At 33.1% G+C, this 72,089-nt stretch overlaps 3 protein-coding genes and 1 long non-coding RNA gene across 5 annotated transcripts in view; 3 read left to right on the top strand and 1 right to left on the bottom strand.

The window, feature by feature from the left end:
• Window positions 1-3,040, top strand: part of LOC101258916 (L-ascorbate oxidase) — a 6,694-nt gene extending 3,654 nt beyond the window's left edge. The window contains exons 4-5 of the mRNA XM_004250839.4: window positions 678-872; window positions 1,806-3,040. Coding sequence (XP_004250887.1) covers window positions 678-872; window positions 1,806-2,765 — 1,155 coding nt within the window. The 3' untranslated portion in view covers window positions 2,766-3,040. The remainder of the gene's footprint in view (window positions 1-677; window positions 873-1,805) is intronic.
• Window positions 3,041-36,301: 33,261 nt separating this feature from the next.
• Window positions 36,302-43,721, top strand: LOC101258618 (COP9 signalosome complex subunit 2). 2 transcript variants are annotated; one of them, XM_004250838.5, is made up of 12 exons: window positions 36,302-36,497; window positions 36,591-36,683; window positions 38,820-38,898; window positions 39,799-40,039; window positions 40,140-40,214; window positions 40,298-40,432; window positions 41,138-41,325; window positions 42,164-42,232; window positions 42,379-42,469; window positions 42,562-42,696; window positions 43,193-43,305; window positions 43,394-43,721. In XM_004250838.5, exons 1-12 carry the CDS (start codon window positions 36,488-36,490, stop codon window positions 43,482-43,484), a joined length of 1,320 nt encoding a protein of 439 aa, XP_004250886.2. In that variant the 5' UTR covers window positions 36,302-36,487; the 3' UTR covers window positions 43,485-43,721. The 2 variants fall into 2 exon arrangements, with proteins under 2 accessions (XP_004250886.2, XP_010313229.2); XM_010314927.4 differs by having other exon boundaries at window positions 36,338-36,497; window positions 36,597-36,683.
• Window positions 43,722-45,850: 2,129 nt separating this feature from the next.
• Window positions 45,851-47,175, top strand: LOC138339615 (uncharacterized). The gene has a single exon (XM_069291451.1). It carries the CDS (start codon window positions 45,961-45,963, stop codon window positions 46,591-46,593), a length of 633 nt encoding a protein of 210 aa, XP_069147552.1. The 5' UTR covers window positions 45,851-45,960; the 3' UTR covers window positions 46,594-47,175.
• Window positions 47,176-53,271: 6,096 nt separating this feature from the next.
• Window positions 53,272-53,715, bottom strand: LOC104644742 (uncharacterized). Its single transcript, XR_738596.4, has 2 exons — window positions 53,606-53,715; window positions 53,272-53,483 (listed from the first exon to the last, which is right to left on the bottom strand). It is a non-coding gene; the product is annotated as an uncharacterized lncRNA (long non-coding RNA).
• Window positions 53,716-72,089: the final 18,374 nt, after the last annotated feature.

The following is a 72,089-nucleotide window of genomic DNA, read 5'->3' as shown; positions in this document are numbered from 1 at the left end:
TGAAAAATTTAAAGAAGTTTTATCGATGATTGTAGCTTATGCAAAATATGTTTTTCCATAAAAATTAACAAACTTTATTTTCCATCTTTCAATTAAATTATAATCAAATAATTTTGTTTGTGTAGTAGCAAGGTACAAATATTTAGCTATTCATCACTTTTCTTATTGATATATAGAATAATAGAATTAAGAAAACTTTTATATACTACTCGCTAAATAATAACTAATTTATTGTTGACAAAGGAATAAAAATCATTTCTATTCCATAGTGCAATACTTGTGAAGCCATATATTATGTTAGCAAGTTGTCACTATCACTTATTCATAAGCATTAATACTTTAATTTATCACTTAATCATTAATAAACTAGCACTAAAATTGATTAGTTATCTTGTTTTTGTTCTTTTTTGGTTGTATTAATACCATATTATTTTCATATTTTTAAAATGTTAACTTCGGGAGAATGATAATAACCTAAGTTGCTTAGACTCTTCAGAAAAAATGTGATCATATATGTGTCAGATTCTTCAAAAATACACTACTTTTAAAAAATATTACATGTCTATATACTCTTGATGATATTTTTAAGAGTCGGAGTAACATAAGTGATAAAATTTTTATTGTTATTATTATTAATTTCTACATTTCTTATGGCATTGAAATTGAAAAAAAATCAGACATTGTTGATAAATGGGAGAGGTCAATACAATTGTTCCATGGCGGCGCAGTTTAGCAACCCACGGCTTCCACAGTGCAAGTTAAGAGGGGGTGAGCAATACGCACCTCAGATTCTCCGCGTGCGCCCCAACAAGACATACAGGCTTAGGTTAGCCAGTACCACTGCATTGGCTTCACTCAACTTGGCAATTGGGGTAAAGTTATACACAAAATCTATCTCTTTTGCACATTATATTCTATAAATTCACATTTTCCAAAAAGATAAAAAGTACTAGTATTATACTTGTGCTATTGGATGGTAGTGTAATGAGTTGTACTTGTATATTCTCTATCTTTTCCCTACTTTGGAGGTTTCTTGGAGGTAGGGTGTAGGGTGTCCTAGGTTGTTGACAACTTTTAATTTAAATTCTTCGATTAATGTGGTTCCTTGGTACGTAGGTAGGGTTTACATTAACATAGTACCGTGTGGTTATGCAGGTGAAGTGAATTTTCTATTTATTCGTTCAACTAAATCATAAATATAATAATTAGTTGTATTGTCTAGACTATAATAAAAATAATTTTTAGCGACATTAAATATTGACATTAATATAGAGTACTAACGTCTTTACGGACATTTTGTTAAGTTCAATTAGAACAAAGAGGGACAATTGCCGCTAAAAATATATATTTAGCGGCAATTAAAAAATAATTGCCGTTAATAATCATTTTTGGTGTAGTACTAGTGTAATTTCACATATAATGTCTTAAAAAACTTTACTCTGAATCTCAAAGCGATTTATTTTTGAGATGGAAGTGAATTATAATAAATAAATAAATAACAAATAGAAGATGATATAGAAAAATAGAAACTCTTGAGAAATTATTTCAATTTTGATACTAAATAGCCTCTTCATATTTGTGGAATGCAATACTACTATATAGGCATCATAGTGGAAAGCACTAGGTATATAGGTAAATATTGATACGAGAAGAATTACAATTCATAACAATTTTGAATATTGAAATATTATGTTGATTTAATCGAAATATTATTTCAGATTAAAATTAGTTAAATTTATTTTTGATAAGTGAAACATGTTAAATCAATGCTCACATGTATTCATCATGTCTATGTTTTTATATAGGGTCACAAGATGGTGGTTGTAGAGGCAGATGGAAACTATGTTCAACCATTTTCAGTACAAGACATAGATATTTATTCAGGTGAAAGCTATTCAATTCTTTTCACCACAAATCAAGACCCTTCCAAAAACTATTGGATTTCAACAAGTGTAAGAGGAAGAGAACCAAACACACCACAAGCCCTCACTCTATTGAATTACCTCCCAAATTCACCATCCAAATTCCCAACATTACCACCACCTATTGCACCCCTTTGGAATGATTATAACCATAGCAAGTCATTTTCTAACAAAATTCTTGCCCTAATGGGATCACCTAAGCCACCAATTAAAAACAATCGTCGTATTGTTTTACTCAATACTCAGAATAAAATCGATGGTTACACAAAATGGGCTATTAATAACGTGTCATTAGTCTTACCAACGACTCCCTACTTAGGGTCCATTCGATATGGTATAAATAATGCTTTCGATACTAGACCTCCCCCGGATAATTTCCCTAGAGACTATGATGTTATGAAACAAGCACCAAATTCTAATGCTACATATGGAAATGGTGTGTATATGCTAAAGATGAATAATACAATTGACATTATACTACAAAATGCCAATGCACTAGGTAAAGGTGCAAGTGAAATACATCCATGGCATTTACATGGACATGATTTTTGGGTTTTGGGATATGGTGAAGGGAAGTTTAGTGACAAAGATGTTAAGAAGTTCAATTTAAAGAATCCACCATTGAGAAATACTGTTGTGATTTATCCCTATGGATGGACAGCACTAAGATTTGTGACTGATAATCCAGGAGTTTGGGCTTTTCATTGTCACATTGAGCCTCATTTGCATATGGGAATGGGAGTAATATTGGCTGAGGGTGTTCATCTTGTTAAGAATATACCTAGAGAAGCTTTGGCTTGTGGTTTGACAGGAAAAATGCTTATGACTAACAAGCATAATTAAATATTTTTTGAATTGGAATCTGGTGGATAAGAGGGGTTTTTCTTGCTTGTCTTTTGATTTTTGTAATTTATTTTGAGTGTGACTTGGAGGTGAGGTAATATTAGAATGTGTGTTATTAAGAGGTCAAGGGCCTAAATGTTGTTGGGAATGTATTGCCTTGTGTATGATTGATTATTGTTCTAAGTTCCCTTTTTATATATATTAAGGTTATGTATTTGTAGTATATTTTATATAATTTGTCCAAATATTAATAAGACATATTTTATTCACAAGAATTAGTTTGATTTATATGTAGTAGATACATTATTTTTCTTGTTAAACCTTAAGAAATTTGACCTCTCTAAATTAAGCAAAGAAAAAGTGTAAGTGATAATATAATAGTTATTAAAAATTAAAATGAAGAAAAATCAAGTATTTTTAGGTTGAGCTGTGAATATCTCATTTTCTTTCAAGTTCATTGCAATAGAATTTTCACCGATTCAATAGTTATTTTTCACTTACCTCCTTCAAACACTACTAAAGTTGCTAAAAATTGACGAAAAAAATCATTCTATAAAATACTAACTTCAAAATAAGATGTCAATAAAGATTTGATCGGTCAAAAAACTATCTTTAAATGTCATTTTTTTTAAAAAAAAAAAAGACTTTCCTTGGGAGGTTGATTTTCAAAACTACACAATTACAAAATAAATCATTTGAATACATTTCTACCATTAGACAATTGATTCCCGTTGATATAAAACTATGTTTTATTTTGGAAAAAAGATTTGAGATAGATCTGAATTTTAATTGAAGTTGTTGTTATGATACCAATCCGTGGAAAAAATCTTTTAGCCCACTCACCATTTAAAGGTATATATGTGTCCACGTGGACATATAGAATATTTCATAATTATAAATAGTAATGTTTCCATGTGGGCACATAAAATACATTATTAAATAGTTCAAGGGGAGGGGGGTAAAAGGTTCTCCGTAAAGTCTGATATCGTAACAACAATTTCGGCTAAAGTTAAAATATTTCTCAAGACTTTTTTTCCTTTTATTTTTATATTCTTCAAATTTGTTGTATGGGACAAAGTGTTAGACAGTCAAGACTCTAAGTGGTGAAGTACTGACGAGTCAAAGTCTTGATTTAGTAAATATGAAAATTCTAATTCTCACATTAAATTGAATTTACTGCAGCGTATTGCTCTGTTGTGTATACATTTTTTTAAATCAACATTATTAAGGAGAAGATAGTAGAATTGATAACCTGTAATTTCCCTACATATGATAGATGTCTAGTAGATGTAGCTATACTAATCACATTGTTTGAACAATGAAAAATATTAGAGTATGCACAACAAAAGCATAATTCAAGATTACGATTGCATAATAGTTAAACAAAACAATCTAATCGAATTGAGAAGATAACTAACTCGCTAAAGTTTTCACAAAACTCGTTAAGGAATAAGGAATTCTAGATTGTAGTCTTGTACCATTTTCTAACTAATTTTCTCAATCAAGTCTTATGTGAGAAAAGTGTTTTTTAGAAAAGGTTATTGAAAATCACCACCTCTATTTATACTTTTCACCCAAAGAAGAGTTTGAAAGAAAAATGTTTTCAACCATTAAACCCCAATCAATTGTTGGGTAAACGCGGACAAGCACAAAATATATGGTAAAAGTAATGGAAATAAAATGAGAAAATAACGACACCAAGAATTTTACGTGGAAACCCTTCTAAATAAGGGAAAAAGCCACGGGCTAAGAGGAGCAATTGATATTACTATAGTAATGAATTTTACAATGTGTAGTCACGAATACAATACTCAAAGTGATTACTACACACTCAAAAGGAACAACACTCTTTTGGTTTCCGTCTTACTAAAATATCGCTCACACTCTATTTTTCTTCACAAACTATTTTTTTGTATAATCTATGGAATACATCACTTTGCTCTCAAAATGGTTTTTCTCTCTAACTTGATGTGTTCTACAAATGAGCAAGAATGCTCTATTTATAGAAGGATAAGATCATGACTATGTCACTAATTACATATGTAAATATAGCAAAGTCAAGAATGGTTGCAAATCTTACCAATTTGCCAACTACCAAATCTTTTATTTTCAACTCCAATTACTATTCTTTTTTAACAATTGCTTGTACCAATTGAATAGCTAAAGTTGACTAAAAAATGGGATGGATTCAACAAATCTCTCCCTCCAGTCCCATTTACTGAAAGAAGGTATCTTCAACTTCTTTAGAGAGAGCTCATACCCACAAGTTCTCTGCATAACTCGAACTTGTCTTTCGGTATCATCTTGGTCAGCATATCTGCAGGATTTTCACTTGTGTGAATCTTTTTGACGTGAAATGATTCATTCTCCACTTTCTCAGGAATCCAATGATATCTGACGTCAATGTGTTTTGTTCTTGCATAGTACATGGAGTTCTTGCTCAAGTCTATTGCACTCTGGCTGTCACAATAGACAATATACTCCATCTGATTCAAACCAAGCTCTTGAAGAAATCGCTTTAGCCATATCATCTCCTTGCCGGCTTCAGTAGCCGCATTATACTCAGCCTCAGTTGTAGATAGTGCAACACACTTCTGCAACTTTGACTACCATGATATAGCTCCCCTGAAAAAGTAAATAAATATCCAGTAGTGGATTTTTTGTTATCAAGGTCACCTGCCATATCAGAATCTGTATAGCCTTTCAAGATTAGATTTGATGCTCCAAAACACAAGCATTCATCTAAGCTTCCTCTAAGATACCTGAGTATCCACTTCACAGCTTCCCAATGCTCTTTTCCCAGATTTTCGAGAAATCTACTAACAACACCAACTGCGTGAGCAATATCAGGTTTAGTGCACACCATTGCATACATTATACTTCCGACGATGGAGGAATATGGAACTTTGGCCATGTTATCTTTTTCCACTCTAGATGTAGGACACATCTTCTTGCTCAACTTCATATGACCAGCAAGAGGTATACTAACAGGCTTAGCATTCTTCATATTGAAGCGCTCCAGTACGCGTTCAATGTACTTCTTCTAGGACAAATAAAACTTCCTTTTATCTCTAAGACGAGCAATTCTCATGCCCAAAATTTGCTTGGCATGACCCAAGTCTTTTATAGAAAAAGACTTACACAATTTTTTCTTCAGCTCGTCAATCTTGGAAGTATTCTTGCCCACAATCAACATATCATCCACATACAACAAAAGGATGATAAAATCATTGTCAGATAATTTTTGTACAAATACGCAATGATATGAAGAAGTGTTCTTATAGCCTTGCTCCCCCATAACATATTCAAACTTTTTGTACCACTGTCTGGGAGCTTGTTTGAGGCCATAGAGACTCTTTTTGAGTTTGCATACAAAATTTTCTTTACCATCTACTTTGAAGCTCTCAGGTTGTTCCATATAAATCTCTTCTTTTAGGTCACCGTGAAGGAAAGCCGTCTTTACATACATCTGCTCAATCTCTAAATTAAGGCTAGCAGCCAAACCTAGAACTGTGCGAATCGAGGACATTTTCACAACAGGAGAAAATATTTCGTCAAAGTCAATACCTTTCCTTTGACCAAATCCCTTAACAACCAATCTAGCTTTGTACCTGGGCGTCGAGTTGTGTTCTTCAACTTTAACTTTTAACACCCACTTGTTCTTCAAAGATCTCATGCCCTTGGGCAATTTTACCAACTCATAAGTGTGGTTCTCATGCAAAGACTTCATCTCTGTTGACACCCAATTTTGACCCACGTCGGTAAATTAATTATCGAGCTTCCTAAATTTTCAAAATAATTTAAATTAATTAGTTTTATAATTTTGCGAAAATATAACGATTTAATGTTTACATAGTGTGTATATAGCCGGTATATCTTGTGTATATTCGAAACCAACCCAACTTAAAATTAATCCCACGCCCAATCTTTGTTCCCAGCCCCACTTTAACTCCAACCCAATTTCCCTCAGCAGCCCAAACCATTCCTAGGCCCAAACACTTTAAGTTTTACCCGACCCAGCCCACATTCTCCTGACCCGACCCGACCTCCACCCTCTTCCTCCCAAAATCCCCACACCACAAAATAGAAACCCACAAAAATCCAGCAAAAACAGAGATACCCAGAAAGAAAAGAAAAACGGAAAGCCATCCCACGATAATTCCCAGAAACGCCAGCATCCCCACGCGTTCTCGTCTCCCCCACGCGTTCTCGTCTCCCCACGCTCTCTCCCTCCTCCTCTTTCCCTTGTCAGTACAGTCCCAGAAGAAACAAGATGCAGCAGCAGCTCCCCACGCGCTAGGTCTTCTTCTTAGCGCGCAAGTATTTGGCAACGCGTGTCGTACACGAACCTTTCGCTCGCGTCCTCATGTCCTTTCCTCTTGATGGTACTATACCAGCCGGATTCGACAGAAGGAGTTGTCAGGACAGCGACGCAGTAACGCAGCAGACGCCTTCGTCCTTGTAGCGTGGGATTACGCCACGTAGCTCGCAAGGACGCCGATTTGATCTCGTCCATCCATCTCGACTCCTATCCGTTGGAAATTTGGCATCAAAATCGAATATGCTCCAGCTTTGGATAGGACTTGGAATTTGAATTCGAAATGGCAAAATTCGACGTTCCCGCCCTCCCAATCTAAAAACCCTAAATTTCTCCCTCTATATAAACCCCCTTCCTTCTCCAAAAAGGGGGTTGGATTTTTGGAAATAGAAGTTCAACACGAAGAGGGGGGAGAATTTTTGAGTATCGGAATTTTAGAAGTTGGAAAACATTTAGCGATTTTTAGGTTGAGAAAAATCTTGAAAAAAAATATTCGTTTGGTTCACTTCTGTTTTGCTGTAGAAGAATAGTTCAAGCCCTTAGCTGTTCTCGCGTATTTCGGAAGAACAAACTGGTTCATCGACTTCTGACGTCATTCGGGTGTTCATGTTTCTGTTTACAGTGGAGGTCGTCACTTGTTGCTGCTTGTCCGTCCCAGTGTCGCTGCTCTTCAAAAGGTAACGTCCGGTTTATTTTAACGCAACTCACCATTAATATTCCTTCATCTACTCTTTTCTTATGTAAGCGAGCTTATATGTGGATGTTCGAAGCATTTTATGCGCTGTTGACCGCTGTAGCATTAAGGATTCTGTTTATTGGAAGTTTTCGTTAGTTAGGGCTATCCTGATGTTAGCGATTATTTTGTGTTGGTTTGTTTTCTGCTGAAGTTTGTTTGTTTCGTGCCTTCTTGTGTTCTTTTCCAAGTTTGTCGTCGCGTAGTAGCCGTCGTTGTTGATCGGCTGATTTTACAGGATGTGTTCGACTATCACCATAATCGTTTGGAATCAGTATTTTTGCTTTCAAGATGACTTTTTCCATCTCTTAGCTTGCTTTTCATGGCTATGGGTTCTTATAAGCTGTTTTGGTTAGTTATCTTTTCCAACGAGATTGGAATGAAAGCTTGCGTCTGTTTTCTCGTTCTTAAAGATGATTATTTGGTTTCGTGATGTATAACATGTTGTCTTATATCTAACAATTGGTAGAGGTGGTTAGTTGTTAAGATTATCGTGTTAAATTCTTGATATACCTTGTTTGAGTTGAGGTTTGCATTACGGGAAGTTACAGAAAGTATTGTCATTGCATTAACACCATTTAATCATTAAATTATTAGCATTTAGTTGTTAATTAATTTTACTAGTTTTTCTTAGTTTACAGCTTACTTGTCAAGTTGTTTTTTTATTTCTATTCTTTTTCTTTTCAATTTGATGTCCAGTTAAATTGTTTGCTTTTAGTGTTTATTGTTGTCACATATTGTATATTTTATTTCATTATTATTGTCATCAGTAGGTTTATTAATTTTGCGATAGTTGCTGGTTTTAACAAAGTTTGAATACGAGTTGTTATTTTGAAGTAAAAAAAATAGAATAAGAGTTTTTTTGTTGGGTTTTGCTTTCTTTTGAATATTTGATTGGTACTACGTTAAGATAGTCCTTGTTTGCACTGTTGAATTTCATTCATCCTAGTTTTTGGTTTAAGATGTCAATTCTCATTTCATTTGTTTTTTGTGATATGTGAAAACTCCCCGCGATTCCATTACGGGGACTCCATTCTCTTCCTCGCATTTCGGGAGAGTCATGAAGACTCGGAACTATTTATCGAGTCAATCCGTCAAAACGAGCAGATGTAGAAAGACAAGGGTCATGGAGATTAAAGACGATGGACTAGAAGATTCTTCTTCCATTTTTATTTTTACTTTGTATATTTTTGTAATGGGCCTAAGCCCACTTGTCGCCTTTTCGTTTTCTATATTTTATTTTGTATGTTTAGATTAGGACATGTACAAAAATGGGTTTAAAAAAAACCCCAAAAAGCAGGTGGGTCCAAGTTTCGGTCAAGGCGAACAGAACCCGAAAACTTGGACCCAAATCTCTCTCTCTCCCTCTCTCTCTCTATCTCTCTTTGTTATTTGTTTATGTCTTGTTTTAAATGCCGTTAGCTTAGGATTAGAAGAATCCAAACCCCATCGAATGCCCTTTTATTTTATCAAACTTAAAAAAAATTGAATCTAAATCTAAAAACGATGAATATTTCAAACTTGTAAGTTTATCTAGATAAAGACTTTAAGTTCAAAATTCGAAACAGATTCGCAAGAATTGCAAAATAAACAATGAATGTTTTGAAACTTGTAAATTCGCCTAAGGTAATTTTCTAATAAGTTCAATAACAAAAAATTCGCAAACGTTAAAACAAAATAGTCAAATAAGTTAATCGCCGGAAAATCGTAAGTTAGCAAAGTGTCTTAGGTGCCTTACACCTTCCTAAGACACTAATAGGAATCCCGAACCCTTTGATGTTTTTCTAAACGATTTTTCTGTTTTAAGTTGTTTAGAAATAAGTTTTCGTAGTTTTCTCAAAATTAAGTGGCGACTCCAAAAAAGTCGAAAATATCATTTAAAATAAAACAAACTCTTTTTGAAATCATTTTTCGATAAAACAGAAATGGCAACTCCGCTGGAGACGGAGGATTCTAACCCTAAGACTAACTATTTGACTAACTTGTAATTTGTTGTTTAAATTGTTTAAATTGCTTAGTTTTCAAAAAATGCATTTCTCTCATGGCATAACTTCCGCCAAACGGCAAATAGTCTGCATTAGGAAATGGAAGTTATGCAACTTACTGCGACTTCTCTCAGATATACCCCAAGAGATCATTTGGGAGTATCGAACAAATAGTAGGAATGCGGTCATCCGGCGTTGCTCGATAGCTCCACCCTGATGTTTGTCTGACTCGGGTAACCGTCAATTTGAAAACAATTCTAGTAAACCTAGGATAGAGCTAAACCAAATCCCGAAAATAGTGCATATGCCTACGATGACCCAACACCCATGGCGTGTTGGGCCCATTAGATGACCACCTTGAGCCCAAAACGGCCCACGGCCTAAATGGACGTTCATGCTTATATGTTTAAATTTGAAGGATGTATACGGTGTTCGAGAAATATTTCAAAATGACGTATACATCCCTCAAATAGCTAGGCCCACCCTTGGCAGAAAAGGGTCACGTATCTGTTTAGAACGCGTAATATTTGTTTATAAACTGCTTATGTGAATATGTTGTTTTATCTGGAGATATTCTAGCTCACTCTTCTTCAAATATTTTTAGAACCCATAAGCATAAATATCAAGCCACTATAAAAAATGCGTCCAAATACTCTTCGAGTCTTTAGTTTCTCGAAAAAAAAATCAATCATCATTTTTATTTAGTACTACTCTAGTATCTGAAAAGATTCGTCATTCCAAATCAAAAGAATTTTGAGAAATTTTAGCTCTTACAAGGAAATTAGAGCCACATCTCAATCAAAAATCCAAGTACGGTAATGAAAGACACTGTCGACTTTGTTTCAACTCAAGTCGACATCTTTATTCGCTAATACCAAAGTCAAGTAGACAAATTCCTGTCTATTTAACCATTTCTTTGTATTGATTTCCCTATATTTGCGAGCTAGTTTATCTCCGAATAAAGCAACTCTTATGTGTTTACGCTATATGTGATATCTCGTATTATTTACCACCTCCAGGCACTAACATACTGGTCTTTTGAGTTTTTTTTCATTTGTCAGGTATTTAAAACTGATTTGTGTTGGTTGATCATCAGTATTTCACAAGGTCTACGGGCCATAAAGATCCCTTACCCGGTCAAGTTTGCAAAAAAAGAAAAAGACAACGATGGGGATAACAATGATGAGGTTGACATAAATGATGTTGTCGTGGCTCAACCCGCTGCTGCTGATAAAAATGAATCGATTATGCAGTTGATGCAACAGATTGCTGAAATGAGTGTCGAAATGCAAAGAATGCAAGATGTGTCTAATCCAGTTTCATCCTTCAATCCTCCAAGAGATGGAAGACCTCCACTCCACTTTCCTCCCTCAAGCACGGAACAAGTTCAGAACCTTCCCTCTAACCCTACTCAAAATCCTCCAACCATTGACTTAACTACCCCCAATACTTGTCACGCCACATCGTGTCAAGCACCACAACATCCTCAAAATACTAACCTTCAAATCCCCCAGCTCCCTCAAAACCAAAATACGAACAATGCTCAAACCTTCCCCCATCTTCAAAACCAAATTACCGATCCTCAAAATTTCCCCCAAAATTATCAAGCCACCCAAAATACCCAGAATCCCTCCATTGTTCCACCCATACCTCAGAAGACTACTTTCCAAATCCCAATTCCAAATGAACCCTATGCCAACTGTTCCGAGCTTGATCACTATAAGGAACAGGAGAGAGAGTGGAGGTCAAAAGAAGAGGTAGTCAAGGTAAATATGAAAGAAGAGATCAAGAAAGCCATAAATGAGTTGCATTATATTTCCAAATTCGATGGATTGAGATATAAGGATTTATGCATCCATCCGAATATCGACCTCCCAGAAGGGTTCAAAGTGCCAAAGTTTGTCACTTTTAACGGAACAGGAAATCCTCTAACACATCTGAAAGTTTATTGCGATCAACTCGTGGGAGTTGGCAAAGATGAAGCATTATTGATGCGTCTCTTCAGTTGAAGTCTAAGTGGAGAAGCTCTGGCGTGGCTTACATCACAGGAGCTGAAACAATGGAAAAGTTGGAATGCACTCGCAAAGGATTTCACGGAAAGATTTGGACATAACGTAGAAGATGCTCCAGATCGCTACTACTTGGAGAAGATCAAACAGGAGTCTACAGAAAATTATCGAGAGTACGCTTTTCGTTGGAGAAAAGAGGCCGCGAGAGTTCAACCTCCCATGTCCGAACGTGAGATCACTGAAATGTTCATTCGTACTCAAGAGCCTGAGTACTATGAAAGAATGTTGTGTATGATGGGACAAAAGTTTGTCGAAATTGTCAAAGTGGGAGAAGCTTTGGAAGATGGCTTCAAGACTGGAAAGCTCACCAAATTTACCGCATTGCGATCTAATGGAAAATCTACTAGAATTAGTGATGTAGATAAATCAAAAGGAAAAATGGAGGAGGTAAGTATGATCACGGCTACTCATATGAGGTCAGCTTCTCAAAGGAAATACCAAAACCATAATGCCAATCAGGAAAAATTTCCTCGCCCAAAATTCAAGAAGGCTCCTAAGGTATTTACACCATTAAGGGAATCTCAAACTCAACTTTATGAAAGGTTGAAAGCAATGGGTATGCTCTATCCTATAGAAGGAAGACTAGCCAATCCTTTGGGGAAATTTTTACAGAGCTGACCACAGATGTGCTTATCATTCAGGAGCCGTTGGACATGACACAGAGAATTGTTCAACTCTGAAGCACAAGATACAAAACATGATCAACAACAACTTGATCAATATTGAGGAAACTATCTGAAGGGATGACATATTGGATGCTCAAAAGTGAGTACAAGACATTTCTGAACTGAGTCATTTGAAGATATTCATTCGAGAAGAAGAATGCCCAACATTGCCAAATTTTGCATATGAAGTTTCGTTACCTTTCTTTTGAAAATGTATCGCACATTTCGTTGGTACTACGTTCGACCTGAATTCTCAAGAATAAGATACGTAGGCGGCCTATGTCGGCCTCGGTCGTTTCTTTATCAAAACTTCCTATTTGGTTAATCTTTGAGGGGGGAACTACGTTTGACCTGATTCCTGCTCCAACGGGATACGTAGGCGCCACAACGGCTTGATCATATACCTAGTAAGATTTCCATTTCTCTTCATAATGGAAACTGGGACAGAATTTTTGAGAGGATCTCAAAAATTCATTTGAAGTTGGACTTCTTTAACAAGTCAAAACAGAAGACCAAAATTCGACGGAGATAGCCTCGGATGGATCTCGAAAATTACGACAATCTACTTTGCAACTGGGACAGAATTTTTGAGATGATCTCAAAAATTCCACAAATGTCATTTGTTACTTATTGAGGTAAATTGGGACAAATTTTGAGGAGGGACCTCAAAATTCCAAAATGAGCAATCTCAGAGTTAACAGAGCAAGTTATGAGAGTTCTTCTATATTGTAGACCGGGACAAATTTTCGAGGAGGGTTCTCAAAATTCCATCAAATATGTCATATAAAGGACGGGCGAGCGTGTAAGCCAACTGCAGGAAGGAGCATGGAGACAAGACCAACACAGATCAGTCCTTCAAACTAAGAATTTTTCTTTGGATGCAGGAACATTGAAGTCACAAAATGGCTATACAAAGCTGTCATGAATGACAAAGGGCGTCACTTGCACCCATCGTGGACTCATTAGCAAAATCTAGAAAATCTTCAATCTCCTTTTATCTCTATTGCTTTATATTGCCTCAAGTAATAAACAAGTTTCTTTTTATCTTGCAGGAATATTGAGGCCGAACACTGATAGATTCTTCCAAAGTTGCAAGAAACAAGATGCAGGAGGATTGCTAGTTATGAGTCATGATCAAAGTTACTGTTGGACTCATCATGGCCTAATCTGGATAAGCCAAATGACTCAATCTAGTTCCTCAATTTTACTTTTATTCTATACTTCATCATCGATACTAATGTTTGGTGTCGAGCTTTGTAGGTGATAGTATTGATAAAGTCAAAGTCATATTTTTAAAGCGACATCAACTTTGAAGATGTTCAAAGTGACACTAACTTAGAAGTATTGCCAGAGAATTTTTCGAGTCCATCACATCAGAAAGATGATGATGACCAATATCTCCTTGACAGTCCAAATTATTGAATTGTTACAAGTTTTCGATAAATGATTAAAATGACTGCAACAAACTCAGATTCTGCTGAGTTTGTCAAGGAAGACGAGAGTGTCTTTATTTTTCGTGTGAATGAATTAAGTCATTCACCTCGATAATTCTTTCTTTTAAAGAACGGAATCATAGTCGCGACGTGCATAAACGTCAATTTAGTATGTCTGTCGCGTAGCAATTTCGGCGTACTTTGTTTCTTGAATATGTCAGAGTCATAATTCTTATTTGTTGGGTATCCACCCCATAAGTGTATTATGTATTTTGATTGGCCAATCAAAGACTTTAGCATATAGTTTGTTGGGCGACCCAACCCATAAGTGGTTCGTATATATGCTTTTCCATTTCAGGTTTCTATTTTTTGAATCAGATGGAACATTATCGAGCCATCCACCTCGTTACAGTTGGAACATTATCGAGCATCCACCTCGTTACAGTTGGAATATTATCGAGCATCCACCTCGTTACAGTTGGAATATTATCAAGCCATCCACCTCGTTACAGTTGGAATATTATCGAGCCTCCACCTCGTTACAGTTGGAATATTATCGAGCATCCACCTCGTTACAGTTGGAATATTATCAAGCATCCACCTCGTTACAGTTGGAATATTATCGAGCATCCACCTCATTACAGTTAGAATATTATCGAGCATCCACCTCGTTACAGTTGGAATATTATCAAGCCATCCACCTCGTTACAGTTGGAATATTATCGAGCATCCACCTCGTTACAGTTGGATTATTATCGAGCCATCCACCTCGTTATAGTTGGAATATTATCGAGCCATCCACCTCGTTACAGTTGGAATATTATCGAGCATCCACCTCGTTACAGTTGGAATATTATCGAGCATCCATCTCGTTACAGTTGGATTATTATCGATTCGTCCACCTCGTTACAGTTGGAATATTATCGAGCATCCACCTCGTTACAGTTGGAACATTATCGAGCCATCCACCTCGTTACAGTTGGATAATTATTGAGCTAGCTAGCTCGTTACAGAGAACTCCAAAGAGGAGAAACTGTCCCAAAATCAAGGGTTCTCCTAGAAGAAAGAGGCGTTTATATCACTTATGTCAAAGACTTGGGAATGTGATTTGTTTATTTCAAGCAATTCCCAACAATATGAAATTTACAAAAGTTTCTAGCCAGATTCAAAGGCGAATCAAACAGGAATCTCAACGAAGATTTCACGATTTCCGTAAAGGACGCTATTTGCATTACATTATCAAAGCAAGATAATTATTGTCAATCAGGACAATGCATTACCCCAGAAGAGATAGTTATTTCATTGTTATCGATCAACTCGATAAATTATCTGGAGGTCGTCTTGCCGTTATCATCAACACAGACGATATAAATATTCATGCATCGCGGAGAATCATGCATAGCGAGAAATCATGCATTGCGGAAATCATGCATAGCGAGAAATCATGCATTGCGGAAAGTCATGCATAGCGAAAAATCACGCATTGCGAGTTTAGAATTTATGCACGACGAGAAGACTTCATGCCTCGTTAAATTTATATATCGCGAGGAGACTTTATACCTCGTTTGAATTTATGCACGACGAGAAGATTTCATGCCACATCAAATTTATATATCGCGAGAAGGCTTTACACCTAGCTGGAATTTGTGCGACGAGAAGATTTCATGCCTCGTCAAAATTTATACATCGCGAGAAGATTTTATACCTCGCTGAAATTTAGACATCGCGAGAAGAGTTCATACCTCGCCGAAATTCATGCATCACGAGAAGAATCCATGCCGCATTGAAGTTTTCACATCGTGAGAAGATTTCATGCCTCGCTGAAAGTTATGCATTGCGAGAGGATTTGATACCTCGCAGGAAATTACGTATCGCGGGAAGATATTCATGCCCCGCAAGAGGACATACATGGATAAAGAAAGGGAATTGTGTATCCCAAGAGCAATATTTATCCATCAGCCTCAACTGCATCCTTTATTTTTGAAAAAAGAAAAAAAAAAGAAAAGAAAAATAAACATCAAGAAGAGCATCGAAGATGACGACAAAAGAGACATCAATATCGCATCAACATTTACTTATTTATTTTGACATCAAGTATAGACTACATTGAAGATTATATTGCAAAACACAAGGCATAAGCTTTATTTGCTGGACGCCAGACCGATCGAGTCGACGTCGATTTGAGGAGAAAAATGAAGTGTCGGCACGGTAAAAAAAACACTGTCTCCCATCCTAATTGCGTTTTTAAGCTGACGAGTTTTATCTCAGTCTTTGTCGAGAGCATCCAAAAGGATGAATTCTCAAAAAACCACAGGTGTGGACAACATAAAAAAGGATGCAGCACAACGTGAAACTTTTTCTTAGCAGCAAACTAGGACACAGTCCAAAGAGGAATGTCAAACTCTTAGGACGTGAGCAGAGGAGCGACTTCCACCACAATCGGACCCCCCCTCGAAGCATACGGTTTTTTCTTTAGTTCTGTCAGTTTCAGTCTTGCATCCGAGGATTTCGATTTATCGGAAGCAAGTTTCCAATCTGAGTGACAATGCGCCAAGAGCTTTGGAAATTATGTCCATGTAAGTTCTTAATTATGGGTGTGAAGCTTGCCACATTCATGGCTAAGAGGTTACAAGCCTCTTTTTCATACTCGTTTAACTTGTCGCTCGTCCAAAACCGAAGGTTATCTAGCATAATAGATTTCCTTTCCCCACCGATCGAGTCGAACTACACACAGCCTGATTCCTGAAAGGTTTAAGGATATGTAGGCGGATTCAATGTTGAAAACTCGGTTATATTCCAACATTTGCTCTCGAATTCCATTCTCGAGCATTTCGATACCTTCATAATTCGGTATTGAGGTGGCTTTTGAATCCTTTCAAAATAGTGCGTTAAATCAACCTTATCGAACTACAAGTGGCCTGAATTCTCATATAGCCTGAGATATGTAGGAAACCCGTTTTCAAGGGTTCGGCCATAATCCCTAAACCCTTTGTCGAATCCTCCCTTGTAAAGCGAGTGGGGTTGGTCAAAATTGGTTTGGTCAATTTCATTTTCCTCGAGTTGCTTGCATCAACCCAAATAAAATGAGGGACAGTTGTTGACACCCAATTTTGACCCACGTCGGTAAATTAATTATCGAGCTTTCTAAATTTTCAAAATAATTTAAATTAATTAGTTTTATACTTTGCGAAAATATAACGATTTAATGTTTACATAGTGTGTATATAGCCGGTATATCTTGTGTATATTCGAAACCAACCCAACTTAAAATTAATCCCAGGCCTAATCTTTGTTCCCAGCCCCACTTTAACTCCAACCCAATTTCCCTCAGCAGCCCAAACCATTCCTAGGCCCAAACACTTTAAGTTTTACCCGACCCAACCCACATTCTCCTGACCCGACCCGACCTCAACCCTCTTCCTCCCAAAATCCCCACACCACAAACAAGAAACCCAACAAAATCCAGCAAAAACAGAGATACCCAGAAAGAAAAGAAAAACGGAAAGCCATCCCACGATAATTCCCAGAAACGCCAGCACCCCCACGCGTTCTCGTCTCCCTACGCTCTCTCCCTCCTCCTCTCTCCCTCGTCAGTACGGTCCCAGCAGAAACAAGAAGCAGCAGCAGCTCCCCACGCGCTGGGTCTTCTTCCTAGCGCGCAAGTATTTGGCAACGCGTGTCGTACGCGAACCTTTCAGTCGCGTCCTCATCTCCTTTCCTCTTGATGGTACTGTACCAGCCGGATTCGACAGAAGGAGCTGTCAGGACAGCGACTCAGTAACGCAGCAGACGCCTTCGTCCTTGTAGCGTGGGATTACACCACGTAGCTCGCAAGGACGCCGATTTGATCTCGTCCATCCATCTCGACTCCCATCCGTTGGAAATTTGGCATCAAAATCGAATATGCTCCAGCTTTGGATAGGACTTGGAATTTGAATTCGAAATGGCAAAATTCGACGTTCCCGCCCTCCCAATCTAAAAACCCTAAATTTCTCCCTCTATATAAACCCCCTTCCTTCTCCAAAAAGGGGGTTGAATTTTCGGAAATAGAAGTTCAACACGAAGAGGGGGGAGAATTTTTGAGTATCGGAATTTTAGAAGTTGGAAAACATTTAGCGATTTTTAGGTTGAGAAAAATCTTGAAAAAAAATATTCGTTTGGTTCACTTCTGTTTTGCTGTAGAAGAATAGTTCAAGCCCTTAGCTGTTCTCGCGTATTTCAGAAGAACTAACCGGTTCATCGGCTTCCGACGTCATTCGGGTGTTCGTGTTTCCGTTTACGGTGGAGGTCGTCACTTGTTGCTGCTTGTCCGTCCCAGTGTCGCTGCTCTTCAAAAGGTAACGTCCGGTTTATTTTAACGCAACTCACCATTAATATTCCTTCATCTACTCTTTTCTTATGTAAGCGAGCTTATATGTGGATGTTCGAAGCATTTTATGCGCTGTTGACCGCTGTAGCATTAAGGATTCTGTTTATTGGAAGTTTTCGTTAGTTAGGGTTATCCTGATGTTAGCGAGTATTTTGTGTTGGTCTATTTTCTGCTGAAGTTCGTTTGTTTCGTGCCTTCTTGTGTTCTTTTCCGAGTTTGTCGTCGCGTAGTAGCCGTCGTTGTTGATTGGCTGATTTTACAGGATGTGTTCGACTATCACCGTAATCGTTTCGAATCAGTATTTTTGCTTTCAAGAGGACTTTTTCCATCTCTTAGCTTGCTTTTCATGGCTATGGGTTCTTATAAGCTGTTTTGGTTAGTTATCTTTTCCAATGAGATTGGAATGAAAGTTTGCGTCTGTTTTATCGTTCTTAAAGATGTTTATTTGGTTTCGTGATGTATAACATGTTGTCTTATATCGAACAATTGGTAGAGGTGGTTAGTTGTTAAGATTATCGTGTTAAATTCTTGATATACCTTGTTTGAGTTGAGGTTTGCATTACAGGAAGTTAAAGAAAGTATTGTCATTGCATTAACACCATTTAATCATTAAGTTATTAGCATTTAGTTGTTAATTAATTTTACTAGTTTTTCTTAGTTTACAGCTTACTTGTCAAGTTGTTTATTTATTTCTATTCTTTTTCTTTTCAATTTGATGTCCAGTTAAATTGTTTGCTTTTAGTGTTTATTGTTGTCACGTATTGTACATTTTATTTCATTATTATTGTCATCAGTAGGTTTATTCATTTTGCGATAGTTGCTGGTTTAAACAAAGTTTGAATACGAGTTGTTATTTTGAAGTAAAAAAAATAGAATAAGAGTTTTTTTGTTGGGTTTTGCTTTCTTATGAATATTTGATTGGTACTACGTTAAGATAGTCCTTGTTTGTACTGTTGAATTTCATTCATCCTAGTTTCTGGTTTAAGATGTCAATTCTCATTTCATTTGTTTTTTGTGATATGTGAAAACTCCCCGCGAGTCCATTACGGGGACTCCATTCGCTTCCTCGCATTTTGGGAGAGTCATGAAGACTCAGAAATTTTTATCGAGTCAATCTGTCAAAATGAGCAGATGTAGAAAGACAAGGGTCATGGAGATTAAAGACGATGGACTAGAAGATTCTTCTTCCATTTTTATTTTTACTTTGTATATTTTTGTAATGGGCCTAAGCCCTCTTGTCGCCTTTTCGTTTTCTATATTTTATTTTGTATGTTTAGATTAGGACATGTACAAAAATGGGTTTAAAAAAAACCCAAAAAGCAGGTGGGTCCAAGTTTCGGTCAAGGCGAACAGAACCCGAAAACTTGGACCCAAATCTCTCTCTCCCTCTCTCTCTCTATCTCTCTTTGTTATTTGTTTATGTCTTGTTTTAAATGTCGTTAGCTTAGGATTAGAAGAATCCAAACCCCATCGAATGCCCTTTTATTTTATCAAACTTAAAAAAAAAGAATTTAAATCTAAAAACGATGAATATTTCAAACTTGTAAGTTCATCTAGATAAAGACTTTAAGTTCAAAATTCGAAACAGATTCGCAAGAATTGCAAAATAAACAATGAATGTTTCGAAACTTGTAAATTCGCCTAAGGTAATTTTCTAATAAGTTAAATAACAAAAAATTCGCAAACGTTAAAATAAAATAGTCAAATAAGTTAATCGCCGGAAAACCGTAAGTTAGCGGAGTGTCTTAGGTACCTTAGACCTTCCTAAGACACTAATAGGAATCCCGAACCCTTTGATGTTTTTCTAAATGATTTTCCTGTTTTAAGTTGTTTAGAAATAAGTTTTCTTAATTTTCTCAAAATTAAGTGGCGACTCCAAAAAAGTCGAAAATATCCTTTAAAATAAAACAAACTCTTTTTGAAATCATTTTTCGATAAAACAATCTCGTCTTGCATGGATTCAATCCATTGTTCTTGTGCTCATCTTCCATGGCCTCCTCATAACATTCAGGTTCTCCCTCATCAGTGAGTAACACATACTCATTGGGTGAATAACGGGAGGAAGGAAACCATTGTCTTGTGGACCTCCGAAGCATAATATTTGATTTATCCACAACTTCATGAGCAACATGATCATCAATAACAATATCATTGTTATTATCAACATCAACATGTTGATTCGATACATGATTCTGGGCGTCACCATGATTATCCAACCCAACAACATCATGCACACTTGTGTGAGGAACTTCATCATGATGAACTATACCATCAAAACTTGAAAATTCTACCTTCTCCGCTTTGTCAATATCTTCAATTGTTTGGATCTCCATGAAAATAATATCACGGCTTCTCACAAGTTTCTTTTCAATTGTATCATATAGCCTATAACCAAATTCATCTAGGCCATATCCAATGAAGATGCATTGCCTTGTCTTGGCATCTAACTTTGACCTCTCATCTTTCGGCACATGTACAAAAGCTTTGCAACCAAATACTCTCAAATGGTCATAGGAAACATCCTTTCCATACCAAACACTATTTGGTACGTCACTTTGCAAAGCAACAACATGAGACGGTCAATAAAGCCTCACCCCAAAATGAGTTTGGCAACTTTGCTTCAGAAAGCAAACATCTAACTCTTTGCATCAAGGTCATGTTCATCCTCTCACACCAAACCATTAAGCTGAGGAGTCTTGAGAGGAGTCTTCTAGTTTCTAATACCTTGATGCTTGCAGTATTCGTCAAATGGTCCACAATATTCACCACCATTATCAGTACAAATTTCACTTTCTTTCTAGTTTCTCTTTCAACTGAAGCCTGAAACTGCTTAAAGACACCTAACACTTGGTCTTTAGTCTTCAAGAAATAGATCCAAAGTTTTCTCGAGAAATCATCAATGAAAGTGACAAAGTAAAGTGCACCACCCAATGTCTTTGTCTTCTTGGACCACATAAATCAGAGTGCACTAACTCAAGCAACTCTGTCTTTCTCGAAGGAGGGTAGGACTTAAGGGAAGCTCTATTTTGTTTACCAGCCAAGCAGTGCTCACATTTTTCTAATTTAGCACTTTGGAAATTTGACAATAATTTATTCTTGGCTAGAACATTAAGTCCTTTCTTGCTAATGTGGCTAAGCCTCTTGTGCCATAATGTTGAAGAGTTATTGCTCTCAACCGCATTCACCATATCAACACAAGTAGAGGCCGTAGTCCAGTATAGACCACGACGTTTGTTACCACGAGCCACAACCAAGGAACCCTTAATGAGCTTCCATTTTCCATCACCGTTGGTACTAACATATCCTTCATGATCTAAAACACCAACAGAAATTAGATGTAGACGAACATCAGGAGCATGTTTCACATTGTTCAAAACTAGTTTAGTTCCAACACTAGTTTCCAAACAAATTGTATCAATACCAACCACCCTAGAAACAGTCTCATTACCCATACTCAAGGTTCCAAAATCACTAGGAGTGTAGGAAGAGAAAAAATCCTTCCTTGATGTCACATTAGATGCGTCACCGGTGTCCACAACCCAGTTTGACTCATCACAAGCAATATTTATCATGTTTGAATCAAGAATGGTAACAAAATTTTTGGTGGTGATGGTGGCTAGGCAATTTTCATTGCCATCTTCTTTAGTTTCCTCTTTGTTTTTGTTCTCCCTCTTCAACTTCCTACAGAACTTCTTTGTGTGCCCTTTCATGCCACAATGATAGCACTCAACATACTTAAGTCTGCCTTTGGATTTACTCCTATTTTGTTCTCTATGCTGAGAACCACGCGTTTTATTTCTCCCCCTGGGGCTAATTATCAGGACATCCGACGAGAGGAACCTTGAGATTTTCTTCTCATCTCTTCGCTCAAGATGCTACTCTTGACGGAATCCATAGAGATCACACCATCCGGAGCAGAATTTGACAATGACGTTTTAAATGTTTCCCAAGAATCTGGTAAGGAACCAAGTAGAAGCAACCTTGAATTTCTTCATCAAATTTGATGCCCATAGCAGATAATTGGTTCATAATCTCCTGAAAATTATTCAGATGGTCTGTCTTCGGGGAACCATCATGATATTTCAAACTCAACATCTGCTTTATTAAGAACATTTTGTTGTTGCCAGTCTTTCGAGCATACAAACTTTCAAGATGCTCCCATAGGGTTCGACATGTGTTTCCCCAGAAATATGGTTCAACACATTATCGTCGACCCATTGCCTAATGAATCCACAAACCTGTCTATGCAACAGATTCCACTCTTCATCTGTTTTATTATCAGGCTTTACAGTGGTAAATACTAGTTTGTAAAAATTCTTAACATAAAGCAGATCTTCCATTTTCCCCTTCTAAATGGCATAATTAACACCATTCAAACTAACCATTCTACTTGTGTTGGCTTCCATTGTTTTTCCAAAAAATATAGTTATTCGCAAATCAAAGTAAATCTTTTCTCATGTGGAAGCTCAGACTGTGCTGCAACCACAGAGCATACTCAGATAAAATCTTGGCTCTGATACCAGTTTGTTGGGAAAACGCGGACAAGCACAAAAATATATATGATAAAAGTAATGGAAATAAATGTAAAAATAATGACACCAAGAATTTTACGTGAAAACCCTTCTGAATAAGGGAAAAAACCAGGGGCTAAGAGGAGCAATTGATATTACTATAGTAAGGAATTTTACACTGTGTAGTCACGAATACAATATTCAAAGTGACTACCACACTCAAAAGGAACAACACTCTTTTGATTTCCGTCTTACTAAAATATCGCTCACACTCTATTTTTCTTCACAAACTATTTTCTTGTATAGTTTATGAAATACCTCACTTTGCTCTCAAAATGGTTTTTCTCTCTAACTTGGTATGTTCTACAAATGAGCAAGAATGCTCTATTTATTGAAGAATAAATCATGCCTATGTCACTAATGACATATGTAAATATAGCAAAGTCAAGAATGGTTGCAAATCTTACCAATTTGCCAACTACCAAATCTTTTATTTTCAACTCCAATTACTATTCTTTTTAACAATTGTTTGTACCAATTGAATAGCTAAAGTTGACTATAAAATGGGATGGATTCAACAGCAATAACAATTAACAACTATTATGAGAAATTAACAGTCATTACACACAATTAATAGCTATCAACAACAATGTATTTTCTTCTTTTTAAGAAAAAAATACCTCTTTTAAACTAATAAACAATCTAAAGCCAAAACAATTTATTCCTATAGAAGAAGAAGACTAGTAAAGAAAATACTTCTTTTAAAATAGTCCTTTTTCTTTTTTGAACTTGATCAACTAATAAGGCATAATCGGGATCACAAATATATTAATAGAAGCTTCCACCTATAATATTAATTCGTACAAATATAATTTAATCATATCAAAATAAATTATAGATTGTACCACTAAAAATCTATAATTACACTCCTTGATGTAATTTCAAAATTTACCATTACTACTTATTTAACTACCCATGTCAGAATTACTAACACCAATCTAATTTCAAAACCCTGAGACTTGTCATTGAATCTCTACCTAAGAGGCTCAAAGGTTCTTGAAACAAAGGCATGGAGCTTGAGAATGTGCTAAAGTTTGAAGTACAACGATCAGGTTGAAGATTACTCAAATTAAGAGATTTTACATTAAAAAAAAATAGTCGGTTGTACATCCATAGGCTCTTTCTCCCTACTTTGAGTAGTCTTTCACATGGATCCTTGTACTTTCACTTTAACATATTCTCAAGCTTCATGCCTTTGTTCCAAGAATATCCAAAGCCTCCAACGTTAATGACAAGTCTACAAAATCTTTAGCTCGACTTCATCGATTGCGTTTTGATGAAACTCGACTTGCATAATCTTATATGATATTGTTGCTTCGAGATCACTTTGATGTTATTTTTATTTCTTAGCTAGCACTTTATAATATTTATTGATTGAGAGAACCTTGATGATAACTTATTGCTTTGACAACGTATTTGGTGATATTATTGCTTTAAGAGCATGTTTTATCCAAGTGGGGGACTTAAACCGACTATTTTTCATATTTTACTTGAGATTCCCAAGTTAAGGGCTTGAGATGATTCTTACAACTTTTCAAAATGAGTTTAACTTCTTTCGAATGATACATACGTTTTTCAAGTGATAAATACTTCTTCCAATATAATAATTACGTAATCACCCGGTTGGTCATTTTTAGAAATTTTCATAAAATTAGTATTAACCCCAATCAATTTCGTGCTTCTGTGAATCTTGAAATTAGTTTCAAGTTTTGTGTTAAAAGTTGTAAATTATGAGAATCTTGGAATTTGAAAGGCTAAAGTTGTTCAAAAGTGATTTTTGGTGTCTTTTGGAGTTTCGAGTGTCTGAATGGAACTACGTCAATTCTACTAGTTTTTAAATGTGGAAATCGGTCTAAGAGAGTTGTAGGTTTAAGATTCGGCATCTTTTTAAGGATTTGAAGTCCTAAGTTGGAAAATTGTGGAATTTCAAACTTAGGGTTGACATAAACATTTGGCGTTTGGATGTTTGGATTAGATTTTGGAGAGTTCCATTGCATTCGATGGATGATTTTAGGTGTATATGAGGTCTTGATTGAATTTTTAGAGGCTGCACGATCTTGGTTTGACCTTTTTAGGCATTATGATTAGTTTCTTGTGACTTGTCAGTCAAGGAGACCTCATATTCATATTCATATTTCGATGATTTTATTGGGTTTGAACATTGAGTATAGTTAATTTATATATATGGTTTGTGTTTATGGGGATTCAAACAAATCCAGAAGGTCCTTTTGATGATTTTTGAGTTACCTGATTTTTTTTCCTGTGATATAAAGACAATCCTCCGCGATTGCAGAACTCATTTCTAAGTTGTCTATCTACCTACATTCGCAGATAAGGGTCCGTGTTCCCATAGGACCCGTAGACAAAATTTCTTCCAAAAATTAAGGTCTCAACCCTATTTAACCATTTTTTAGTTTTTGGGTGCTTTAATGTGACGATTTGAAAAGATTCTTGAGAGGAAATATCTAGATAATGATTCCTAATTTTAAATCGTCATTTACCCATTATTATTTGTGAATTGAAGTGTTGAAATTAAGGTTTGAATTGATAAATTGGATTTCTCTTCAAGAACCCAATAACTTAGTAAAATGGTGATTTAGGATCTAATTTAAATCCTTTATTAAAAAGATTTTCACCAATGAGTTACAAATGTCTTGGATAATATTTTGAAGTAAAGATTTTTAGATTTAGACCTCATTTTTGAAATTGGGTTCTTGAGTTGATTTGACCTATTTCGCAAATATATGAATTGAGTGTTGTTATTTTGGAAATCTTTTTGTGATTATTTAATTGAATTAAATAGTGTGAATTTGGATATTTTTGGGAAAGGAAAGACTCAAGTCTTGAATTGACTTTTTGATTGATTTTGAGACAAGTGAACTCCTAAACCATGTAAAATTAGTAAAAAAAAGTGTATTTTCCTTTATTTGTATGTGTCAGGGAACAATAGGAACGAGGTGATAGGTTCAATTATTCTACTTAAATGATATTAATGAAATAGAAACATGTTGATCATCATAGTTTGTGAAGTTGCCTTGTTTTGAACCCTAGATGATTGATGAAATTCTTTGATGACATTATTATGGACTTGATTTGGTGTGGTGTGAAATTACTTTCTTGCATTGATTTCTAAGAACTGTGATGTTACATGTGATGATTATTGATGCCGAGGTCTTTTGTGAGAAGTGTTATTGATGCCAAAGTCATTTCTGGCAAGTGTTATTGATGTCAATGTCAATTCTGATAAGTGATATTAATGCCGAGGTCATTACCGATGAGTGATATTAATGCCAAGTTCATTATCGACGAATGATATTGATGTTGAGGTCATTATCAATGAGTTCATGAACTATGGGTCATTTTCATGAGTTCTGATTGATATTGTATTTATTGTTCAATTTGTGTTCCGTCGTTTTAGTTGTGTAATTTTAGTTAGATAAATTTGTTATTCATGCTTTGCTATTTAGCATTCCTAATCTATATTGAATCAATTTAACTTGATTTTGTATTATATGTTCAATTGATTTCGCACTATGGAGTTCTAAGAAAAATCAAAATTGAACTCCAGGGTTCTTATAGTCAAAAAAAAATTGTACAAAATGGGCTTGATCCCAAAGAAAGAAGTTGAAATTAAACATTCAAAGCCCAATGAACTTTGTAATAAGATGTCCTAAACCTTTTAGATAGGGTTTCCTAGGTTTCTTAATTTTAGCTCCTCCTCTTTTGCAAATATTTCACCGCTGGGAGCTATCTAGAATACCATCTTTTGATTTCTTGTTCTTTGGATGATAAACTTTCTTAGAGATGATGAGCATGATATTGTCCTCTTCGATTCTCACAGGTATAGTTTTTTCTTCATCAACTCTCACTTTTTCTTTACTATGCATATCCACTCCTTTTTTTTGGAGTTCCCTTTCTTCTATATTTGTTTTCTAATGGAAATAGTTATCAAGGTGGACAAATCGAGGTGTTTGGCCATGTGTTCAATTAAAGTAGTCCAATTGTTCTTGTTTGTACTTTATTTATGTAACTTTTTCTTTCTTGTTTTATAATTTTACCTTCTTTGCTTGTAGTTTCTTATTGACCTTTTAGTCTGACTATTTCAATTCTTGTTTGGCATGTTAGTTGATTTGCTTAGTTATTTTACACTTGTCTGTTTCTATAACATGCGTTAGTGGCTTCGTGGTATGATGCTAATTTTAGATTATGTCCTTGTTAGGGTTGGGGTTGGGGGAACGGGTGGTAAGAGTATTATGAGAGTTCCTATATTGTGAGTTGGGTCTTTTTAGGGATACTGATGAAGAGGTCGATTGAGTTAATAAAGATTCTCAAGAAGAGTAATATCAATGTAGCTTGTATCCAAGATACCAAATTGGTAAGAACCAAGGATAGAATTAATGTAGAGGATTTAAGTTAAACTATTCGGGAAGCTCGGCGAGTAGAAATGCATTAGACTTTTTAGAAGATAGGAAATGCAGGTAGAAAGCGGTGGAGGTTTGGAGGGTGAACGATATGATAATGACAATTAAAGTAGTTTTGGGAGGATAGCTCTTAATGCAACTAATGCACATGCACCACAAACATGTTTGGATGGGGATGACCAAAAACATTTGAGGAAGGAGTTAGACAAAGTTGTGAAAGGTATATTGTAGACCATCAAAAGTTTGATTGGAGGATATTTTAATGGTCACATATACACAACTTCAGAAGTTGTGATGATGTATATAAGGATTTTAACTTTGAGGATAGTATTAAATGACGAGTTCCTAGACTTCATGAATTATTTAAATTTGTCATAGATAACTCGAGTTTCCATAAAAGATGGAAACATTTGGTGACCTTTCATATTGGATTGGCTAAGACTCAATAAATTACTTTATCCTTAGAAAGGGTGATAGATGTGAATGCAACAATTACAAGTTAATCCGCGTGAGAATTTTTACTGTCCAACGTAAGCTTGTGGTTATGAATTTTGTATAAGAAGAAGAATAGTGAAGAGAAAAAGGATGTGATGACAAGAAGGATAAGGAGGGGAGGAGGAGGAGGAGAAGGAGGAGGAGGTTGAATGTGACAAACCAAAGATTTGATAGTGGAGGCGGATTGAGGGCCAGAGCTTAGGAGACTAGGAAGAAGTTGGTTGAAAAAGAGCTTGGGGGAGTAGTCGGGACGCAAATACTATGTGGACTAGAATAGTTGGTTGCATTAGGGGATCAACTAGGGAGGTGTTAGAGGTCTCTATGAGTAACCCAATTGGGCAGAAAAGGTATTGATAGTGGAATGAAGAGGTCTAAGAAAACACTTAAGCCAATACAATTTCAAATATAGTGTTAATGGAAATATTAGATGTGGAGGAAAGATGAGAAATAGGGAGAAGTATAAGATTGTGAAAATGAAGCAAAACTAGTGGTCATGATGGATAAAATAACAAATTTTGAGTGTTTGTATGAAGAGCTCGAACATGAAGAGGGGGATTACAAGTTTTATAGGCTATCCATGGCGCGAGAGACAGTAGAATATGTGATATAGACAAAAATATTCATCAAGAACAAGAATGAAAAAGTGTTTGTAAAAGAGGCACATATTAGATGAAGATAGCAAACATATTTCTTAAGCTCTTGAATGAAGAAGGGGATAAGGATGGCAAGCCATAGGAGTTAGAGCATCCTAAGAGGCATAACAATTTGGGTACTATAGATTGATAAATATTTCAGAGGTCAATGGGATTATTTGTAAGATGAAGAAGGGAAGAGAGAGCCGACCAGGTGACATCTTAATATATTTTTGAAAAAATGTAGAAAGACAGATATGGAGTAGGTGATTAAGACGTATAATGTCATATTTATGAAGACTAGCATTCCATAAAGAGTGTACTATGGTGCCACAATACAAGAACATGGTAATATTTAAATTGCACTAACTAAAAAGGTATCAATCTATTACACCACACTACAAAAGTTTGGTTGAAGGTGGTAGGCAGGAGGATAAATAAGGGTATTTACCTTTGAGAACCAATTTAAATTAGAACTGAGGCATTCGCCTACACAAGTTATCCATCTTGTAAGGAGGTTTTTAGAGAAATATAGGTACATTAAGAGGGACTTACACATATTGTTCATAGACCAAGAAAAACATATGATAAAGTCATTACTAAGGTCCTTGTGAGGTGTTTCGAGTCTAGAGATGTAAATGCGTCTAACATAAAGACTATTAAGGATATGTATAATGGAGTCAAAACTTATAATAGAACACTAAAAGGTGATACTCTTCTTTATTGTGATCGTGTTGCACCATGGATAATCCCTTAGCCCATTCTAGCTTCTTCTTTTTCACCTTAGAGATGGACGAATTGACATGGCATATACAAATAAAGGTGTTGTGCAATATGTTATTCAGAAATAACATAGTAATGATTGATAAGATGTGTAGTAGAGTTATGATACATCAAAATTTAGAGAGAGCACCTAGAACTTTCAAGTTTCAAGTTTTGTAGTATTAAGATGGTATACATAGAGTAAATGTTCAATGAAGTAAAGCACAAGGTCGGAGTATGAATATTGATGCATTAGTCATATCGAAGACTTCAAGTATCTTGGGTCCATGGCTCAAAGAGAGATTACATTAAAGAATTAAAATATGCTAAAATCCTGAACGTACACTCTTGAGGTGATTGTGTCACGATCCAAAGAATACCCTAGGTGTAACATTGTCACGACCGGGATCTTGACCCTATCCGAAACCAGTGTCGTTGACCTCTCGGAGGTCGCAACAAGCCTACATACGTCATCATTATATCGTATAGGTTAATTTTAGCGAAAATTTTAAAACTTTTGTTGCTTCGAAGTATACATAGACATCATAGTAAGAATTGCATCATATCACATCAGTTCACAACAACTATCTAATAATGAGATATTCAAATGAAGGAAATAGTTCATAACTGCATAATTATAAAGTTGCCAAAATGGCACCAATACAACGTCTGAAATAAGTAAGAAAGAAACGCTAGTGGAATATCCTCCACTAGCTCATGCCTACATCTAAGCTAGAATATAAAAGATAAGCATCCTCGAAAGCATGAGGGTCTACCTAGTCTGAATGAATGTTCTACGTCCGGATAGTGTCAACATAGTCTCGTACGCTCTAGCGTCCACCTGCACCTGCACCTAAAAGTAGAAGATTGTTTGGGATTAGTACACACTTGTACTAAGTATGGGTGTATGCAAGTACACAGAAAGGACATGCATCATTAAGAATAGCTCAATCCTAAGGATATGAATTATGGAAAGCCAAGTCAGTTGAACTTGCCAAATCAGATTAGGAAAGTCATGCTATGAGAGTAACATGCATTATCATTCTTTTCATATTACACACAACACATAACATATTTCATATAGTACACACATATATCATATATCATCCATTCTATACCATAAGACCTTGGAATCACAGTCTTTGCATTAGGACTTCCCAACTAAGGGCTCAACATATGGGACATCAACTTGGGAGCCTTCTTTAGCAAACACAGAGTCTGCTTCATTCATTCATACGTACTTCATTTTCATTCATTCATATACCTAGGATTTTGTTTAAGACTTTCATCGGGTTCACTGTGCAATGACCAAGAATGACCTAGTGTCATTACTTGAGTCTAGTTCACCTCTTGATTATCCTATCCAAACACCTTTGGTATCATTCATTTCACTGTGTACATTACTTGAGGTTGACCTCATTATTTCTTTAGAAACTTTAACTTTGACCGACATAGGTCATGTGAGCTCCACGAAATCCAGTGTATACCTCACACCGAAAAGAGGTGAAATTCACCGGTCAAAGTGAAACCAAAATATGCTAGCATGTATAGGGAAATGAACCCTGCTAGAACCCTATGTTGGCTGCATAGGTTCAAAGACTAGGAGATATAAGGAGAGACCCATACCCACCTAAACGGACAGTCTCAGCTCATGAGATTTACATGAACCTCTGCCTTCCCGAAAGAAGGAATCACAACTCATAGTTAGCCTATCGGTTTTCCGTATAAAGTTCCATTACATTCACCTCACATATAATAGAAGTTGGCTTCTAGCATGAGTGCATCATTGCTCATTATATGATTTCTCATCTCATCATTGATATTAAGTTTGCATTAATCTCAATACTTTCATTAAAGTGTTTCTTAGAGATTGGTCTCTTTATTAATTTTACACTCTCATAGGTGAGTACGACTTTTTTTTGTAACATTTACTTAGGTTCATTTGAGATTGATCTCGTCTTTCATATAAGCCTCTTATCATATAGTTACCATATTCATTAACTTTAGCATATTAGTTTTTCATAATTACTCACCCTTTTACGTTAATGTTCATTTCGTCATATGCCAATGCACTTGGCCTTTTAGTGTGTTTCACACTCATACTTAACCCTCCTGGGGCCACATCATTTCATCACATACATCTTTGGTTCACATATTTTTAAATGTACGCTATACTTATAAACCCGTACGTACAAGTAGAGCCGTCAATATGGGTTAGGCCCGTTGAGTCGGCCTGGCCTAACCCAGGATTTAATAGAGTTGGGCTAATATTTTTGAAGCCCATTTAAAAGAATGGTTTTTTAGCCCGGCCTGAATAAACCTGCTGATTTGATGGGCTTGAGAAATATAGGTAGGGCCGGCCCGTGGGCTAATAATAATTAATTAAAAAATATAATGTAATAGTAAAATTTAAAATTAAAGAAAGTCCAAATTCAAAATAATTAGGCTAATATTTTTATTTATATATTTATACTTTTACTTGAAAAAAACTTAATAAATAGAGATAATTTCAGAGACATCCCTCCAGGCTTCACTCTATATAACACTCACCTTCCCTGTGGTTTACGATATTACGTCTACCTCCCTTATTTTCATTTCTTGTAACCATTCTTTAAACCTATTTAAATAAATATAAATTAATTTAGATTTGATGCCCACAGAGGGGACTTAACCTACAGGGGCACGTAGTTGTTGGACTATGAGGGTGACTAACCCTAGTCTACTCAGTATTAAGCCTACTCAAAACCAGAATGTATATAATACAATATAATTGAATGTAAAACTGATTGTTCAAGATTCTGACGTGCTAACTGAAAATGTAACATTAAGTAATGATAATGAAACATTTGTAAACTGATGCATGTATATCTGTATTAACTGTCATAGCAAGTGTAATTCATGAACTAAACAAATCTACACAACTAGGATTCTAAATTTCATGCAAGAATTAAGCAACATAGTTACAAAAACGTAATATTTTGATTAGAAATTTATCTAGCATCTAAATCACAACAATAATATGAAGTTCTAAAACCCTAGGTCTAAGAATATTGAAGGGAATCAATAATCTAACTAAATTCTAGGGACATTGTGGATGAAAGAAACCCACTAGTGAAATCTCACATACCTGGAGATGAATTCCAGAGAGAAATCTTTCAATTTTGGGGCTGGAAAAGTGGGAAACTTCTTGTGTTCTTGGAGAGGGTTTGGTCGACTGTTTCTTCTCTTTTTCCTGGTTTTGATCAATTTTTGGGAAAACGTGGTAAGTTTTAATGAAGTTACTAGATTAAAATTGACCAACATGACATAATTTAGGGGTTAAACGACATAGTTTAGGTGTCCAACACATAGGGAAAAGACTAACACGACCTTGACTTAAAATCTATCAGGGCAAACCAACGAGCCTGACCGACATACCATCAATTGACTGATGGCCCGTCCTGTCAGTCCGTCGATCGACTTCAGAGGAGGGGTTTTGGGGTCTTCATCCACGGACCAGGAACACGACCTGTGGTCTGCCTGCGGTTCATAGATCCGGCCGTGGGATGACCCTTAAAAGATTTTTTCTTGGTTTCTGAGGAGGGGCTGCAGGTGGCCAACCATGGACGACCTATGGGTCGTAGGTCATCCTACCGTCCGTAGGTGGCACCTGCAACATCTGAGATTCTGCACTTTTGATTTTCTAGAATACGGGGGGTTACATAGTATTCCCTCGATTTACTTTTACTTGTTGTTGAATGAGGTTATATGTTTTGTTGTCCTTTCCAGGTAAGTTTCTTTCATAGGACGCTTCATTTTTCGAAAGTCAAACTGTATGCACTTGGCAAATATCTTAAGATGTACTTTTGGTCATATTAATATGAGAACGGAGATGGATGTAAAATATCCTTAAAGTATTAGAATTGGTACAAACATACCCTTCACTTATCTTTTGGCATCAAAATGCCCTTGGGGTTAACCTTTAGGAACCTATAATACCATTTTTCGCAAACAGACTACTTAGTCTATCTGATTAATAATTTCATTTATTACATGACATTATCTAATTGGTTGTAAAGGTAATTAATTAAAACTTATATTACCCAAGGACACACAAGTCTTATGCATCACTGATAGGAGAAAGCAGGCTATATCATTTTCACTCTTGTGAATGGACTGTGTATCAGAACCATTTTTCAATTGTTTGTTCCACTCATAGAACCACCACTCTGTTGATGACCACAATTAACCCCAATAGTATTTTGAGGTCAAAAGGTAAACGAGGGGTATTTTTGTGTAAATTTCAATACTTTAAGGATAATTTAGACTCTTATACGATATGACAAAGATTGCAACTTATAGTATTATTTATATAGTTTTTGAACATCAAAGTTTGAAATATTGAATTAATCTAATTCAATTTAGCTTTGCAAATTAGTCAAATTGACTCTCATAAAGCAAAACATGACAAATATAAGTGAACCGAGAAAGTAATTTTCAAGAATTAATTATTGAAGGTTATGTGTTTAAATATAAAAAAAATTACAAATAAATTGAAGAAAATAACTATTTTTTATAAATTGATGAGTGGATATAATACTAATAGAGATAAGGTTATAAATGTGGATATCCATGACAAGGTGAGAGTAAGAGCTAGGAAGCAAGACTAAAATGATTAGGACATGTGAAAAGAAGATGTTTGGATGCCTTAGTGTGGATGTGTGAGAGGCTGGCTAAGGAAGATTTTAGGAGTGGCTCAGGTAGACAGAAGAAGTATTGAGAAGAGGTAACTAGACATGTCATGATACAATTTAACATATCGAAGACATGACTTTATAGAGAAAGTTGTGGAGAGAAAAATTAGGATAAAAGGTTAATAAGTAGCAGTGGGTTGTTTTGGTATCTTTCTGAACTAGTGGCCTCTTGTTACAATCTGAATCACTTTCCTAAAGAAAATTATATTGTATATACAAGGTCAAATTTCTATAGTATTTTTTCATGATTTTTTTTCACTTCCTCTCGATCTACCTTTTCTTGAACTGAAGGCCTATTGAAAGCACTCTCAGCCTCCCAAAATAAATATAAGGCTTGCATACATCCTACTCTCCCCAACCTCCGAACATGTTAATATTTGTATATACAAGATAAAACCATATTTAATCGGTATATAGTAAGCATTAATCCCCTTTATTTTTTTCTTATTTTTACTTCCTGTGCCGCAAGGCTCTTGAGTTAAATGATGCTCAGGATTGAGGAAGTGGTCTTATTGGCATTCGGAATGGAGTCTGTATATTCCATGAATTATATTTTCTTATGTTTACTTTCTTATATTTTATGGAATTATATTTTCTTATCTTTACTTTCATATATTTTATGGAAGCAATTTAGGTGTGTGTAAGGTGTCTTAATAACTGAAATAAGAGTTACTACTACATAGAAAACACAATAAATGATTGTCACCAGACATACTAAAACAAACTTGACAAATTTCAATAATCAAAGATAAAAGATATTGAAGCAAACAAGATGAGGAAAACCTAGGAGACATACCAAGGTGGAAATAAGAAAATTAAGGATTGATGACAATTAAAACACAACAACTTGTGCTTGAAATCGTTAACACAACTCACAAATGTATATTAGAATTGTTAATCACTCTTTTGTTTGAATCCCTAACGTGACATTCAAAACAAGGTGACAAAAGGGTGAATTTGTGTTAAATTTGGACAAATTATAATTAGGAAAATTATTAAATATATTTGATGGTTGGTAAAAATAATTATTTAATCAAATATGATATGGATTAACTCAATGTTGTATATAGGGTCGGGAAAAAGTAAAGCGTACACAAAACTTACTCATGCCTTGAGTAGATAGAAAGATTATTATAGTCTCATAGTCATAGTAATCGTTTGGTGGAGTATATAATAGAAAACAAAATAATTCAACAATATCTCTATTTATTCATAGTAAGTTTTGTATACGCTTTACTCTTTTCAGACCCCACCTATAAGATTGAGTTATCTATACAATATCTAATAACAATTATTTTGACCAACCATGAAATACGTATAAACAATTTCCTTATTTTCATTTGTGTAAATTTGACACATTTTCAATCCTTTGTCACCGTGTTCGAATATCACACAATGGGTTCATCAACAAAACAGTGATTTTCATATTCTAATATATATTTGTTAATTGTGTTAATGATTGATTAAGAACAATATGTTGTGTTTTGATTTTTCATTAATCCTTAATATTTTTTGGTTTCCACCATGGTATGTCTCTTAAGATTTTCCTCATTTCTCTTGTTTGCTTCTATGTTTATTCTTTTTTGCCTTTCTGGAATTTTGCTCGCCTCTCACTTCTTTTTCAGTCATCTCTCTTTCGCCTCTATCCTTTTCCTTCCCAGTCTCTCTCTCAATTCTTTTCTGTCAATCTCACACACTTTATATCAACACAAATTATACAAATGCAAATGTATAATTTGTGTTTGTATCTGTATAAAGCGAGATAGACTAGATATACAAATATAAATACATATCATTTCGTCATATATACTTATAATTATACAAATACAAATGTTCTCCTGTCAGTTCTCTTTTTCTTTTCTCTCTCTAATTTTATACAAACACAAATTATACAAATACAATATATAGTTTGTGGTTGTATTAAGCGAGAGAGAGACAAAATATACAAATGCAAATGTTTTAACTTGGTTTAATTGTATACAAATTCAAATTATATGCCGTTATACAAATACAATCACTGATACATATACATAGTAATTACATAAATACAATTATCTTATCGATATACATATATACAATTCACCCTTCTCTACCATCTCTCCTTCACCTCTATCCTCCCTTTCTCAATCTCACTCACCACTCTCCTCTCTGTAACATATAGCTATGAATCGTAATTTGCAAACTATAACTATAAAGCATAATTAAGCTATTTTTAATAAATACGTACAAAAATTTGACATAAATTAATATTATATTTAATTTGATTATTCTAAAACTCATATAACTAATACTTGCGTAACAAGCGTATGCATTACTAATATCTACTCTTAACTTTTACTAACTACCAAACGACCCTTAAATACGGGCAACAAAAGTTGGGGTAAATGATCCTTTGCACCCATAATCTAACCCGATCCTTTAAATTCAACTCTATTATAGTATTCCAAAGAGAAAACCCACTACTCTCTCTTCACTTCATCCACAGCTCAAAAATCTCCTCCATTAATCTTCGTTTTCGAGTCTTCTCTAATCAGCCATGGGCTCTGGTAATTTACTCTTTCTAACTAGCTATTTTTTTTGTGTTAATCTGATTTTGTGAATGTTAATGTAAGTGTATTTTCAAATTTTTTTGTTTGAAGATGCAGATATGGAGGACTATGGATTCGAGTATTCAGAGGAGGAACCTGAAGAGCAGGATGTTGATATTGAGAACCAATACTACAACTCCAAAGGTTTTCAAATTTTGAATGTTGTAATTATGCTGATAAATTTTATGCTTTTGTTTTGATTTTACTTCCTCTACTTGGATTACAAAAAAATCAGCTGCGTTAGTTACTTCTCTTCGGAAAAAACTTTTGCGAACAAACTAAATTTGCATTAAAATTTTCACACATTAACCTGAGGAAAACAATTAAGGTATTGAATATGCATCATGTATGTGAATGTTTATAGTTTAGTATGTGTTAATTTAAGTTTGATTACTATGTTAGATGTTATTTTGATTGTTTCAGTTGGGAAACAGTAAAGAGGTCTTTGTTTGTTAACTTGGCTAATTTGTTAGATTATAGAGGAAAGTACTTTAAGGAAGATCTGTTAAGAAAGAGCAGTTGTTGCTTGAGAAAATTGGGAGGACCTGAAATTGGAAATTACTAAGAAAGGTGATTAAGTCAATATTTTCTTTTGATTTGAATTAGGGAAAAACTTAATACTAAATTGTTAAAGAGAATAATATAATTTGGATTGTGAAATTTAGAGTTTTGTATTTCGAACATAATGCTCCAACTTCCTTCTTTTTGTTTTTGGGATAACCGTTGGCTCATGGTTCTCAACACACTTCATTGATCACTTTGGGTCTTGGCCACACTTTTGGGAGAGCACCAAATTGCTTATTATCATTTCCAAGGTGACAGAACAAAATATTGTGGTCTGCTACAAGACGAGCAATCGCGGTGACTCTGCATTGTTGAGTTTACCTGTAAACTGTATTAACAGAGGTGAATATTGGGTTGAAATTTAAGGAACGCATTGGTCCCTTCTTTTTCGTGAAAGCGTAACACCCTTAAAGGGGCATTTGATTTGGTCAATCTATTATGTCTGGATTCTGAAATAAGGTAGTTATCGGCTGCATGATATGGCTTCAAATTCAATGTTTTTTCTGCACTTTTAGGAGTGAAACCTGGACATATAGAGGAGAAATCTAGGCCGCTAATTATGTTCATTTGTAAAAGGAACTTCAAGGAGTAGGAAAGAAGGCATATTAGCTCAGTATATTTTAGACATTGCAGGGTCCTTATAGTTAATTTTCTTCTTTTAACTTTCTTTTGATGGTTTGTTTTAATCACCTGTATCATTGAGTTACGTATGGGAGTAGTGCTTTAATTTATAGGACATAAGTTTGGGAAGTTAATTATCAAAGAGAAAAGGCAAGTCTGCTCTTTGTCCTCTGGAATTTTATCCCTCGTGATTTTGTTCTCAGGGAAAGGCTTCCATAGATTTATTTAGTGTTGGAAGGTTGGAAAAGGAGAATCCATCCCTTATCCTATATAAGTTCTAGGATTGTAATGGTTGAATTTTGTCACAGCAAGGTTAGGGAAAGCCATAATTTTATCTATTAGAGTCAAGTCGGTCATAAGGTTGTCTATTAGAGCCAAGTCGGTCATAAGGTTGTCTATTAGAGCCAAGTTGGTTTACAGTTGCCATGATTTTCTATTTTCTTTGGTTCTAAACAATGTTAGAGAAAGTGAAGATTGTAGCAGTGATGTTTCTCTCACTTGACTCCCCTGTCTTTTTCTGTGGAGACGCCTATGAAGTGTGATGCTCTATGTGAAACAGATCTTTTGTATAATACAATTATTTCCCAATGATTTTGTATGAATGTGATGACAGTTGCGAGGGAAGAACTTGCAAACGTAGAAGTTACCCAGATATTAAATAATCTGAAAAAGCAAACTGTACCAGTAGCAGCAACAGATACTCCTGTAAAGAAATCCTTGGTTGTAAGGGAGTAATAGATTATGCTATGTGCTATGTAATGGTGTTGATTTTATCTACCGAGTTCCAAACCGTGCAACAGCTGATCCTTGGGAATTTCTCAGTTGTCAAAACAATAGTACTCCCTGGATATAAGATAGTTATAAGTCATGTGATATCCTATGTAATGGCATTGACTTTATCTACTGAGCTTCGAATCGCAGCTGCTTCTCGGGAATTTCTTTGTTATAAAAAAAAGGGTGTTGACTTTAACACAACTATGTGGATAATCTATATATGCATCTTAAACTACTTATCTTGGACTAATATCTCTTATCTTTTTTTCCTCTCTTTGGACATGTTTTCCTACTAATATTCCGTGATTATGTCATTCATAGGCTTGGCTGAAACAGACCCAGAGGCAGCACTTGAGGGTTTTGCTGAAGTAGTTCGTATGGAACCTGAGAAGGCTGATTGGTAAGAAATTGAAAGTAATAAAAATTTGTGCAGTATGGTAGTTGTTAAACTGATCAGCTAACTCCCTTTGTGTTTGTTTTATAAAGAGAATAGATGGCTGTGTATTTGTGAGATTTGTGAGGCCAGAGACTGATGTGATAGATATGTCCATACGAAGTTCAGGGTCATTAAGAACTGCATGTTCTCATTGCAGTTAATTTTATGTCTCAAGTAAACTACTACAACCTTGTATTAATTGACATGCAATTACAGCCTAAGAAACAAGCTGATGATGAATTATGAGAAACTGCAAGTTGAGATAGATTGTATTTTCTTCATTATGTAAATGCTTGTATGGGCATGTGGGAGAAGATCCTGATAGTTTATTTAACTTTTATCATTCTTACAAGCCTGTGGAGAAAAATGTTGACCTTCCAAGTGCAGATAATTGTTTGACAAGAACTGGAAATATTTTTCAGATTTCTCCCTTTGGGTCTCTTGCTCCTATTTGGTTTACATGTGTGAAATTTAAAAAATTTCAGAAACTTTTGCTCTGAGCACTTAGGTTGAGACCTCTAGTTCATTGTCAGATCTGATATGTTTGGTTTTTTTTTTTTTCGCTTTTTATGTTGTTTCGTGAATTTGGTAACTTGATATTAATCACTGAGAATACTTGTGCACACGTTATAATTGTAATCCAAAAGGCGTCTTACTATTTCCCAAATTTGCTTCTTGTTCATGTGATTTGATGCTTCTTAGAAAACTTCGTAATTGTATTGCTAAAAGTTGTGGTGCTATTTTACACCTTTGCTTCTTCTTTTATGTAATTTGATGCTTTGTAAGTAAAGGTCTCTTGCAAGTTTTAAAATTCTCTGAAATACGCTGTCTGTGGCACTTACCAACTGTTCTTATTGTTTTTAGGGGATTTAAAGCCTTAAAGCAAACTGTTAAGCTTTACTATAAGCTAGGGAAGTACAAGGGAATGATGGACGCTTACAGAGAAATGCTAACCTACATCAAGTCAGCTGTGACAAGAAATTATAGTGAAAAGTGTATAAACAATATCATGGATTTCGTCTCAGGATCAGCTAGTCAGAACTTTGATCTCCTACAAGAGTTCTACCAAACAACATTGAAAGCCCTTGAAGAGGCAAAAAACGAGGTCAGAACAATATTCCTTCTTGAGGGTATAGTAGGCTGGCTTTGAAGGTTCTAGAGTTCATGTTCTTGTCAAGGGCCTCATGGTCACCTTCTTTTCACAGAGGTTGTGGTTCAAGACAAATCTAAAACTTTGCAAAATATGGTTTGACATTGGGGAGTATGGACGAATGAATAAGGTATTATTCTTTTTCAGATTAGCATATGTTGTTGTAGTATCAATGTATAAGTTTTCCTACCAATAACTTGAGCGTTCAATTAGATTTTGAAAGAACTCCACAAATCTTGTCAAAAAGAAGATGGTACTGATGACCAGAAGAAAGGTACACAATTGTTGGAGGTATATGCAATAGAGATCCAAATGTACACGGAGACAAAAAATAACAAAAAACTGAAGGTATGTTATTAGCTTTTCTCCTGTTTGTTTGATATCATACTGGGTTTTGTGCACCATTAGGTCAGGTCAATCTTTGCAGCTGATATGACCAAATAAATCATCTCTATTTTTAATGCCAGGTTCAGATGTTGTTTACCATTCCCAGTTACTCCCTAGTTCCATGTTTTACTTTTAAGTTACTCCCTTTTCTAAATCTTTTCCGACTACGAAACCTTAAGTTGTTAAACATAATCTTAGAAGGTAGTGAATGATCTGTGTCGAAAGTAAAAAAAAAGCTGATCAAACTTCCACAAAAGATGTGAGACTTCCAAGATTTATATAATTTTATATAGAGGGTAAGTATCATTATGTGTAGAGGGCTAATTAATACCCTAATATCCAAAGATGAACTCCCGCCTATAGTTCTATCCCATTAAAGCATCCGTGAACATGGAGTTCCAAGTCTTATTGGAGATTTTGATCTTCTCCCAGAAGCTTCAAGCTTATTTCTTTCCTTTTATCTTTTGGTATACCATTGTTCTTTATTTAGTCATTTTTTATTTTGATTCTGAATATGTCTTGAAGATCTGTTTGATCTAATTTATTCATTAAGAAGGATCCATAGATGCTGGAAAGACATACTTACATGTCCTTGAATTGGTGCTCTCTCCATCACTAATTGCTGCTTACTGAGATTCTTGAAAAAACCATGTATTTTATCTTCAGGAACTATACACTAAAGCACTTTCAGTCAAGTCAGCAATCCCTCACCCAAGAATAATGGGAATAATTCGTGAATGTGGAGGAAAAATGCATATGGCAGAGCGGCAGTGGGCAGAGGCAGCTACGGACTTCTTTGAAGCTTTCAAGAACTATGATGAAGCTGGGAATCAGAGGCGCATCCAGTGTCTAAAGTATGTGAGCGGTTCATTGAGTTTGTTTTGTTTGCCTTCTTCCTTATTTTGGCATTTTCTTCTGGGGTAGAACAGATGGGAAGAGTACAGTTGGAAAGTAATAACATCTTGTACACTGCAAAAGTTACTAGATCAATCTACATGGTATTTTACTAAGTCTCATGTAGATGATATTTAAAAGAAAAATGTGTAAGGTCATCGCTGTTGCTGCTTAGACGCAGGCACTTGAATGCATTCTAAGTACAGCTTCATATGAGATTTCGTTGACATTTTCTGTTTGTGAAATAAGGTCTCAGGCCTAACTCACACCCCAAAAGCTAGCTCAAAGGGAGGAGGATTGCCCAAGCTTTTTAAGGAGTCCACCCATCTCATTAACCATCGATGTGGGACTTTTGTCATTCTTTAACACCCCACCATGCTTTGATACCATGTGAAATTAGGTCTTAGGCATAACTCACACCCCAAAAGCTAGCTCAAAGGGAGGAGGATTGCCCAAACCTTATAAGGAGTCCACCCATTTCATTAACCGCCAATGTGGGACTTTTTGTCATTCTTTAACATGTTAAATTAGATATTAGGCCTTACTGACACCCCAAAAGCTTAGCTCAATGGTGGAGCAGATTATGACTAAATCTGCCAACTCATTCAACACTGTTTAAGGGGGTGTGTCTCAGAATTTCTTAGCTGCATGTTAACATAATATTTATCTCTTTTCACTTTAGTTGTTAATGGTTCCTAGGCAATTCTCTTGCTGATTCACCTTCATTTCTCTCTCTTGCACGCCGCAGAAGAAACATTGGTCTGCCTGATATTGTGGTCACTTGGTTCCATCTTACAGGTACTTGGTTCTGGCAAATATGCTGATGGAGTCTGAGGTTAACCCTTTTGATGGCCAAGAAGCAAAACCGTGAGCAGTTTAAGAGTTCTAATAATTTTCTTAATAAAGAGATTAGGACACGTACTCTTATCAGTTTTGTGGTTAGAGTCACTGGACCAAGTAATACGCATCAACTTAATTGCATTGGTGTTGGTACTGTGTTTTATACTTTTCAGGTACAAAAATGACCCTGAGATACTGGCAATGACTAACCTTATAGCAGCATATCAACGAAATGAGATCTTAGAGTTTGAGAAAATTCTTAAGGTGCAACTATCAAAATATTGCTACTACAAGTCCTCCAATTCATAGTTACTATTGACTGTCATTCTGAATATGATTTCCTTGATGTTTTTCAGAGTAATAGAAGAACAATAATGGATGATCCCTTCATCAGAAATTACATTGAAGATCTTTTAAGAAATGTCAGAACCCAAGTGCTGCTGAAGATCATTAAGCCTTACACAAGAATCCGGATTCCCTTCATTTCCAAGGTAAATAGGCTTGTTAAAGTTTGCTATCTTGTTATGGAGTATTACAGGAGTTTCTTCCCCTAATATTGCTCTTAGCTTCTCAATCTTAAGACAGTGATTTGGGATGGGTGTGTGTGGAAGGACTGAACAAGGTGTTAGTTTATCAATTAACTCGTTATCTAAAACCGAGATAAACTCCTTTTTTATAACCAAGATTTTCCAAGGGCTAGTTATGCATCATTCAAGCTCTGTGGATAATGGGCCCTTCCCTCTACCCTGGACTTAAATACCAGATTTTTATTTCCAGAACAATGTGTGGTTAACCCACAAATCATGTGCTTTCTATCAATAAACTGTTTTATAGATGGCATAACGGTGCATATCACTTCATAATTGGAACAGTGCATACCATATAACATTTGAATTTGGAACATCCAGATAATATCCAGACATATTCTCCATGGTTCTCATAAGTAATAGACTTCCTAATTGGTTTCTATTAATTAATAACATGCAGGAGCTTAATGTGCCAGAAAAAGACGTCGAGGAGTTGTTGGTCTCACTCATCTTGGACAACCGTATCAATGGGCACATTGATCAAGTGAACCGGTTGCTAGAATGTGGAGATAGGTGAAACCCTGAACTCGACATTGTGATAATTTCGCTGTTTTTGGCTGACATCACTTCTAATTTATTTTTCCTACTTTTATTCATGCAGATCTAAAGGAATGAAGAAATACGCTGCCATCGACAAATGGAACACACAACTTAGGTCTTTGTACCGAACTGTTGGCAACAGAGTATGTTGATATTACCTGGGCATGAAAAAAGCTGAATGTGATTATATTATGGACTCATTTTTAGCTCCTCTGTTCAACATGTAGATTTTTGTACAAAATTCTATATTTCTCCTCCCTGCTTAAGTAGCAAGCATACTGTGACAGAAACAACACGCTGAGATAACTTTGTCCATCTCATCAGCACAACTTTTTAATATTTTTTCTCTAGTTATTTTTTATACTAAAAATAAAATTCATAAAAATAAACTCATTTTTTTACATTAAAATTTATTAATTTAATAGGATAGTAACTTAAATTTTTATCTTTCTAGAGGTCAACTGGAAACGTGCAAGAAATTGTATTATTTTTTATTAAACAAATTACATTTATTATTTTAAATATTTTAGTAATTTTCATGAAATTGTCTTAATAAATAATGTTCTATCATTCTATAACGTGTAAAAAGTTAAAATTAAGTTTGAACACATATGAAATGACATATACCCGCATTAAGTTCAAAAAATAACACTTCAACCAGTCCCACATCTAACCCGCCCCTAGCCTTAAACCGACTCGCCCCATTGCCATCCGTATGACTCCACTCTTTTCTCTTCAGTATAGTAACATGGCTAATACAATATCTAGTTCAGGTCTTTTCTTTCCATATAACTAAATACATGTTAATGAAAGATAATTCATATATTATTATAATTTATGTAAAAAGTTGATAGAATAACTAATATAATAATAATTAAATCCTAGTAACTAAATTTACATAATTAATACCTTTATAATTAAATTTAACATTACTAATAACTTACGTAACTCTAACCGAAAACCAGACCACCTTCAACCTTGTTTTAATTCATTTGGTGTACAATTCATTGGTTATACCGCTAATACATTTTTATGCTCTTACTCCTTGATCTGTTGCGTTCTAAGCAATAAATTGACCCTTGTTAACATAAACCAGATATAAGAATCTATGTGACTATGTTATTTCAATTTATGTAGAAAAAATATATTTAGAAGAGTCAATCAAATGTTTATATTAATTTTAAGTATTTTAAATAGTTAATTATTGTGATTTATTATATTTTTTACGTAGTTTGCTAATAATATATGTTATTTTTTTATTTCAATTTATATGATATAGATGGAATTTTGAGAGTCAATTACTTTTTTACGATATGCTCTTAACTTTATTTAATTCACTTTACAACTATGATTATGCAAGACTATTGAAATAGACTCATCTCTATATATGCTTTTAAAAGAAGATTGTGAATGGTATTTAGACAAGAACTCTTATTGCTTTCTCTTCCGTTCTTTCACTAGTTATATGATTTTGGGAACCTTATTTCACTATCCTTGTTATGCCATTTTTACAGCTATGCTAGTGCCCCTTACTTATTCAATGTTGGGTATATAGCAAGAATTAATGAAAAATGGAGGGAAGATGCAAAGAGAGAACTTGAATAGTTGGGTACTTGAAAAGTTTTTTTATGCTTTAGTGAAAAGGCATTTGTCCCTCATCGGTGGTGGAAAGAAAAAATAGGGGAATTTAAACATAGAAACACTCCTATTAATTGTTAAAAGGGTTGGAAAGAGGGATCCCCTTGTGCCATCGTCGCTCGACTTGGCTTTGGCTTTGGCTTTTGGAAATGATCAATCGAGAGAATAACAGAAATATTTTCAATTTAGTTGAGATTAACCGAAACATTTCAATTTTTTAGTTAAATAACCCGACTCGGATCTGGGCAACCCGTTTTATTTATATCTTTTCTGTTTCTTATTTGAATTTCTCACCGTTTGGAAATGTCTGTTCAGGACTGTTTGAAAGGTTGCAAACTTTCATTAATGGTTGTGTGGATTTTGAAAGGATTGCAACCTTTCAGAACCTATTCCTCTTGCCTATAAATATCATTCATCAGAACTTTTCCTTACGAATTTTTCTGATTTCTTCTTCTTCTTCTGCACAAAAATTTCTTGTACACGCTGGTGATTGATATCATTTTATCCTGGGAGGACATATTCCAAATCAAACCTCGGATATTAGAGGGGAATAATTTCTTTAAGGGGACACTGTGAATTCAGTAAACTTAATTTTTTTTTTGTTCAAAGATTTTCCAGATTCTGGTACGTTACAGATTTTAGTTTTTTCTAAATTAATTTATGTTCATATTTTGTACTGATTCAGTAAACTTTGGTTACTTCATGTTACTGTAAAATTTTGTCAGAATCAGTAATTCTGATTTTTCAAACACACAATCTTAAGGAAATTATTTATTTTATATTAATCTGTGTTTCTGATGGAGACAAAAATCTCCGTGATTTATACTCCTTGAAGTCTGCATTTATAAATTGTTACTTACTAAGACAATATCGACTTTTGTTTATCAGAAATGACAAACAACAATGTTACAGTAGTTGTTGTTGCACCAACCCGAACTGTTGTACCACAAGCAGATAAATCGGTAAATTTACTAGTATGAGATTCAAAGGATGATAACAACGGGTATTTTTTGGCTTACCACTCTTGGTCTGCAGAAATTTACCAGCAAAGAAACTCCAATGCCTGCTATTGATATGCCAGACAGAGAAAAATTCATGATTATTGAAGTGTGGAAACAGACAGACTTCCTATGTAAATGCTACATTTTGAGTGCTTTAATGGATGACTTATATAATGTTTATAGTGCAATGACAACTTCAAAAGAGTTGTGGGATGCACTTGAGAAGAAATATAAGACAAAAGATGCATGCTTGAAAAAGTTTGTGATCGCAAAGTTTTTAGACTATAAAATGGTAGATAGTAAAACTGTTGGATCACAAGTGCATGAACTTCAACTTATTCTCTATTATTTGATTGCTGAAGATATGATAGTAAATGAAGCTTTTCAAGTGTCTGCAATGATCAAGAAGCTGTCTCCTTCGTGGAACGATTTCAAGAATTATCTAAAGCACAAGCGTAAGGAAATAAAGCTTAAAGATCTTTTGATTCGGCTCAAGATTGAGGAAGATAACAAAAACTCCGAAAAGAAGTCTCGTAAGAGTTCAACAATCATTGGAGTTCATATTGTTGAAGAAGCCCTACCAAAGAAAAAAAGAGAAAGAAGTCCAACGGGCAGAAGTTAGAACAGGCCAAGAAGAAATTCAAAAGCAACTGTTACAATTGTGGTAAGGCTGGCCATAGGTCTTTTGACTTTCGTGCTCCAAGAAAGGACAAAGACAAAGACAAACGCAACAGTCAAGCAAACATTGTGGAAGAGATGGAAGATGCAGATGACTTGTGTGCAATGATCTCGGAGTGTAACTTAGTTAGAAATCCCAAGGAGTGGTTTCTCGACTCAGGTGTCACTCGACATATTTGCTCTGTGAAAGAATCCTTTGCAACGTACACTCTTGCTGAGTACGTGAAGATTTGTTCATAGAAAACAGAGCAACAACAAGGATTGCAGGAACTAGAAAAGTAATGTTAAAAATGACATCCAACAAGGTGTTAACTTTGAACAGTATTATGCACGTCCTTACTATTACGAAGAATTTAGTTTCTGCTGCACTACTTGTTAAGAACGGGTTTAAATGTGTCCTAGTTAGTGATAAAGTTGTAATAAGGAAAAATGAGATGTTCATAGGAAAGGCCGACGAGGGCCTTTTCAAACTAAATGAAAGGGTTGTTGACAGTATTTATAAGGATTCTGCTTTAGTTTACTTATTGGAGTCAAATTATTTATGGCATGCCCGTTTGGGACATGTAAATTACAAAGCCCTGCGAAAATTGGTTACTTTAGAAGTATTGCATGATTTTAAATGCGACAAACCAAAATGCAAAATTTGTGTGGAAAGTGTGTTTGTTAAACATCCTTATAAGTCTGTTTAAAAAAAATTGAAAACCTTTAGACTTAATTTACACAGATATATGTGATATGAAGTTGACACCATCTCGTGGTGGGAAAAAGTATTTTATAAATTTTATTGACGATTGCACTCGATTTTATTATGTATATTAGTAAGGATGAAGCAATTAATGCATTTAAGCAATACAAAAATGAAGTAAAAAATCAATTGAATCTAAAGATAAAAATGATTCGAAGTGATAGGGGTAGAGAATACGAATCTCCTTTTGGAGAGATTTGTTTGGGATATGGTATTATTCATCAAACTACTGCAGCATATACACCGCAGTTAAATGGTTTGGCAGAACGAAAGAACAAAACATTAAAGGAAATGATGAATGTCTTGATGATCAATTTTGGTTCAACGCGAAACCTTTAGGAGAGGGGAAGTCATCCTTACGGCTAATAAGATACTCAATAGGGTATCACCTAACAAAACACAATTAATTCCATATGAGTTGTGGAAAGGAAGGAAACCTAACTAATAATATTTCTAAGTGTGGGGGTGCCTAGCCAAAGCATAGGTTCCTTTACCCAAAAGGGTGAAAATTGGACCCAAGATGGTGAATCGTGTATTTATTGGATACGTTGTAAACAACAAGGCCTTCCAGTTTTTGGATCACAAATCTGAAGATTCTGAGATTCATGTTAATACGATAATTGAATCAGGTAACACAGAGTTCTTTGAACACATTTATCCGTATAAAACTGAATGTGAGTCGACAAGTGAAAGACTTAAACGACCACGAGAACAATAAATGAAAAATACACTACCTAGTGAGGATCCTAGGCGTAGCACTCGCCAATAAAACCCCACTTCTTTTGGACCAGATTTTGTGGCATTGTTTCTTGATAATGAGCCTCAAATATTTAAAGTAGTTATGTCTTCGTCTGAGTCAACTTATTAAAAAGAAGCTGTCAATAGTAAGATCTAATCAATTTTAAGTAATCATACTTGGGAATTTACTGATCTTCCTCCAAGAAATAAACCTTTAGGATCAAAGTGGGTCTTTAAAAGAAAAATGAAAGCTAATGAAACTATTGACAAATATAAGTCTAGACTTGTAGTCAAAGGATATAGACAAAGAGAAGGTCTAGACTACTTTGACACATACTTTCCAGTAACAAGGATAACATCAAATAGGATGTTAACAGCACTAGCGCCAGTGTATGATCTTAAAATCCAGGAAATGGATGTAAAGACAACCTTCTTAAATGGCGAGTTGGAGGAAGAAATTTACATGGAACAACCTGAAGGGTTTGTAGTTCATGGTAAAGAAGAAAAAATGTGTAGACTTGTGAAGTAGCTTTATAGGCTCAAGCAAGCACCCAAGCAATGACATGCTAAATTTGACCAAAAAATGTTGGCAAATGGAAGATTAACGAATGTGACAAGTGTGTTTATATAAATAAATATTTCGAATTATGAATTCATTGTTTGTCTGTATGTTGATGACATGTTAATAATGAGTAAAGATATTGACGATATAAATGCTACTAAGCACATGCTGTCCAGCAAGTTCGATATGAAGGACTTAGGAATTGGTGATTTGATCTTAGGGATCGGGATTACTCCTCAGGGACTAGCATTATCTCTATCTCATTATATTGAAAGAGTATTGGATAAGTTCAAGTACTTGAATTTCAATGTTATTAAAACTCCAATTGATTTATGATTTGCCTTTCAGAAGAATGCAGGTGAAAGTGACTCTCAATTGGAATATGCCGAGTGTTAGGAAGTTTGATGTATATTATCAATTGTATGCGACCAGATATAGTATGTGCTATTAGCAAACTGAGTAGGTTCACTAGTAATCCGAATCAAACTCACTGGATGAAAATGAAACGTGTGTTGGGGTATTTGAAACATACACAGCACTATGATTTGCATTATAATAAATATCCTGCTATGATTTAAGGATATAGTGATGCAAATTGGATCATCGGGTCAAATGAAGTAAAATCCACAAGTATTTATGTGTTTACACTTGGTGGAGGAGCAGTCTCTTGGAAATCGTCCAAACAGACATGTATCGCTCGCTTCACAATGGAATCCGAGTTTATTGTTTTAGATAAGTTTGGTGAAAAGTTGAATGGCTTCGGAATTTCCCAAAGGATATTCTATTTTGGCCCAAACCTGTGGGACCTATTTGCATACATTGCGATAGTCAAGCAGCAATAGGTAGGGCAGGGAGCGTCATGTACAACGCTAAGTCTCGTCAAATACGACGAAGACATAACACCATAAGGCAACTGCTCTCTATTGGAATTATCACAATTGACTATGTGAAGTCAAGCGATAATGTGTCAGATCCACTAACGAAAGGCCTAGTGAGAGAGACAGTTGAATGATCATCTAAGGAAATGGGTCAATGATTTAGGACAAGTCAGCATGACGGTAAATCTATCTAGCAGACTGGAAATCCCAAGAGCTAGATTCAAGGAGAAAAACAAAGTTGTGGCTGAAGATTCGACATTGTCAATTAACTCAATTCATTCTCACGATGAAGACAATATTCAAGAACAAGATTAAGACTTTAAGGCTTGTTAATGAGTTAATAAAGCTAAAAGTTTTTAATGATTTGCTAAGTTTGACAGATTTGACCAAATAGTTTATCTATGAGATGATACGATTAGAAATCATTTATGTGACTATGAAGTGTAAGCCACTTCAAAGAGAATTTTATGTCAAAAGCATGTTCTCTATACACTCATGAAATCACGAGGTGTTCATGACTTAAACGAACACAACGTAAGAACCATAAATAGTAAAGGGTTAATTGTGTGACATATAGTTGTCTAGGTATACACCAAAGCTCAACGTTCAAAGTTATCTCATCTATCAGTTGACCGAGTATATCTGACATAAGTTTACTATGGAATGTCCAATGGGAAACCTACTTATCCAGATGCAATTAATCCTTGCATGTAAAGTAAACATTTTTCCATGCATTCCTATGTTATGATCATTCCCCATTAATGTGGGGGATTGTTGGGTATGTAGCAAGAATTAATGGAAAATGGAGGGAAGATGAAAATAGAGGAACTTGAATAGTTGGATACTTTAAAAGTCTTTTTATACTTTAGTGAAAAGGCATTTGTCCCTCTCGGTGATGGAAAGAAAAATATGAGAGTTTAAATATAGAAACACTCCTATTAATTGTTAAAATAATTGGAAAGAGGGACTCCCTCGCGTCGTCGTTGTCGCTCGCTCGGCTATGGCTTCGACTTTGAAAAATGATTGAGAGGTTATTTTTTTTGACAAAGTTTGTTTTAATTAATTAATTAAATTAAATTAAATGGCCAAAATGTTTTATTGAAACCTTTCTCGATTTTATTTGAATCTTCCACCGCTTGGAAATGTCTATTCTGAAAGGTTGCAACTTTTAGGAACAGCTTGGACCGTTTGAAAGGTTGAAAACTTTCATTAATGGTCCTGTAGATTCTGAAAGGGTTGCAACCTTTCGGAAGTTGTTCCTCTTGCCTATAAATACCATTCATTCCTCAGAATATTTCCTTACAAATTTTTCTTATTTCTTCTTGTTCTTCTGCACAAAAATGTTTTTGTGTACTTTACTGTTATTGAGTGGTTCGCTGACACCAGAGTCTTTGGTATCTACACGCCGGTGATTGAGATCATTTTATCCTGAGAGGACATATTCCAAATCAAACCTTGAGTACTAGAGGGGAATAATTTTCTTAAAGGAACACTATGAATTCAGTGGACTTGATCTTTTTCTGTTCAAATTTTTTCCAAATTTTGGTACGTTACAGATTTTAGTTTTTTCTGAATTAATTTTGTTCATATTTCGTACAGATTCAGTAAACTTTGGTTACTTTGTGTTTCTGCAAAATTTTATCAGAATCAATAATTTTGTTTTTTCAAACACAGATTGACAACACTCAATACATTAAACGTTTTGAGGCATAGTTTTCTATGTGTTGCATCCTTTTATGATGTCGTATATATACTCAAATTCTTGGATAGTGATGTTGCAGTAGTTTCGGTTAGCACTCGATGAGTACTCCTCATTCCATGTATTTTTTTTAACAAAGTACGCAATACTGTTGAACGAGTTTATGAATAATAGTTTTCATTGGTCTTTGAAATCAAAGTTTGTGATTGTCTCTACCTTTTATAAGTAAATTCTTATTTAATGAATTTGATCTTATTTTTTTCTCCAATTATCATGAATTTCTTAACCCTACAACGAGTATTTTGAAATTCATGACGATTTGACCTAAAGGGTTTTAACAGAATGAACTATGCATTGTGATTCTATACCTCATTTACTATTCGTATTAATTGATTTCTAATGGTTGCAAACTTTAAAACCTACATGGATTTGACTTATTTGAATAAAAAGTGAAAAATCTGAAAAAATAGTGAATTGAATCAGAGGGAGAATGGTACCTACCTAGTGATACTATTCAGAACCCGTGGAAAGATGGTTAGTGTATGGTAATTACCACTAGGGGAAGTAAAGCACTTTCGGGTCCAGTGCATGGAAGTATTGAGTAGGAAGGATATGTTGAAATGTCACGACCAGAAAAATAGATGTGATGATATTCATCTTATCCCATCAAGACAAGTCAGCTTAAAATCCAAATATCACAAGCTATGCGGAAGTAAGAGATATTAAAATCTAAAAATCTCATAAGTGCGGATAACTAATTCAACTTAATAAAATCCCTAAAACCTGGTTTGTAACGTGTATAAGCCTTTAAAGTAGTACAATTGAATCAAAAGAAAGATACAAGCCTCAAATGACATTATTTTTAGAATAGAAGAAGAACATAAATAAGGAGTCGCTACCCAATTTTAGAAAAATAACACCCTTTAAAATTCACAAATATGGGTCCAACTGAATTCGTTTTTACAAATTGAGGAGGAGACAAATAATATACAATTAAAGTAAACATGCAATATAGACAAAGAATAAAATGAAGTCATCATATGAGAAACGACATAATGTTTACCTAACAATAACAATATATATAAAAATATAATTTGAATGTCTGTTGGAGCTTCTTTGAGAAGCAACTCTGGATACCTGTAAAAACACATGGTGATTGTGTGGTTGGTTTCTCACGAGCTCACCGAAGCTCAAAGCCAGAGTAGATAGAGATAGATAAAAAAAAAAAAAAGAGGGAAAAAGGGGCTTCATTGGAAGGGCCATCAAGTGGTTTTGGTTGTTTCTGTTGTAGCTCAAAGCTAAGGGAGAAGACAACTAAAATGGAAGAGAGGTTTTAGGGTTTTGCCCATCACAAATTTAGAAAAAATAATCCCTACTACTTTTTGTGGTTAAATAATATTTATATAGAAAATAAATTTCATTTATATAATATAATGAGTTCAAACCGTGAGCTCAAGATCGTGGACCAAAGTCAATGATTAATAAAATATATGTGTATTAATATATATATATATATATTCTTAGATTTTGTTTAAAATATTAAAATAAATATTAACAAAATAAAACCAATGTCATGTAAAATGGATGCAATTCAAGAAAGAATTATGATTAAATCAAATAGAGGCAACATTTTCAACATATTCAACTAACTATGATAAAAAACTATTAATATAATCAAAATAAACTAATAAAATCTTAAGATTTTGAAAAATAAAAATAACTATTGATAAATTTATTCAAAAGCATATAATTCTGAAATGTTAGGTCAAAATTAGGTGTCAACACCTCTCTCTTAAGTTCTGCTTTAGGCCCCCAATCCTGTTGAGCTGGCGCTGCATGTACTTCTTTTGCTATTTTTGTAAATACATAAATATATATATTCTCACCCAAATTATAATGTAGCTTTTAGATGCTATTTTGGTTTCTCAATTTTTAACGTTTTTCATATTATATGTTATTATTTATTCTCAATCATTCAATCGATACATACAATTACTGAATCAACATCAATAATAAGCACTTTTATTACATTATTTTGCATCACAAACAATTTGACAAGTACAAAGACTTTGATTGCTTCCCGAAGCAGTACAAACACAACTATGAGGCATTTTACTTGCTGGCCAATGAAATACAGCTTGATATCCACAACTAATATTAGCACATACGTCATTAACTGTGAAAGTTCCTGGACAAAATTTAGGATCATCACCTGATACAAAATAATGAAAAGAGTACACATCAAACTATATGATTAAAAAGATAAATGATGAAAATAAATATTTTCAGATTGTAGATAAAATAATTTCATATGCGTTGAAGGAAAAAATGTACCTAGTGAATGGTCAAACAAAGTGAAAAAAATTGTCACAGCAAAAAGAAAAAGCATGATGAAACTCTTCATGTTTTCTTCCGTATTGAACTTTTATATGATATGAATGTATGAATTGTTGATGCACTTTAGAAACTTATATAGTGCCTAAAGGAAGATGTGTAATAATTTACTTTAGTCCAAATAAATCAGTAATTTAATAATAATAATATTAAGAATAAGAAAATCACACCACATATTTAATTAAGAGTTAATATTACATCTTTAAATTTACTATTTATTAGTTACTACTAATAAAGCATTAATAACAGTCTTAACAAATTTGTATTAATTTATATAATTATTAATTTTAATTTATTCAGAAATTATTAAATAAAGCATTAATTACACGTCTTAACATATTTGTATTAATTTATACAATTATAAATTTTAATTTATGAAGAAATTATTAAATGTCAGCAACTCGGCATAATAAATGATAAAGGAAAAAGTAAAAAAGAAAGTCATGTCTTCCTTTTGTAATAACCAATTGTTATCTTTAAGGAATCTAAGACCTCATTTATTTTCACTTAATGGAAGTCTGAATCTAAATGGTTCAGATGTTAATAATTATGTGCATTTATTTTTTTACTGAAAAAAAATCTGGTAATGATTTTGAAAGAGTAATGAATCAAAACAGTGACAGTCTTATTATTATTCAAAACCTTTTAAAGATACTTTTATTTCAACAAAAAAAAAATATGCTCTATATTTTTTTCTTCAAAAAAAAGTTCAAAACTCTCATTCTTTAACTTTATTAATTATCCTAATTATTTTTTTAAAACGTTTAGTTTTTGTTCTTGCGGCTTGTTTATCAAAATATGATAAAATTTATTGTAAATTTTTATTTGACTAATGCGCAAACAATCATAAATATGTATTTTTTGAAATCAAATGACTACATTGTTTTCTAACCATTAGTTTATATATAGGGCAACTTTCACATATAGCAAACAAAAAAATCATATTTGTATGCTATAGCAAAGTTTGCATAATTGCGCCCCATATCAAACATAAAACTGTATAATTCGCTATACATATACAACTGTATAATTCGCTGGCCTAAATTGCATAATTTGCTGGCCTATTTCGCTGCAATTGTATAATTCGCTATCCTATTTCACTACAATTGTATAATGCACAATTGTATAATTTGCTGCCTATTTCACTGCAATATTTGTATAAAATTTGCTTTGCATACAATTGAATTGAAGTAAAATGTATGTATATTGCATAATTATAAGTGTATAGGAAGAAGATATATGTTTTCTCTCACTTTATACAAAAATAGAAACACAATATATACACTTTTGTTGTATAAAGCGAGAGAAAATTGCATTTCACTGCAATTGTATAATTCGCAATTGTATAATTCATTGGCCTTTTTCGCTGCAATATTTGTATAATATTTGCATTTGTCTACAATTGAATTGAAGTAAAATGTTAGTAAATTGTATAATTAAGTGTTTAGCACGAAGATATATGTTTTTGCATGTGTATATACAATTTTCTCTCGCTTTATACAAAACAGAAACATAATTCATACACTTTTGTGTATAAAGCGAGAGAGGCGAGCAGAGGGAGAGTGGCGAGCGAGAACGGGAGAGTGGCGAGCGAGATTTTTGAGAGAGAGGCGACTGACAAACTTTGTCTAACGTATGCTATGGAGCACAATTAAATCAAACCGTAGCTACTCCATTTATTTTAGGTTATTAGTTTGCTATTATATACAATTATCCCTTTTATATATAACCACTAAGTGTTCATATTTAGATACAAGATCTTAATCATTCAGACGCGCATCTTGATTCAGACATCTTAATCTTAATGAAAACAAACAAGACATAATTTTATATTGCAGAATGTGCCTCCCCCCCCCCCCCCAACCCAACCCCAAACATTAGTAATTCTTCTCTTTCCCCATCATTAACAATATTTCTTCACCATATCTCCATATTCAATAAAAAAAAATCTTTTTGTCTATTTATCTATCTATATTCACAATTTTAATTGAATTGATATGAAATTGATATAATATGTGTATATATTTGGTATGATTCACATACCTTTATGTACGTTCTCATTTTTTATAATTGATATCAAATAATAGTTATGAAATTGATATACTATGTGTATATATTTGACATGAAGCTGACATGAATTTGGTATACTTTGTGCTTGTTCTCACTATTCATAGTTGTATCAAATAACAATTTTAATATATAATGTTGTGTATAACATTGGTATGAAATTGATATACTCTTTGTATATATTTTGACATGAAGCTGATATGAATTTGATATATATTTGTGTATGTTTTATAGTTAGTAACAAATATATGTAATATTTCAACCTAGAATGATATATAGCCACTGGTTTTCTTACACCAACATGAGTTTTTGATGGTCTGAAGAAATTCTTAAGTAGAGCCGTCAATATGAGCTAGGCCCGTTGGATTGGTTTATCCTAACCCGGGATTTAATAGGTCTAGACTAGATTTTTGGAGGTCATTTAAGAAAATGATTTTTTAGCCCGACCTGAATAAGCCTGTTGATTGTGGGGCTTGAGAAATATAGGTAGGACCGGCCCGTGGGCCAATAAAAATTGATTAAAAATATAAAATAATATTAAAATTTAAAATTAAAGAGAGTCCAAACTCAAAACAATTAGGTTAATATTTCTATTTAGATATTTATATTTTTTTCTTCAAAAACATAATAAATACTATAAAGATAATTTTATTGGATAATTTCAGAGACCTGATTTCGCTCTATAACAGTGATTTTCCTTGTGATTTTACGATATTATGTCTACCTCCCTTATTTTCATTTACTTGTCATCATTCTCTAAATCTATTTAAAATAAATATAATTTAATTTAGATTTGATAATTTTACCCTTTTTATATTAATTTCTTCATATTAATAAATATTATATAAAAACAACTTATTTAACAAATATTTTAAAAATAAATCAACATAAATACATGTATTTTATCAAACAAAGATCAAAGTCTTCATTCAAGCAGACTCACCATTTTCACCAAATATTAATTCTTCACATTCATTTCACCTTTATCAGTTCACGTAGATTTTTCTCCTACAATAACCCATCATTTTCCAGTAACAATTTCTTCAAATAGAAGATAAAAATTAACTCCTCAAGAGAGAAATTCGATAAGAACAATAAGATTTTGTTCTAATTAAACATTTTCACCAGCAAAAAAGACACATGATCCAACGAATAGAGATAAATCTTTGAACATTAGATATATACTTGCATATATAAGGGTAAAATTATCAAATCTAAATTGATTTATATTTATTTTAAATAGATTTAAAGAATGTTTACAAGAAAATAAAAATATGGGAGGTAGACGTTGTAAACCACAAGGGAGGTGAGTGTTACAAAACGAAACCTGGAGGGAGTTCTCTGAAATTATCTCTAATTTTATTTGTAGATTTGATTAAGAAGTAGTAACATTAGCATCATGTAATGTTGTTTTGTCGATATTTATGTTAATATTTTTAAATTATAATTTATAATTTAATTTAATAATTATAAAAAATATAATTTTTAAAAAGTGGACTGGCCCGGCAAGCTTGTAGCCCATGTACTTGTGGGTTGGGCCAGCTGTTTTCTGGACCACACCTAAAATGGGCTAGCCCGACCTAAAATGTCAAAGCATGTATGAATTAGCCCGAATGGGGTGGGCTAGCCCATATTGACAGCTCTAGTCTTAAGCATATTGTTGTATATAACATTGATATGAAATTGGTATACTATTTCTATATGTTTTGACATGAATCTGATATAAATTTGTTATATATTTGTGTATGTTCTCGTTGTTTATAATTTATAGCAAATATATATAATATTTCAAGGTAGAAAGACATATACCCATTGATTTTTGTACACCAATATGAGTTTCTAATGATCTGAAGAAATTCTTAAGCGTAGAGCAAATTGGATGGACCACACATACCAAAAGAGTCTGCTCTTTGTCAAGTCAAAAACATTTGGCTTAAATCATATGCAGCACCTTAAAGTTGTCCGCATAATTCATTTAAACACCTCAATTAAGACTTGTACGTATTAGCCACTCTAAATGTTCAAAACGTGTGTCTATTAAGCACAAAATATTGATGTGGCGAATCAAGTGTATCTCACAGCCTAGTAGCGCGTAAATCTGTTCCCAACTTTTTTTTATTTTTTTTAGAATAAACTTTACTTTTTTTGGTCCTAAACATTAACTAAAATAACTAAAACTATTTTTTATTTAAAATAATGTTTTTAACCCATAAAGAAAGCATACCCACCCATCCTGACCCTACTCTTGTAGGCCATACCAATGATTGTCTTCTTCTTCACCCCATTTTAAGCTTTTCAAAATCAGTTTTCTTTTTCGTTTTATTTTTCACTCTTTATAAATGAAATTGAATGTGTTAATCGAATTTGCAACAAGAAAAAAACGAACATCGAAATGATAAAATTAACTTCTGTCCATCTTTATTTTCAGTCAATCAACAAACATTTTCAATCATTTATTTAAAATGATACCAGAACATTTAATATAATTCATTTGAATCCTCTTGATTTTTCTTCATTGTCAATTTAGAAATAATTTATCAATGTCAATTTATTTTTCATAAAAAAATCTCAACAATCACTCCATTAATTAATCGTGCTTCATAATTTATTTCACTATTTACATTAGACTTGACTTCAACAGCTTGTAGTTTATTACAAGAAAAAAAAATTAATCATTTCAAAGGAATAGAAAATGACAAGTAACTATGGATGAAGAAGAAGAAGAAGATAAGACAAATGAGTAGGTGCATGGATTTGGGGAGCGGGTGGAGGGAGATTTTCTTTTTTCTTTTTTTCATTGTCACCAAAATATCGAGATTTTTTGTTGAAATCAGGATGACCGGTGAAGGGAAGAAGAAGAAAGGTGGGTGGATGGGTTTGGGCGGGGATGGGGTTTTTTCTTTTTTTCTCCTTTTTTCTAATTAATTTTTTGGATTATTAATGGTTGGAGTTTTTATTTTCTTTAAAAAAAATTTGAATATTCATTAGATTGGGTTCATGTGCCACATGTTGTAGTTTTATTGGTTGCTTTACAAAGAATGTATGTGTGCATTATACACACCTCATTTTAAAAGTTTATTATCATTTTGTACTTAATAAGTACATATTTGATAATATTAGAGTGTCTAATAGGTACTACCTTCAGTTGAGGTGTTTAAATGAACTATGCGAACAACTTTAAAGGGTTGCAGATGACTTAAGCCAAAAGATTTTATATATAATGGAGTGTATATAATTGGTATAAATAATATTTATACATTATGATATTCAAGTTAGGGGATGTACTTTAGATTATAATTCGAATGTATTTGGTTTATAAAGCACGAAATATGGTATCATTAGTTGCAACAGACATCTTCTCCTGCTCTATATTCAAGAACTCATCTCTTCCCGTGCCCCTCAAAGTTCGGGGTATATTCTTCTCCATGAAGAAGCTAGAAAATGATGCCCAAGTCATGGTTAACGCTTTCGACGGTCAGCACTCAACATGAGAATGTCACAACGTTTTAGCATCTCCCTAGAACTGGTATATCACAAGCTCAACACCAAATCGTTCCACTATATCCATCTTATGAAGCAACTCATGACAATCAACAAGAAAATCATAAGCATCTTCAGATTCAATACATTTGAAGACCAGAAGTTTCAACCTTAAGAACTTCATAAAGTGATCATGTTGGTCACAAGTCATTATATATATATTTTTTTAAGAATTCAGAATATTTGTATACTTTGGTATAAATTTATGGATATTATTCATGGTATAAATTATAGACCAAACTCATTGGTAGCCTCCTAAAGTTTGCACTAGGTTTCACTTAGACACCTCATTGGTATAATTCATGATATAAATTATAGACCAAACTCATTGGTAGCCTCCTAAAGTTTGCACTAGGCTTCACTTAGACACCTCAACTTGGTGATGTTCATTTTAGACACCTATTATAGGGTTTCATTGTGCCATTTTGACACTTTTTGCTGACACGTCAAAGTGAGTGTGATTACGCTCACAATAGAGCGCGAAAGACTCAATTTAGCTAGTTTTTACTTTATTTTCTCTTCTTCTCCATTTTTCATGCTACCATCTCCCACCATTTTTTGAAGCTTAAATTCCTTCAATGGAGGCTGATTTTTTTAATTCACATTCATTTTCAAGTCGTTTTTCTTCTTCTTCATTGTATTACTTTTCTAAATCTACAATCATCTCCCTCGGCCTTTTTACCGAAAAATGGCTACCAACACTCGAATTTCATATTTATTTTCTTTCTTTTTTCCTTTATCTTTTCTTCTAACAAAACAACACTTAAAAGAAAGAAAAAAAAAAGATATACGAAACAATTTAAAAAGTTGATTAAAATTTTTTAAAAAAATTGTCGGGTGTAGTGGGGGTTAAATTGATTTTTTAAGGATATTTTTTATAGATTTTAAAATAAAGCTTAGCTTAAAATTACACATGTAATCATTTAATTGGTTGTTTGTCACATCATCAACAAGTGTATTACACTCTCCTTCGACTTTTTGCTTATTGCCAAAAAAAATACCAAAATGACATAGCGGGACCCTACATAAGGTGTCTAAAATGAACATCGCCCAGTTGGGATGTCTAAGTGAAACTTGGTGCCAAGTTCAGGGGGCCACCGATGGATTCAGCCTAAATTATAGCGTAGGAAGTATAAGATATACTCATACTAATAAATGATTTTTGGACAGAAAAATATTTTCAACTCGAGACCTAACTTCCACTCCCAACCCAGAATTTGACATTCAAAGTGAGACTCGATCGCGACATCTGTATTAGGATACAAACCCAACACCAACTTGGGTCTGACTTTTAACGTGGGTCAGCGTATAGCCCACTCCATTCTATCTATGATTCATCGGATCAACTGAGAGAAAACTTGAGTAACCTCACACCCTAATTTGGGATCTGACCTTGACACTTGATCTCGTGTCCTTACTCCTGACCTAGGACCCAACTTTCAAATCGAGACTTTACCCCGACTCTCAAATCAAGCTTGATTTACAAATCGGGATCCGACCCCGACTCTCGACCTAGGATCCGACATCTTAATAAAAAACAGATCCAAACACTCGACTTAAGACCCAACTTTCTAATCAAAATATGACCCCCAAAGCCCAACTAGAGACTCAACTTCTAAATTGAAATATGACCCAAACACCAAATGATTGATTCGAGATCCAATCCCAACTCATGAATCGGTACCATACCCCATCACCTAACTTAGGATACGACCTCAACACCTTAACACCGAGACCTGACATATGAATTGGGATCCAACTTCTGAATTACGACACGACCCCAACCCCTACACCTGATTAGGGGTGTCATCGGTTGGTTCACTTAGTTATGTATAATCGGTTCTATTTATCAATTTTTAATTTTTAAATACACTACACCAAAAAAAACTCAATAAGATATTTTTATCAATTTATCAATTTTGGTCCTTAACGGTTTGGTTTTCGGTTTAACCAATAAGAAAATGCTTATAAAATAAATATGACATCACTAATAGACTTGACACGACAAGACAATAATGTGACATCTAAAATGCTCATAAAATAGAAACAACAATAACAATTATGAAAAAAACTATACATGTGTAACACAGAGAAATTAAGAGGAATGTGGTCCTTACTTTAGGTTTTGCCGATTTGTATAATGTGAAGTTGTGAACTCAAATTCAAAGTGAAAGATGAATTGAAGGATAAATGATAAAGACATAACAAGCAAGATATTGAGATTATATTTATTATTTATGTATAGAGAAAAAATAGTAAATAACTATAGTCTTAATGGTTACCGATTTACTCAATAACCTAATATTTAAAGTCAAACCAAACTGATAACCCATCATTTTTATAAGACCATTAAAACCCCGTTAATTCAATAACCTAATAGCAATAAATAAATAACACTTTTTTTGTTTGATTTATCAGTCGGTTCAGTTTTTGCATACTGTTACACCAAATGTGAGAGATGACTTTCAAAGTGAGACCCGATCCCAATGGTTGGTTTAAGATTCAACCCAACTCCTAAATCACGACCTAACTTTTTAATTGTGGCCCAACCCAATACCCAACCTTGAATCTGACCCCATTTCCCAAACTCGAGTTTTGACATTTGAAATTAGACTCGACTTTCAAATCAATACTCGACCCTGATCTCGAAACCTGATGCGAGACCTAACTTTCGAAGAGGGACCCAAAACCTGGCCTTGATTCCCGACTCAAGACCCGAATTTCAAGTTAGAATTTGACCTTAACTCCTAATTCGAGACCCGACGTTTCAATCGGTGCCAAACCCTAACACCGCTCTCATCTTAAGACCCGACCTCGAAACTCAAATTTTGAACCAAAATGTGGCCCCGAACCCCTTGACTTATTAAAGATCCAAATCCAACTCTTGAATCAGGATCCGACGCCAACACCTGGACAAAAGTTTGACCCCTAGAAGTAACACTCGAATTGAGGCCCAACATTTGAATTGAGACCTGACTTCCAAACCATTAAACGACCCTAACATTCAATGTGGGATATGACCCTTACACCCGATCCAGAACCTTATTCTAAATCGAGATCCAACTTCGATAACCAATTTTTAAACTCGTACCACCTGAATCGAGACCCGACTTTGACTCTCAATTCAAAACTCGACTCTGACACACAATTCATATCACCACCCTGACACCTGATGACTTGGTTTTGGACCTCGAATGCATACCTAGGACCCGACACCCAAATCGAAATTTGACCCGATATGACTTAAGACACGAGAGTCCGATTCGAATTGAGGATCTGGATTCGGATTTTAAATTATTATCGAGAATCAATACTGGAGACTTGAGTTAGGTTAAAAAGTTGAGGTGTGGCTTGTAAGATTAAAAATTAAAAGAAAAAAAATTCAAAATGTTTTTCAATTTTCTCATGTTTAGTTTGGTTTGTTTAAATGTCTTCCAAATCAATTCATTTTCCTCAAATTTAAGGAAAATGACTTATCTCCACTCTTTGCTACCATTTTTTTTAGAAAAATGACCTCATTATAAAAAATAATAATTCATGAGGTCCGTTAAAATAAAAAATAAGTAAAAAAAAAATACCGGCAGCTTAATTCTGTAAAAAAAAAAAATTGATATAATATAGTAATATACCAACCTCATGAGTTTGGTTCTGGATACATGACATGAGAGGTGTGTATTTGATGGATTCATGATCTTTTGGAAATCTAGTTGTCTTATGGTTTAATTGCAATAGGCTGTAACAACATCCACACATATAGTAATTGCACTCATGTATGTTATCAAACTTCTCTTCAAAATATCTTCACTATTAAGACTATTTATTATATTATCTTAATTTGTGCATAGTATTAAATATTACGTTTGTTAAGATGGCCAAAGTTATAGTCTTCCCAGACATGAAAAGTTTTTTAGTAATCAAATTGTGTTATATGTTGTTTGCAACTTGCAAGTTGCATGGTATCACCTTTAATTTCATTGGGACATCACCTTTATTTTCCATATGGTCCCTAAGCATGTTAATGAACCTTCTTTTCAGCTGCTTTAGAAAATTTGTAAAGAAAGAACTTTCATGTATAATCATGTTGGGAGTACTAGTGAAAATTTCTGATTCTTATATGTTTTGAATAGGGGTGTAAAAATGAACCCAAATATAGATAATCTATCCAACTCGTTCAGAATTTTAAGGGTTGGACTCAAGATAATTTAAATTGGGTTCAATCACAACCTATTCAAACTTAACACATTTGAAGAGAATTCTCAATTGAGCTCAATTTAATCTTCAATTTCAACCCGTTTTAAAACTTTTTATTAAACAACTATATTGAAAGTATGAACTATTATCTATTAAGCATCTTTAGGAAATATCCGTTTGTTACTTTTTTAACAAAAAATTCTTGAGCAGAAATTCAAATTGTGATTATAAAGTTAAATATCAATATGTTTAATTATTGTGATTAATCGGGTCAAATTGGGCGGTTCAAGACCCAACCCGTTTTTTTAGCCCATTTGAGCGCAACCCATTAGAGCCTAAAGTAAATTTGGGTGGGTCAAGACCCAACCCGATTTCTATTCAACCCATTAAAATATTTTCAATTTCAACCCAACCCGCTCATTTGACACCCTTAGTTTTGGATATCAAAAGTCTTACTTGTTTCTTGATTTTGGTATTGAGGGGGAGGCTGTTTTTTAATGTCCCAACTTGCTCGCAAAAATATTTACAATAGAGTTAACATCATTATATTCAGAATCACTAAAACTAGCTTTTAACAATATTTATATAGAGTGTTGATTAAAAATATTTACATGATATTATTATTATCGCTAAATAATTGATACAAAATCTTTTATTTGTTGTAGTGGCTTTGAGTGTGTTTCTTCTTCCTAACAAAATTTAACTATAAATACATCATAATGCTAGGGTGTTCTTTTACCATATAGTTTGAATAATATAATAGGGGAAAATCACCATGCATGGGCATGGCTGGTAGACACTTGCATGCCTTATTAATAGTGGACAATGATGTGGTGTCAACATCTTCCTTCTAAGAAACATTCTTCCTCATTTATAATTGAGGGTTCAACGCAGTAAGTGTTCATATTTATTTAAATACTCATCTCTTATTTGATATTCACATCGAAATCGAAAAATCTCATATTAGGAATAAAACTCTTTGAAAAAGTGACTTCATATCTAGGAAAACTCAAATTTTAGACCTCTAATTAAGAATGAAAGAGTACTTATCAGTCTACCACAGTCCTTGTTAATAGTTAGTGCTGACATTACTTAAATCCTAAAGAGGATTTATGGTTCGGGACAATGGTTGATGTTAACGTCTACATTTGCATTAATGAAATTTTTTGACGCAAATTAAAATTTAATAAAATTACATTATAGGTACCAAATACGCCACGCAGAAAAGAAATATCCATTGAATTTGTAGGGCTTGCGGGGTGGGGGGTGGGGGGGAGGGGGGAGAAGGAATGGTGGTCCTTGTAGGGCTTGGGGTGGGGTGGGAAGGAATATGGTGGTCCTAGTTAGGTTTGAATAAAGGAAGTCATATATAGGAAAATAAAAGATTTTGGTAGGATTTTGTTTCACTATTATAAATAAAAAAATACATGAAAGTAGTTGTATTAATTTAAATTAAATAAATTAAGCATAGAAGTGAAAGAAAGTGATAGGAAATGTAAAAAGATAAGTACCAAATATACAAATGCTTACATAACAAGGACAAGGGAATAGATAAAAAAGGCTTTTTTAAAAAAGTTATTGTCATCTATTTTCTCAGAATTTCAAGAGTTAAACTAATCACAAATTCAAATTGGAATCTTCCAATTTTAAAAATAAAATTTTATAAAAAGTGTTATAAATTGTAATCATTACTATTCAGAATATGTAATCAACATATGAAAAAATTATAGTAAAATAAGTTTATTTAAATCTAAAAAAATGTGATATAAATTGAGATAAAAATAATAATAAATATATATATATATATATATATATATATATATATATATATATATATTTTTATCTCCCTAGTTTCTTCCTATTTTTTCATATCACTGTTGGACCTACTCACCACATGTAACACATGGACTAGATTCCATCCCCAAGATCATTATTTAAAAAACTTATTTTATGATTTTTTTATTTTTTATTTTTGGCCTTTCCAAAACTATATCCATGAACAATATTGTAAAAATAAGTCAACTTTTTTTAAATTTGTCCTTAATGATCTAGTGTAGTTCAATTCATAAAAAGTTAGGTAGACTTTAATATTCTTGATATAGTAAATTTATATTAGTTAAATTATATCTTATATTAAATTTTCTTTAAAAAATATGTATAACTTAATATGATAAACAATTGTGAACGGAAAAAGTATAATATTATAGTGATTAGATTTGTCACCTAAACAGTAATCATAATAATCATAATTATATAAGGTGCATGAGACATGCCACGAGTATATGGACCATATTTATTTGTAATAAATATTTTTATTAAATTATAAGTAATTTAATATAATTAAATGATAAAAATTGTATAAATGGCTCACATCTATATTATTTATTTTACTTAATATAGAAAACACGAAAAACAAATTTTCTTCATATCATAGAACTTAACTTCTTTTTAAACATAGTTGGAGGAAAAAATGACTTTCACCCGCCAATAAAATAATAAATAGTTTATTTAATCTTCTTGAAGGTTAAATATTTTATGCTTTCAAGAACTCTCATTTATTACTTTGTTTATTAATTAACCAAGTGTAGATTTCATTATGATGCTTTATATAAATTATTATTATGGTATAGTTTTATTTGAAAAATGATTTGGAACAAAATAAATAATACTAAAGGTAGAGCAGAAAAAGTGCGAAGAATATGGGAAAACAAAAAAATGCGAATAATATTTTCGTAAATAAATATTTTTTTATATCAACAATGTTATATATTTTATTTCAATACAATAAACTAAAGAGAAAATGCACAAGTACTCCTTCAATCTATGCTCGAAATTTCAAAGACACACTTATATTATATTAAGGTTATATTATCCCCCTAAACTTATTTTATAAGTAATTTTCTACCCCTTTCCAGCCTACGTGGCACTAGCTTGAAAAAAAATCAGTCAGCGTTGGACCCACAAGATAGTATCACGTAGGTCAAAAAGGAGTAAAAAATTATTAATAAAATAAGTTCGAGAGGATAATAGAACTTTAGTATAGTATAAGTGTATCTCTAAAATTTCGGATATAAATGAAGAGGTATTGTGCATTATCCCTTAAACTAAATACTACATAATAGGTAATCTTAACATAATAAACTCTATTGAGCCATATTTTGGTCTTCCATTATTTTTATTTTTTTTCACTTATATAGTTGTACCATGCAGGGCGCAGCATATACAATAATTCCTTTTATAGTATTATTTTTAAATAATGATCATTAATTATTCAGAAAAAGGCCTAAAATATCTTCAAAGAATTGGAAATGATATGAAATTACTCTTTATTCACCTATTGGCTTCAAAATACCCTTTCCACCCACCTATTGGGTCCAAAATACCCTTGTCATTCATCTTTTGGTTCAAAATTGACCACTTATTTAATGATTTAATATTTAAACTATTTAAATATTTTTTTAAGTACGTGGCTTTCAACTATTTGTTATATAGTTTAACTTATTAGTATAATTTATAAATCAATCCACTACTCACCTATTACTAATTAATCCCCTCCAAATTAATAAACCGTCACATTATTAATGCAACAACAGAAAAACTAATAACAATTGAGTGTTTTTAAAAATTTGAGGCGAAAATATCTATACAAGTAAATATCATACATTTAAATGTCTAAATAAAAATTACCGATAAACTTAAAGTCTGGCTATGTTCATCTTCATTATTCTTATGTCTCAATTATGTGACGTTACTTCATAGGTAACTTTTTTTCAACAAATATATTAGAGGTTTTAAAACAAATCATAAATATTTATAAAATTATATTTTAAAAAAGTATATGAATTAATTTGGGATGTATTACTTCTTTACCTTTAATTATAAATTTCTATTTCAATCTTGAAAGAAAATCATATTGAAAGTGTCCTCCTAAATAAGCGGCTCAACCTAAATTTAATTGGGGCTTCGATTCGGACTCGACTAATTTTGGATGTCATTTTCAGGAATCTATAATTTCATCGTGTTTTAGTAGTAATTCTGATGATTTTGATATTATAATTAGATTATTAAGTGGGTGGGATTTAGTTAGTATTGAGTGGGTAGTGTGTTTGGTTCATAAATTATATTAATATATTAAATTATAACTAATAGTTGAACGACAAGTATTTTAAATAGTTATTTAACGAGTTTAATTTTAAAACAATTAAAAAAGTAGTCAATTTTAAACCTAAAGGTGGATGAGAAAGGTATTTTGGAGTCAATAGATAGATGAAAAGAGTATTTTGGAGCTAATAGGTGGATGAATGGTAATTTTGTACTATTTTCAATACTTTAAGGATATTTTAGGCTCTTTTCCGTTAATTATTTTTAGAGAAGAAGTTTCAGATGATGTTAATTTTAAAATGCTAAGTTTTAAATTTAAAAAATAATTGTGTTTTCTTTAAATATATTTGAAAAGTCTAATATTAAAGCAAATATGAATGGTCACATTACAGTTGAACTCACAAAAAGTGAATTACATGAAAATTTGGTGCACAATTTAAAAATTATCAAGAAACTGTGCTTTTAATTTTTATTATTCCTTTTCTCATTTTGGATAAATTGTTCAAGTATTTTATCAATTAATTTTCTGTCTTTTCCACAAAAGAAAGAAAGAATGGCATTCTTATGGATAATAATTTTTTTTTCAAAGAATTTAAATTATTTTTGTGAAGCTAGAGTTGTACGTACTCATAAGTCATAAGTGAAGACAACAATAATTGACAAAAAATAAATACCAAAACCATATTATATAAGAAATAATGTTAATGTAAAACATATTATATCAATCCACTGAGATGTAACGCAATTTCTCATTTTTTAAAAGATAAAAATTTCCAATACGCTGGTGAGACCACGAAATATTTTCTCCGTTCATTTTTTTTTGTCTCTATTTAATTTGACACATTTATTAAAAAAATGATGTTTAGCATTAGGTCTTGACAAAAGATTTAAAGAAAATAGTATTAAATGCTAAGGGTAAAATATGTAAAAATAATAATAATTATCTTTTTTTAATAAGTCAAAAGTAACAGAAAAATGAAAATATATTTTGAAAATAAGCCATAAGTAAAAGTAAATGAAAAGAGTATTACCGTTGAAGAAATGCATCTATATTATCAAATAATATTGAAACAACCGAAATTATTTTAGATTTCAATTTTACATAAAATAATATATAAAATAATTTTCTCTTATAGTTTATACATAATTATTAAAGTGTCAATCAAATATAATATTTAATTTCTATTTAATTACCAAATATCATATAAATTATTTAAAAATTAATGATACATAAATAACTTTTCTTTTATTTAGCTACCAAACCATCGCAAGTGGGATGTAATAGTTGAGGTGGCTTCAACTTTGCACAATTTTACACATTCATTAATACACTTTATAAAAGAACAAAAAAGTAAATGCAATTTTAAAAAAATAAGATTTAAACAACCAATTATGACTTTCACAACTATAAAAAGAGAATTTCTATTCATATCTATTTAAATTGTAGGAATATAAGAATTTTAGGTCAAAAACATTAAGAAATATAGATGATTTCATGTTTGAAATTTTGGATTTTCTAGCTTTCAATAAAAAATATGACAAAAACAAAAGTAGAAAAGTAAATAAATTTTCAGTTAGTTTTATGAGCCTCCATCGATCTGAGACTTGCTTCACGTATATGTTAGTGTATTTTCACAAAATGTTAATATATCAATGTAGTTGTATAGATAAATGATTTAGTGAGTCAAAAACTAGACTCGTATATCCTCGATTCAAGAGATAGTAGATTCTGTAGTGCTTTATAATTTGAAAGAAAAGCTTCAAAATATCTAATCCAAATTTCAAAGAATTCATGAAAATAATTTGCGATGACTTTTGCTTCAGAACTGGTTTGACTTTAAAACTTAACATATTACATGATTCAAATACCTCGCGAAGCATCCTTATTAATATATTAAGCATTCTTATCTTATCTCTAATATGCAGATTAATTTTAAATATTTGGATGAATGGAACATTGTGTATATAAAAAGGAAAAATAAGCAAAAATGTGAAGCTTCTAAAGTTGTTCTAGTCATAATTTTCTTAAAATTAGATGGTACTCACTCGTACTAGCACGGGCCCAACATTTTAAAAGTCGACATTATAAAAAGAAATCATTACTTTTGTTTAGATATTAAAATGACTGAACAAATAAACGCATCAACTTTGTTCGGTATAAAATGATAGAGGGGACCACATATATGCTTCATAATATTTACATTTTAACATTAAAAATATATAGTTGGAACTTGAAAAAGAATTCATAATTACTCTTTCTGTCTGAAATTATTTGTCATGTTGCGTTTATCGAAAGTCAATTTGACTAATTTTCAAAGGTAAAGTGGATCATATTAATTTGATATTTTAAGCAAAAAAAATTAGATATTCTAAAACTATATGAAAAATACTATAAATTATAATTTTTTGCATATTAATATAATGAAAAAAAAATACATTTTGAAATATTAGTCAAATTTTTTATAATTTGACTCAAAAAATAAAAATCGTGACAAACAACACCGGACGAAGAAAATAATTGTTAGTGCAAATATGGTTACCAAATTCGAAGGTATCGAATTGCTTCACATATATTCTCCTGAACCACATTTTCTAAACATACAGACAATGATAACTACTTCATAATATTTGCAATCCACACTATATATGAAAAATACTCTCTCCGTTTATTTTAATTTATCATGTTGCGTTTTTCAAAAATTAATTAGATTAACTTTTAAGTTAAATTAGATTATATTAATTTGATATTTTAAACAAAAAAAATTAGATATTCAAAAATCTATATGAAAAATACTATAAATTGTAATTTTTCGCATATCAATTTGATGAAAAAATACATATTAAAATGTCAATCAAAATTTTTATAGTTTGATTCTAAAAGTATAAATTATGACTATTTAAAAAGAACGGAGGGAATATTTATCGGAATAAAAATGTTTGTAGTAATGTGTATATAGTAGCTCTTGAAACCAATAAGATGATTAATGCACCAAATTAATGAGGTGGTCATTAAATTGCTACAATTAAGACAATAGATAATTGAAATTAATGTCAAAACTAACCTGAATTTGAATTGAAATATCAAGAAGCAGACATGTCAATACCAGTTATTAAACTCGTGCTTCTAAAATAGTAGAAAAAAAGAAAAATAATAAATTTCTCTTTGTACAACTTTTTTTTTTGGGCCAATATTAACCTTACAAGAGTTACTTAATTATTTATGTGCAATTACTTGCAAAAAATCGACGACAAAATTCAATCATCTTACTAAATTTTTTTAATAAAATATATATTGCACTAAAATTCACATATAATCTATATGCGAATTAAAATATTGAGGAAATATTTACCTACAGAGAATTTTTCATCAAATTTGTTGGTAGAATAATTCGTAGAAAATTAGATGATCTGCATTATATATATATATATATATATATATATATATTTAATTCCATAAAAATTTTAATGTGATGAATTTGATGAATTAAGTAGGTTTATGGTTGAGAAAATGAGTCTTTACTTTAGTGGATGTCTGGCATTGCTGTTAAAACTATTTATTTATAAAAATATTTTTTTAAAACGACTTTTTAGAAGTGTTTTTGAAAAAAACATTTTGTGTTTGACATGGCATTTGGCTGATATTTTTTTTTTAATAAAAAAGTTTTAGAGAGTCAAATTATTAAAAGGAAAACTAGTGATGTACTCTTAATATTAAAATTCTTTTTTAGAGAGAAACTATTTCGATTATCTATTATAAAAATTAATTAAATTTAGTTCAATCAATTTTATACATTTTTAACAGACTGAAATTTTAGCTGTCTTTCTTTTTTCTAATCAAAAGTATTGTTGCGCTTTTTTTAATTGCACAAAATTATACGTAAAATAATAATATATAAATGTAAAGTATATTATAAAATTTATTATATTAAAATAAAAAATGAAATTATTAATGAATTTTAACTAAACTTATGAGTTATGCTAATTAATTAATAAAAAATATATTGGTAAATATATACATGAAAATGATAATTTAGTCTTGAGAAAAATATTTTTTAATTTCTGCTGTTTTTTTTAATTAAAAAAAATAGGAAATCTTAGCTTCTTTTCAACCAGAGAAAAAATTGCTTTTTCTTCTATTTAAAAACATTTTTACTAATTTGTCAAACACTCAATTTTTCAATAAAAATATTTCTTTTCTTAAAAATAAGTATTTCTAGTCTCCCAACGACGATGTCAAAAAGTATCTTAATCACGTAACATGTCAACTAGGTGAGAATAACACTTTCTGAAGTATTTTTTGAAAGGAAAATATGTATAATTGTGTGTGTCTTAAAAGAAACATAACTATGTTTTACAGATAAATTTTTTTTAAATTTTCTATTGTTTGATATTAGTATTGAAATTGGACTAAATTTGAACCTGTATCGAAAATTGACAATTTCAAAATATGAGTTGACTATAAAATATAAATAGATCTTATGCTTTATAAGCTTAATTTTATTTTTATATTCCGTTTTTGAAAGAA

Source organism: Solanum lycopersicum, chromosome 11 (assembly GCF_036512215.1).
Source record: "Solanum lycopersicum chromosome 11, SLM_r2.1".
Classification (NCBI taxonomy): Eukaryota; Viridiplantae; Streptophyta; class Magnoliopsida; order Solanales; family Solanaceae; genus Solanum; species Solanum lycopersicum.
The sequence above is the reverse complement of the archived record's forward strand: the minus strand, read 5'-3'. Positions and strand labels throughout refer to the sequence as shown.

What these genes read in the sequence shown, in the direction of transcription:
- LOC101258618 (XM_004250838.5), top strand. An exon ending in TTGAAGAGGCAAAAAACGAG is followed by an intron (nt 40,040 to 40,139) that starts GTCAGAACAATA and finishes TTCTTTTCACAG; the next exon opens with AGGTTGTGGTTCAAGACAAA. An exon ending in AGTATGGACGAATGAATAAG is followed by an intron (nt 40,215 to 40,297) that starts GTATTATTCTTT and finishes GCGTTCAATTAG; the next exon opens with ATTTTGAAAGAACTCCACAA.
- LOC138339615 (XM_069291451.1), top strand. Translation starts at nt 45,961, where the DNA reads ATGATAACAACGGGTATTTTTTGGCTTACCACTCTTGGTCTGCAGAAA.